The 65,719-nt window shown below is 52.1% G+C and overlaps 1 protein-coding gene across 1 annotated transcript; it reads left to right on the forward strand.

Moving 5' to 3' along the window:
* Positions 1 to 21,304: 21,304 nt before the first annotated feature.
* LIN28A (lin-28 homolog A) lies at positions 21,305 to 57,268 on the forward strand. The gene is made up of 4 exons (XM_074976484.1): positions 21,305 to 21,335; positions 22,076 to 22,260; positions 54,392 to 54,576; positions 57,055 to 57,268. The coding sequence occupies exons 1-4, from the start codon at positions 21,305 to 21,307 to the stop codon at positions 57,266 to 57,268; spliced, it is 615 nt and encodes a 204-aa protein (XP_074832585.1).
* The last annotated feature ends 8,451 nt before the right edge of the window (positions 57,269 to 65,719 follow it).

Genomic DNA, 65,719 nt, shown 5'->3' on the forward strand with positions numbered 1-65,719 from the left:
GATACCTTGGACAGTGGTGATAGGGTCCAGGGTGACCTGGATAAATTGGAGGATTGGACCAATAGAAATCTGATGCAGTTCAACGAGGAGAAGTGCGGAGTCCTGCACTGGGGATGGAAGAATCCCAAGCATTGTTATTGGCTGGGGACCAACTGGCTCAGCAGCAGTAGAGCGGAAAGGAACCTTATGGTGAATGAAAGGCTGGATAGGAGTAAACAGTGCGTCCTTGTAGCCAAGAAGGCTAATGGCACATTAGAGTGCATTAGGAGGAGCATTACAAGTAGATTTAGATAAGTGGTTGTTCCCCTCTATTCAGCACTGGTGAGGCCACATCTGGAATATTGTGTCCAGTTTTGGGCCCCCCCAGTATGAAAAGGATGTGGATGTGCTGGATCAGGTTCAGCAGAGGCCAACAGAAATGATGAAGGGGCTGGAGCACATAAGCAATGAGGAGAGGCTGAGGGATTTGGGCTTGCCTAGTTTGCAGAAGAGAAGACTGGGGGTGATTTAATAGCAGCCTTCAACTTCCTGAATGGGAGGTCTAAGGAGGATGCAGAGAAACTTTTCTCAGTGGTGTCAGATGGCAGAACAAGGAGCAATGATCTGAAGTGACAGAGGGAGAGGTGTAGGTTGGAGATTAGGAAAAACTTCTTCCCCAGGAGGATGGTGAAGCACTGGAATGCGTTGCCTAGAGAGGTGGTGGAATCTCCATCCGTGGAGGTTTCTAAGTCCCGTCTTGACAAGGTCCTGACTGGGATGACTTAGTTGGGTTTGATCCTGCTTGAAGCAGGGGCCTGGATAAGATGACCTCTGGAGGTCCCTTCCAGCCCTGGGATTCTATGATTTTGTAAGCTTCTCTTGCTGGCCTGGGCCCACTTTGTGCTGTTGGCAGCTCTTAAAAGCTTCAGCATTCAGAAACTAAAATGTCCCGTTGCAGCCACTTTTACCAAATGCAGCAGAGGCTCCAGCAGTGATTACAATACTCCCTGGGGCACCAGAGCAAGCTAGCTACAGGGCAGGGAGGCCTACAGCTCAGTCCACATTAGAGCTGGTATCCTGCAGCTCCCATGAGGGACCAGACCTTGCTGCAGGCTCTGGTGTAGGTTTCCAATCATAGAATCAATGGGCTCCAGAGACCTCCAGAGGTCATCTAGTCCAGCCCCCTGCCCAAAGCAGGATCAACCCCAACTAAATCCTCCCAGCCAGGACTTAAAAACCTCTAGGGATGGAGATTCCACCACCTCTCTCAGTAACGCCTTCCAGCACTTCACCGCCCTGTTGGACTTGTCAGGCAGCTGGTCCCCTTCGTTACAGAGTGGGACCCAGCAGGCCATAGGTACAGTAACCAGAGGGCAGTCACCTTGTCCCCCAAGGTGCATGAGACAACTCGTGTGTTCAAGAGGCTGGAGGTGAAGCGGGTGGCCCAGGGAGGAGGGGATAGGCTCCAGCCACCTGCAACAAGAGCGCGTCCCTTCTGAGGCCAGGAGGACAAATGATGACAGGTCACATCACAAGACAGGCAAGTCATTTGGCTACCCTGGGCCTTCAGGGGCAGAGCCAAGAGCGGAGTCCTGCAGAGGAACCCGGGGAGCCCAGACTCCAAGCAAGAAGCCCGGGAGTTGCTGCTGGATGGAGGGCAAGGAGACAGCGCTGCAGGGAGGAGGCCTTGGCATGGGGCAGGCAAGGTGGAGACTGTGCCCGCAACACTTGGTCTGATGTTTTGTTTTGGACTTAGCTCCCCTCCTCCCGGGGAAGCATCAGCAGAACGCTTGGGTGGTGGCTTGGGGAGATTTAGGTGCTGTCCAGCTAATCAGCAGAACGCCCACAGCCGGCAGCGTGTGCGTCTACAGGTGGTGCTCACCTGCACATCTCTTGGTGCACTTAACAAAATTTATTCCACATGTGGATTGAGCAAATTAGAGGGAACATCGACCTTCAGCCTTGCCGCCTTTTGTTCACCTGATGGCTTAGCTAGAGAGCATCCAGTCCCTGCAGCAGCCCAACCCGGCTGAGGAAGTCCTTAAAAGGGACGGCCCCGTCAGGGCCAGCCCACACCAGGAGGGCTAGCTTGGAAGCAGTGGCCCTGCTATACTCAGCACATGGAATGAAGATTAGTGCTTGTGTAACCACCGTCAAGCAGAACCCAACCTGGGACCTCTGCAGCTTAGTGCAGGAGCCTCTCCAGGCTGAGCTAAAAGCCAGCTGGCTCTCAGGTAAGGCTGTGTCGGAGACTTATTCTTTCTCTGAGGACATGGCCTAGGTGCCACTACATGGGACAGTGAACCAGACCCCTGGGCGGGTGGGTCACATCCACTGGGTGGCCTGATTCACCAGGGATCTGTGTGCACCCACCAGGGCTGGTCTCAGTCTGTGCCTGCTAAAAGCTTGTTCCTGTTTTGGTAACTCATGGAGGAGGAGGGATTATGCACATGCTCCACCACGGATGGGCTTTCCCAGCTAGGCCCGTGCCTCTACCCCTCCCTCCCTTCCTCCAGGAGAAAGAAGATCAACCCCCAAGCTGGGGCAGCCATTTTGCCGGCCATCCTGCTGATGCCGGCGGCCATATTGACCGTTACTCTTACGTCCTCACCGGACATCCTACATCTCCAACATGACTTCCCCTCCCGTAAGCAGTTTTCTCTCCTCTGATGTCTGGGTCTCGCGGCCATTGTGAGGGGAGCCGGGGCCGGGGACAGGGGAGGGGAAGGAAATACTGTGAGCCGGGCTTTTGAGCTGCCTGAGTAAATGGAGGACGGGCCCTGGAAGGGCTGTTGCCGAGGCCGACCTTGTGCGGAGAGGAATCCCTCACTCAGCTATTGATCTCCCTTGATCAGTTAGCAGGGATATGGATGGGGCCGAAATCCTCATTGATCCCCTCCTGCCTCCCAATCAATTGGCCTTCCGTGGCCCAGGGCTTTTATCAAAATTGGCATGGCAGGCAGCGGCTGAGCGCAGAAATCGGGAGGGAGTCGCGGGTGGGTTCTTCCCTGGCCGGTCTCTGGAGAAGTTGTACGAAGAAAGAGAAAAGAGGTAACGTTTCTCTGCCACTTTGCCAGCTTCCCAGCCCTTCCGGGGCTACGGGCTCATCCCATCCCTACCCCTCTCTGCCAACACCACCTGGGATCTCCTTGGCAGTGGCGTTGCTCATCCTGGCAGCCTAGGAGGTGCCTGGCTGGTCGGATGTAGGATAACTGGGTAGAAAGTGTGAAAACTCAGGATGGGGAGGGAGGTGTAAGAGGCGCCTATGTAAAAGAACAAAAGCTCTGAATACTGGGGTTGTCCCTGTGAAATCAGGACATCTGGTCCCCTCCATAGGGCAGGGCCAGGCGTTGTGCAGTAGAAGCTCCAAAACCAAATGAATGGGGGCAAATTCCTAATGACTGAATGAAGCCTCGGTCCAGGTGCCAGGGCAGCATGGGAGCAGGTCCTTGGGCCAACCAGGGTTTGAGCTGGGAGCTGGTGACTGTGGCGGATAAAGGGACAGGCTTCCGGCTGAGTGCCACATACAGAGGACTGTACAGGGGCACACCTGTGCCTCGGGTGGGTCGATACAGCCGCTCCAAACCATGTCCCCGTCGAGGGGGGGCGGATGTGTCCACCTGACAGTTCCTCAATCACCGCCGAGGTTCATTAACGGTACTGACCAGTGCACTGGTCACCCAGGGACTCCCGGGGGAAGGGAGAGGTGAAACCGTGGCCTCCGCTATTGACCACTTAGCAGCCAAAGGTCATCGGCGGGCATGCAAAGATCAGGGGAGGTAGGGAGCGGAGTGAGGTCGGGAACCACAGGGCTTCCTGGCCAGCAGCGAGCAAGGCAGCGGCAGTGAATGAAGCACAAGAGGAACACTGTGCTTCTGAGGGCGGAAATACGGGCGAATTAACCAGTGCAGCTCTTCCGAGACACCAGGGCAAGCTGGTCAACCTCCCACCATCCCCAGCATCCCTCCCCAGCTCCTTCCGCTCTGATCCCTGCCTGCGCCAGAGAGCTGGGTGGTAGGGAGGCACCATGGCCCTGAGCACCAGCCTGGGCAAGCCCCGGTCCCCATCTCGTGCCTCGGTTTCCCCATCTGCAAAATGCAGAGGATGCTACAGAATCCATGGGTCAAAAGGGTGACCTAAGCACCGCTTGTCATTCAGACTAGTGGTTGAGTCTGAGCAGGGACAAGCCGCAGTTTATTTGTACCCTGTTTGATCACCGGCTTGAGAGAGGACTTTGGTTTTGTGGAAAAACAAGTCCTGTGGCACCTTATAGGTTAACAGATATTTTGGAGCATAAGCTTTCGCGGGCAAAGACCTGCTTCGTCAGATGTGTTTGTGGGTGAGCCATTGTGTGTGGAGGGCAGGCTGGTGGGTGTTCCCCCGGGGCATCACAGAGGGAGATGTTAAAGAAGCTGAATAGTATTTTTGACCTACGAACCGTTGAGCGAAATGTCCGTTGGTCACAATTTTGACAAAACCCCTGATTTTTCCCCAGCCGCATATGCTATTGTGATATGCTTCTGCACAAAAGCCTTGCTACTGATCGCGCTGTAATCCAGCCCCAGCTACCTGCTACATTTGGATACCAGTCAGCCCCTGCCCCGTGCTGGGATATCAGAGGTGCTGCCTCGCAGACGGGAGGGGCATAACCTTTGGGTTCATTCAGGCCGGTGCCTTTCGGCCAAGAATCCAGCAGAGGTGCCAGGGGACCACCAGCAGCCGCAGTGAGTTTTGCGAGACGGAGGCCGAGACCCTTCAGCTGGTTGCAGGGGAGACCTAATAAGTCCATCAAACGCCAACAGTCTCTGGGCAAGGGCGAGATCTGGACAGAAAACCAACTGGCGAAAGGCTCCAACTTGCCCTTGCCATTCCTAGAATTCCCTCCAGCCCCGGGAGCTGCTGGGAACCAGCAATGGCCAGAGCTGACGCTTTGGCGTTGGCTCAGAGAGCTCACTCTCCAGCGGCTCGGCCAGCGCCAGCAATGCTCCGAGGTGGAGCTCGCCGTGGTGGTTATCCAGGAGCGAGGGCTGGGAGGCAGAAGATTTAGAGGCTGTCAGGATGAGGGCTAAAGGTCAGCAGGGGTCAGAAAGTCCATTTCAAAGAGGTCACTGTCCACTTCTTTCAATCTAATGAAGCCATTCTTCGCGCCAGGCTCCGCTTTGCTCCCCAGCCCCTTGAAGCCGGCCACTGCGCAGTGACCAGCATGAAAGGAACAGGAAGGAGCTCCCTCCCCTTTACATTTGCCATTCAGCCGCCCAGGAAAACCCCCACCTCGCACACGGAAATATTGCCAGGAACTGGGCGTGGGTTTATTCACCCAGGGCTGCAGCCAAGGCCCCTCTCTCGATACCTGGAAACCCTGATTGCTGTGGAAGGAGGAAGACTGGGACACTCAGGCCTGGTGCGCACGACAGAGTTCGGTCGACACAAGGCAGCTTACGTCCGCCTAACTCGGTCAGTGTCCACACTGAAGCGTCCTTCCCGCCAATGGCAACACCCTGCTCCACTGCCTTCATTACACCCCCTCAGCGAGCAGTGTGGAGCTGACGCTGGTGGAGTTAGGCTGATGAGTCCTAACAGCGGGGCTGACAGCTACTGCAGGCCCCGGGGCGAGGTGGGAGCGGGGCCTGGCTCCGTGCCCCCAGAAGGGACGAGCCCAAGGGCAGAAGGTGTGGCGCCTAGGGCAGTCAGCCATTAGTGCTGCTCAGACCATGGGCTGGTTCCTCCCTCAGCCCTCAGAGCAGCATGAAGCAGCAGGGCAGCCCTGCCACGGCATTTCCAAGGGACCTGGTGCTCCAGCTGCTGAAGTGGTAGAGGCTGGCACTCCGGGCTCCTTTAAAACCCCTGGCCCCAGGGCAGCTGTCCTCACCCATTCCATTGGCAGGCTTGAGTAGGCCCTGAGTTGCTTATGTCCACTGTTACCAGCTTTCAGAAGTCCTCTCACAATGCCCCACCCTGGCATTACAAGCACTCCTGGTGTCAGCGCCAACACTAGCTGGTGCCATCCCTGCAGCGGCAGGCTGCAGACGTAAGTCAGGGCGACGGAATTTCCAAGTGGGGCCAGGCCCTGAGATCATGCGGGGCACAATCCTCACCCCACAAGGAAGCCAGTTCTGGGAGTTTTGCCATTAACTTCAACATGTCAGGATTTCAGTCCGGATGTAGAACTACAAGAAGATCTGTTCGGCAGCTGTCATGTTGACAGTCCAATGACAGCCTAAAATGCAGGAAAGAGTCCAGAGGCCTCCACTCTCGCTGCAATGGATGGTTGTGTCTGCCGGGGGAGAGCGCAGTGATACATTTGATGCATCCCTCCCACACTTTCTGAGTTTACCTCACCGAATCTCCTGCCATCCTGGAGCACCCAAGGGACGCCCTGTATTTCTGGAGTCTCCGAATCCATCAGCAAGCTGGGACGTAGCATTAATACGTCAGTTCCCGCACGGGGAGATGCCATCGCCATGCAGAGCGACGAAGCCGGCAAATCAGTGGCAGGCACGTCTAGGGATGGGCATTAGAATTCTGATTTCATAGATTCCTAGGGCCCAGTCTTGTAAAGAGTTGCACTCAGAGATGAATTAGCCCACGCAGCTCTTCCTCGAGTTCGGCTGCACACCTGCGGGTGTGTTTTGGCGATCAGGATTTGCATCCAAGGGCTGCACTTTTCCTTCCCAATGCTGGTAGAACAAATGGGAGAAAAGACTCTAAATACACAGGTTCCCCCTCCCCAGCTGGACATGGTTCTTTTAATTTTTTGAGTGCCTCTCACTCCTAGCCAAAGAAGGAGAGTGAAAAAGAGGGAGCCGGGAAAGGGGAGTGGGAAGGAAAGATGCACAGGTGTTTCAGACAGAGAAGGAGAGAAAGAATACGTCCTCTGCTGAGGCTCTTATTTCAGCTGGAATAAGACGCAGCTCCCAATGTAGCAGAAGGAAATAAATCCATGCTTCACACGTGGCTCCAGATGACCAGAAGAGGCCGCTCTATCTGGCACAGCTTGCTCGTAGGCCCCATCCCACTTGTGAATGCAGCTTGTCAGAGATCATCAGGTATTTACAGAGCCAGGTCAGCATGTTAGGAGGGCAAAGGAAATCAGTGGCTTTGCACTTTTCCATGGCTAAGACGTGAACGCACTCATGCCTCAAACAGTGTGTGTGTGAGAGAGCCTGGGTGTTAGTGAGAGTGGGTGTGTGTAAGTGTGCGTATATGTGATGTGGTGAGCAGCTGGTGGGCGTGAGAGAAGTGAGTATCTGAATGAGTGTGCGAGAGAGGATAAAAATTCCCACCTGTGGTTTCCTTGTCTGTCAGTTTCAGCAAGGGGAAGTTTTCAGCCTCATGCAGCTTGGGTGTGGGATCTCCTGATCTTGCTCAATCTGATATCTCTGGGACTTGCCTGCACCAGTAACTGCCTCTGATCGGGCCCTGAGCTTGGCCTCGTGGAAGTTAATGGCAAAGCTGATTACAATGCACACCGCGGGTCTCGTGAGGTGGGAAGGTGAAATTGAGTTCTTAGCATGTGCCGTCTCCGAACTGTAGCACAAATTCCTAATGCCTTGAAGGCTCAAATGCCTCCCTTATGGACTGGGGGGATGTCACACAAGCAATAGACGCTTGTGCACATCTCTGGCCAGCCCCAGGCATCCACCCTACTGTCACACTCTTCCACTCTCCAGTCCTTCTTCTGCATCAGGGACTTGACTGGCTCATAGTGTTAGCCTAGTTCACTGGCTGGGCCAGAGTCCACCCAAGCCCCACTTGAATTCAGGCTATGAACAACGAACTGCTAACTCATTTTTCCCCTGGGGAATCCCCCATTGAGTTTTTATGCCCATGATTCAGGCCATCGTTACCACTGTACATCCGCTGTGTAGGGGGCCTGTCACTGCAGCACTGGGGCACCTACGGTGCTTATCTGCACGCTGCCCTGATGAGGTCAGGCAATGCTATTAACCCTCCTTGACAGAAGAGGAACCAAGACCATGCACCTTGCCCCCAGGCCACTCAGGAAGTCGAGGGATGGAAGTCACATGGCCTGAGTCCCAGATTAGCACCCTACCACTAGGCCAGCCTTCCTCCCAGAGCACCGCAGCAAATCTGCACACACAGCCTTTGCCAGGGCTGCACTTCTGCAAAGAATCAGCTCAGGTGGGGCTGCAGATTGCCAAGCTGAGTTTGCCTGTAGCGTGTCTATGGCACACACATATTGAGCTGCGCCCCACTCCGCAACTGCTGAAGTCAATGGGAGATGCATCAACCGAGACAGGCCACAGCATTCAGAGCCCTGTCTGGATTCTGAGCAAACTCCAGTTTGGGCTGTTCCAATCAGGAACGGTGCTGCTGCCTGTTTAGATGGAGAGGAGCCGTTTCCTAAATCTGGATTTGGATCTGAGTTCAGATTTCATTCACTGCCTGGTGCCAGGTTTTGGTTTGGGTCCCCCACTGCTTTAACGTAAGAGGGCGTTCTCACCAGTTCTCCCAACCTGCTGGATGTCTACATTCCACTGAGTGCCACTCCACTCTGAAGGTCCCAAAGAGAAACTGCACATGGTGCATCATGCGGGAGGAGAAGGGTGCCCTGGTTCTCACGATAACACTTTGACTGTATGAACTACCCTTTATGAGGAAGCCTCACAAGCTCAGCCCTGTTTAACAGGTCTGGATACAGAGGTAGGGATTTGTTAAAAGCCTGGTTTCCAGAGGTGATGTGCCCAAGGTTGCAGAGTGAACAGTGTCACAGAAGATCACAGCACACAGGAACCCTGACCCCCAAATGCCCGTTCTAACCGCTGCCGTCAGAGTTGCCACCAGCGTGGTGCTCTGCTCTCTCCAATGTATCACTCGGCTGCGTGCGTGTGTCCCCTCTGTGTGCTGCCCCAGCTCTGCAGATAGCTGACACAGCAGACTTGAAGAGAACCCCTAATGACCACAGAGTCTAGTAAGGTGCGAAGGTGCGTCGGCCAGGTTTATTGCCATATTGGACACAATAGTAGTTCCCTGTGGACTTCTTAGTCTAAGTCAGGGCATACTACAAATATGCACCCACGGTCAATGGACTCGGCTCAGTCAGTGGTGGGACTTTCCACTGCCCCCTCGGCCGGACCCAGACCACACCCCAGGATTACATTCTTATACACAGGTACAAACACCTTACACATCACTCCTGACACATTGAGGTACAATCCTTCTACATAATCAGGTGCCGCCTCTCACCTTGTACATGATGGTTTGAACAAAACAACTCTATCCATCATATTACCCTTCTGCCCCTGTCATTGGGATGGGTCGGCCCGTTCTTCCTTATCTGTGGAATGTTCCAGGGCGGGTGTTCTGGTACCATGTGCCTATTTCAATATGCTGGGTAGATATGTTTGTGCAACATCAACCCTCTTTTTGCCAACTTCTGTGAGCCCTGCATCCCTTTAGCTCACAGCTGCACTTTGCTTTCTGTTAGCAAAGTTTTGACCATTACTTTGGTTCAGGCCTAAGGCCTCATACTAGGCCTGTAGTTACTACAACCACTAAGCCACAGTTTCCTTTTAAACCTCTTTCAGAGGTGAGGGGAAAGGCCCTCCTAGCAGCCACTGACAAGCAGCTGTAGAGAAGATACAGTGTCAGCTGTGGAGGTGTCAGCCGGGCTCCCAGCCCAGGGAAGATGCTGGAGCAGATGGAATCAGGTTACTCCAGCACACAGTTTGCCACACACAGTCCCAGGAGGCTGTGACAGGCACTTGTCCAGCCCAGAGGGGGTGCTTGCAGTTCAGCTGGGCGCTTCATACATCACCTGGATGTGGCAGAAAAACCAGAGCCCATGAAGTCTATTGTTCCCTCCAGTGTCAATCTGCAGGCGGCTTCCTGAAATGTTCCAGCTCCTCCTCTTGGTCTAGGGTTAGAACCCACAAGTGTGGCCTGCAGGACAGCATAGTTTGACCACAGCTGCTGCTAAGCAGGGCCTGAATGGTCAGGCCAGATACCACATCCCCCTCCCTGGCAATTTGGACCAATTGAGTTGTCAAGCCCAGACAAGTTACCAGGAGACCTTTGCCCGAGTCACACTTTGCAGACTGTGTGTCTGGGTTTGATTCCCCTCTCCAACAGAGTGCTGCTGCAGGACAACCAACTGCAGCAGTAGATGTGGCAAAGGGACGGAGCATGTTCTTAACGCGGGAAGCTGAACTGGCCTCCCCAGATGAGATGCCAGCCTAATCCACGGGGGACAGGGCACTCCCTACAGTCAATAAGGGCATGTTTACACTATCAAGTTATTCCAGAATAGCTTATTCCAGAGTTACTATTCCAAACTAACCCATTCCGGAATAACACGTCCACACTACAGGGAAGCCCCAGAATAAGCAATACTTATTCCGAAGTAGCGTGTCCACACACAATAGACCCTACTTTGGATTAAAGTCCCTGAAAGCACCCTGGCAGGGTGTCTTCCCAGCAGCATTATTTTGGAATAAACTATTCCGGAATAGGTTATTTCGAAATAGCCCCATTCCCTGTCTGCACAGCCCCTATTCCAAAATCCCTATTTAGAATGGGCGCTATTCCTCATAGAATGAGGTTTGCATAAATTGAACTAAGCCCCCCGGCTATTTGCCATGTAGACGTTCATTAAGTTATTTTGGAATAGCAGCCGTTATTGCAAAATAATTTTGCTGGGTAGACACGCCCTAAGACACCTGCTCCTCAGACAGACACAGCAGGGAGATAGAAATGGGAGTCAGGGATGGGGCAAAATTTTCCTCTTACAATTGTTTCCATTCCTTGTTCATGTGTTTGGCTCGTGAGGCATTAATATACCCAGGGCAGCCGTAGAGGGAAAGGACGGGAGGGAGAGCGGGTCCAGGGCAAAGTGTGGGAGAGTATCCTTTGTTTACTCTGTTTTCTGGCCTGTCTGGTCACCTAGGTAACTAGAGAAGGGAAAAGGCTGGTGCGCTGAAAGGGTGTATTACATTGGAAAGGATGCATCGCAATTCACCTTCATCGGGGCACCCCCAGTTCTGCAGCTGAGGTCTTGACATAGCAAACCAGGGGCGGCTCAGAGAATCAATATGCTTGGTGGGAGCGGGCTCTTTTTAGGAGGCCAGAGAGGAATGAAAGGATGCGGATGCATTGGAGAGGGTCCAGCGAAGGGCAACCAAAATGATTTGGGGCCTGGAGCACATTACCTATGAGGAGAGGCTGAGGGATCTGAGCTTATTTAGTTTGCAGAAGAGAAGAGTGAGACGTGATTCAATAGCAAGCTTCAACTGCCTGAAGGGGAGATCTAAAGAGGATGGAGAGAGGCTGTTCCCAGTAGTGACGGATGGCGGAACAAGGAGCAATGATCAGTGGGGGGATGTCTAGGTTTGATATTAGGAAAAACTATTTCCCCAGGAGGGCAGTGAAGCACTGGAATGCGTTACCGAGAGAGGTGGTGGGATCTCCATCCCTAGAGATTTTTAAGTCCCGGCTTGACAAAGTCCTGTTTGGGATGATTTAGTTGGGGTTGGTCCTGCTTTGGTCAGGGGGCTGGATTCAAAAATCAGCTAAAGTCTCTTGTAAGCCTAGGATTCTATGATTCTGTGAGGCAGGGACTGAGGAAGGGAAATCGTTGTAGGAAAATTTCCCCTCTGAGAAATCAGAGCAACCAGGGATAATAAACAAATCATCCAACTCTCCCATTCAGCTTCACCATGGTGAAACACCTGCAATAAGCTGCAGCCTCTGTTAGTCTATAAGGTGCCACAGGATTTCTCTTTGGTTTTGCAGCCTCCAGGTACTCTCCTGCCCGGGGACTCAACCAGGAACTCAGCTCTGTAGAGCCTATCTGCAAGAGATGGTCTCAGGAATGCAACTTTCCAGGTGTTTCCAAACCTGAAATTGGCCAGAGCTGAACAAGAGATCCAGACTGAAGGGACCATCCTGCTAAGGGCTCAGAAACATGCAAGGAAGGTAGCCCAGACTGAATAACTCTCCTAACAACCATAAGCTCACTGTGGCCTTCTACACGTGTAAAGCATCGTTTGGTATTCAGAGTCTCGGGTTTGCCTTGTGTCTCATTACTGAGGCATGATTACCGAGGCATGTAAGCACCTACTGCAGATACCCTCTCAATATGATGGATGGATTATTCGCTTCGTAGACAATAGGAAACAACTCTCTGCTTTGGACTCCTGATGACATGACTAAGCACAGAGAGCTTGCAACGTTGCAGCCTAATCCGCTGAGTTGACACGTCCCTCTCCAGCAGAGGCAAGTGGCTGAGCACAACGACTTTTGAGTCACCCAATTGCTTGGAAAGACTCTGGTGAGAAGTGATACAGACCCAACAAAGAGCTCCAAGCAGTGTGTCCTTAAAGTGCCCTTGCTTCACCTGTAATTAGGGTGCTCCTCTTAACCAACCCAAAGACAAAGTAACAGCAAGCAGGTGAGAGGAGCGTGCAAACTGTGTATCACATATCAAACTACATGCACGAGGCTGTAGTATTTGCTTGTGCTTGTTTCACCTTGATGGGTGAATAGAAATTGTCCATCTAGAGAGCTTGCCAGCAATGAGAATATACAGGGGATCAGCTTTGTCCTCACCCTGCAGTTATGTGGAGAGAGCTGCAGTTTGGTCCCATGGTTCTGCAAGGAATTGTCTCTTCCAGTTTCTGTTCTCAGGTACAAATCTCAGATGACTCCATTGAAGTCAACTGACTTGTTCTGAATTTACCCCAGTGTAACCAAGAGCTAAACTTAGATCTCAGATGAGATCTGGCCTAATCGATTGTGCACCAGTCTAAGAGCAAGGAACGCTCGTGTTCTAACGTTGTGTGAACTCAAGCAAATATTTTAACCATGTCTGTGCCTTGGATCACCCCAGCTATAAAGCAAGGGAAATAATATTAACTTGCGTTACAGGCACTGTTCCCAGTAAGCTGAGTGCTTGGGTGGCCACCCAGGAGAGATTCAGGTGCCGCCTAGAAGACTACCAGCACACCCACAGCATGCATTTCTATGGGGGTGCACATCTGTACATGCCTTGGTGCACACAACAAAATTTATTCTGCCCATGGATGGAAAGAATTAGAGGGAACTCTGATTACAGGGATCACTTATGGTTGATTACTGGTGAGATAATGTCCTTTCAATGCTTAAAGGAATAAAGTACTGTATATGGGCCTATTCCTTTCCCACTGAAGTAAATCTGTGGGTCTCACACTGTGGGTCAGGAACCCAAAGAGGGTCACAACTGCAACTCCAGGGCTGATATAGGCTTGCTGGAGCACAGAGTCAAAGCCCAAGACCCACAGCTAGAGTTGCCAACTTTGTTTGGATGTATTCCTAGAGATTGCAAGAGGCTGTTATTCTCAGTTAAAGATTTATCTTTAATTCCCGGAGATGCCAGTCCAGTCCTGGAGGGTTGGCAGCCCTACCACCTGGGGCCAAAGCAGGAGCCTGAGAGCTTCAGAGCTGGGTGGCAGGGCTCAAGTTACAGACCCTCTACCTGGGGCTTTAGCACAGCACCCAGGGTGGCAGAGCTCAGGTGCATACAAGCTTCAGTCCTGCCTCCGGAGGTCATGTAATAATGTTTGTTATAGAAGGGGGTCAGAAGTTTGAGAGCCCCTGAAGTAAATTATAAAGCACCAACTGAGTTCAACAGCTGCAACATCTCGCCGTAGATGCTAAGTAGACTTAGGTTAGACTTTGAGGCCCATATACTGAGAAGACCAGTAGTTGCTGAATGCACAACAACTGAGTTTAGGCCTCAGTTGGCATATTGTGTCCAGTTGTCGGCACGACATTTTTGGAAAGTTGTGCAGAAGGTCTTGAGGAGAGCAGCAAGAATGATTAAAGGTCTAGAGAACATGAGCTATGAGGGAAGACTGAAAGAACTGGGCTTGATTAGTTTAGAAAAGAGAAGACCGAGAGGGGATATGATAGCGGTTTTCAAGTACCTAAAAGAGTGTTACAAGGAAGAGGGAGGGAAATTTGGCCTCTGAGGATTGGACAAGAAGCAAAAGGCTTAAACTGCAACAAGGGGGGTTTTGGTTGGACATTAGGAAAAAGCTTCCTAATTGTCAGGGTGGTTAAACACTGGAATAAATTGAGTAGGGAGGCTGTGCAATCCCCTTCACTGGTGATATTTAAGAGTAGGTTAAATAAGTATCTATCAGGGTGATCTAGATGGTGCTTGGTCCTGCCGTGAGGTCCTCTGGAAGTCCCGTCCAGTTCTAACATTCTATGATTCCATATCATTTCAACAGCTGAGGAGCCAAACAGAAGTGCAGGAGCAGACGGTGGCTTGATAATTAAACTGAAATCAAGGAGAGGAAATGAGTTGATTTTATTGTTGCTGAGCTCTCTTGTAGTTTTGATATTTTTAAAGGCAAATTGTTGACATAGTTCATTCTATTTCTCCTGGGTGGGAGTGAAGAATTCATCAGGAATACTTATGCCAGGACAGCTTGGCTCAGGAGATTGCTAATGAGGGAAGGAGCCTTTTGCCTCTAGGTCATTGGCTGGTACTGAGCCTAGGTCAGTAGGAACCAAAAGTCATTGTCTTCTGATAGCCCTTTTCAGTGGACTGTATGAAATGAGTTGTGGGGCTCACTGGAGTTCTCAGTGGACACACACACACACACACACACACAAGGAAACTCCTCCCAATTGGTATTAATTGTTATCCTTGTTGCGGGGGGGCGACAGCAGAGAGGCATGGAATGAACTGGATGGAGACAGATCTTCTCACCTCTAGAGATGGTACCTCACAGCCCTGATTCAGCATGAGCACTTAAGCATGTGCTTAGCTGATTTGGTTGCCTTGCTGGGGATGGGACAGGGAGTGAAGAATGTATAAGAAGATTCCCTGTCTGCTTGTGGGGCCTATTTTACAGATACAAAGAGGACCTCATCTTCAAAGTTTTGTCATCTGCCACTTCCCATAAGCAGTAAAACCATGCTGTCTGGAGCTGTAGTAGCTGTCCCTGGGAAGCTAGGCTTCAGAGCTCTTGGAGACATTTGAGCCATATTTTGATTTCAATAACACCTGTACAAATCAGGCATCACTCAGCTGATGTCGTTGAAGTTACTTTGAATGTATATCATGTAAAGGAAGGCAGAAGAAGCAAATTACAAAGTATTTACTGTCCAGGGAGAGGTGTCTCTCCAGACCTCACAAAATCTTTACCAGCGGTGCCAAGGCAGAGACAGAGAATCAGGCCAGCTACAAGACATGCAGAAAACCAAAGAAGGGGAAATGAAGTTGCAAGGTGAGACTGTAGAGGCTGGATGCTGCCAGGGGCTGAGGACAAGCAGGGCCAACAGCCACCATGGGCAAGGTGGGAGGGGGCCCAACTCCCTGTCTCCAGAAAGGGCAAGGCCAACAGCAGAAGGGTCAGGGCTTAGGGCCATCAGCCCTGGGCCCCACCACACTCCCCCAGAGCTGTACACAGAGTAGCACAGCAGTGCTGCCATAGAATTTCAAGGGGCTTGGAGCTCCAGCCACCACTGGGGCCATTTCAGCATCAGTTACGGCCAGAGCTCTGGGCCCCTTTGAAATGCCAGACCCTGGGGAAACTGCCCTCTTTGCCCTGCCCCTCTCCCTCTTCAGTGAGCCTGCAGAGGACTCTAGCACTGTGCTGGCCCTTCACTCAGCATGCACATGGTTCCTTTGAAGTCAATGTCAAGTTTAAAGTGAAGCACATGCTTAAAGGGCTCTGTGGGGCTGAGTCAGAGTACTGGGAGTTATACAAGAATAAGCCACAGGAGGAGTTTGATCACTTAGAAAGGTTATTTAATGTATATTAATGTTCAGCATGGTTTTGTATTGGAGACAAAAGTGGGACTGGTAAAGGAAGGGGTTGCACAACCAGTGTGCCATTCTTTTACAAGTTTCTGAAAGACCTGTAGAGGCTGTGTTGATGTCCATCATCCTGAGCTGGGCACTAAGCTTGGGTTCAGGCAGGGTTGTTCGTCATTTAATTATTGAGTAGGTTCATTATAGCATTCCCGGGGGGGCCACCCAAGATCCCAGCCCCACTGGGCTTGGCACTGGGGCGTTAGTGACAGTCTAAGTGGACTGACTGGCCAACAAAGGGCTCTGACAGTCAGGGAGTCCCCCCACTTAGTAAGAGACAACTCACCAGTTGTACAAACCCATTCCTTCAGCAGCTTGTCCATTCATTCACATGCCTGCAGAGTGTTGAATAGTGATGGGTCATGCTTGGAGTGCTGCTGAGCTCACTGGTATCTGTTTAGTTGGAGTGGGAGGGGTCCTGGAAGCAGGGCTTAATTTGTAATAAAGAAACCAGGGTCAAGCAGTTAGGTGCTGGCACTCAAGCAATTTTTTTTTACATATATCATTTGTGCAGCAAGCCCCAGAGATGCCAGGGCCCAGAACTGCCAAGGCCAGAAGTGCCAGGGCTCTGAACTACCAAGCTGTGGGTGCCAGGGACAGGCTCTGGCAAGCTTCAGTACAAATGAAGCACTGCCTGGAAGGTTTCAGCAACAATCCTGCTGAGTTACACTATGTGGTCCTTTGTAATGTGACCCGCCCCCCCGTACAAGCAGGGTCATGGAGGGTCAGTAGATCCCTTGGATTTTATATTTTCACCCCCAATCCCTTGCTTTGGTCCATGTCAGCTAGAACTTACAAACGCACCAATGGGCCAAGGAACAAGATGTCCATTGTTTATGTACTGGCACCAATTTCTCCCTGTATCTGGGGCACACTTATTCCTGGTAGTGACAGGAAAATGAGAGGAGAGAACATAAGGGTCTGAACCATCCTGGAGCTGGCTTTGACTGAGTTGCATGGGAGACATTTCTGGATGGGCCTTTCTTTTCTTACTGGACAATGGGCCCCTTCTGACCGCAGATTCAGGGGAAGTTCAGCATCAAGGGACATGTTCCTCCTAAATAGACCCTGAGCAAATCAAATGAGTCACAGTTGTTTTTTTTCCTCTGGAAGTGTATTGCCTCAGAAATCTCCTGTAATAAAACCACACTGCTGAATCTCTGCTAGACAGTTTGCTCAGTCCACTAGGACAGCAGTTCCCTACCAGCTCATCTACTCTGGGACAATGAGGCTGAAAGTTTGCAGTGGTTGCATGGTGACCCACCAGCTGCTTGTTCTAATACACATACCTTGTGTGTCCTTCCAACCTCTTACTCTGAGTCCCACCTATCGAAGCAGGAATTAATTGGGTGATCATTATTAATAACCCCGTACATTAAAATATTACAACAGGGAGACAACAAAGCAATGATTCAGCATATCTATTTAAAATAGCACTTTTCCAGAATTCCTAGATGCGGGGAGGAATTATGGAGACCTTTTTTCTGTTATCTGATATTGTGTCTCAGAGGTATTGAGAGGTACCGGTAGTTTTTCGTTGATGACACCAGGCAGACTTCAGCCAGTCAAGGCTGCCTGCAGAAATGGGAGGAATAGAAATAATCCGAAGGGGTCGGGGGTTACAGATGACTACGTGGAACCTGTAGCAGCGCAACCGACTTGTTGTTCCCCTCACAACTGGGCAAGGGGGGCGGGTGGGTCCCTGGGTGTGTCTGGGAAATGAACCCCATCCTCGGATCACTGGACAGAGAGGCCGATTGGCGTTCAGCACCAGGGACAAGGGCGGGCAGCGTTGGCCCAGCCCGTCAGCACCCTGGACAGAGCACAGAGCGTCCCGTTCGGTTGGACGCTCTGTCTTGTCCAGCCTATTCTTACCGGTACGCGCTTTGCTCCCCCGGCCCAGGGAGCCAGGGTAGCTGGGGTGGTTGGTAGCCCGCAGAACCGCTCCGGTGCCACTGTTCACAGCCCCCCTTGCAGCGGGCGGACGGCAGCCCCAGAAAGCGGTTGCAAGTCGGTGACTGGTGAAGGTAAAGCCTTGGCTAGGCAGGAGCCGAGTTACTGCGGAGCAGGCTCCGCTCTGCCCAGAGATCGACCTAGTCTCGGTCCCCGAACGCGGCAGTTCACCGGCCGGATCCGGCGGAGGAGCAGCTTCCCGAGCTGGAGTGCGGGGCGGGAGGGCGGAGGCGTCCCCAGGAGCCCCGGGGGCTGGTCCCGGGGGAGCGCGGGAGGTGCGGAGGGGGCGCTCGGGTGCACTGCCCAGCCCTAGCCTCGGTCCCGTCGGTCCGGTCCATGCCAGCAGCCCGAGGCGTGGAGGGTGTCCGGCGCTGCCGGTCCCCGTCCGCCTCTCCCCGCAGGTCTCCGCTGGAAGGCCCGGAGGGACCCTGCGCCTGGCTGGACTGAGCTTGCGGCCGGGTCCCACGGCCAGCCTCGGGGGCTGCATCCCTGAGCCCTGCGGGAAAGGCGCAGAGTGTGCCGTCCCCGCCCCCTCCGGCGGGGAAGGGCAGGGGGCGACTCCCCCACACCCTGTCCTGCCCTGCTCAAGCCGCTTCGGGGCCGAGGACTGGGCGGGTGGGGGGGTCAGGCTGTTCCTCCACCACCGCCCGCACCGCTCCCCTATCGCTGAGGCTCCCCGTTGTCCCGCCGGTCAGCCGGGGAGCTGTCAACTCCCCCTCGGGCCGGTTTCCCACGGGGGCGGGGGCGGCGGGGGGATCGCGGACCCGCTGCCGAGAGGCCGGGGCTGAATGAACCCACGTGGAAAATCTCTGGGGCGAAGCTGAAAATTAAAACCAACAACCCGGGGGCTGGCCGGGCCGTGCTCTGCCGGGCCGGCCGCAGGTGGGCGGAGTTTTTCATGGACAGCGTGCGGGGGTTTCTGGGGTCGGGGGGGCCCTCCGGCTAGCCCTGGGGTGCTACTGCTGCCCCGATCTGGGCAGCCAAAGGGGCCGGCCCCGGCCGCCTTGAGGTTGCAGGGGGAGGAACCGGGGGCCAGTCTGGCCCGGGGGGGGGCTGGGGAGACCCAGTGTTGATTGCAATGGGGTGTTAGCTGTGAGCAGCCCCCGCGTGGGGTGCATACTGCTCACCGGGCAGCTGCGTGCATTGGGAGAGCCCCTTCTAGTGCAATGCGGGGAGGGGACTGCGGGGGGGGGACCAAGGGTTCCGCGCCCCCCAAGCAATCGGGGGGGTTGCCTGCTCGTGGGAACGCTCGGCCATAACCTGCCTTGTCTCCAGGCGCGAGGGGTCTCCCTGCGGTGGGGTGGGGCGGGGGAGCCGGGCGAGGCGGCGCGGCCCCTTTAAAAGTTCAGCCCTGCGCCGGGGGACTCGCTCGCCCGCCCGCATTGTCCAGTTCGAAGCGCGCGCCGGAAATGGAGCCCGGGAGCCTGCACTGGTCACTCGGCCATTGTCCGGGGCCGGCCACGAGCGCGCGCCCCGGGGGAGGGCCCTGGAGACCCCCCACACCCCGCCCGCCGTGCCCCTCCCCCAGGCCAGCAGCGGGGGGAGGGAAGCGCCCCCCCCCAAAGCCAAATGGGCCGTTTCCGTTCCCCATAGGCAATGCCCACTATGCACCCCTCCCCCCCCGGGCAGAGGGGGATCCCCCGGCTCTGCCATTTCCCTGGGGGGGGCGGCTTTCCCAGCCCCCTCCCTGCTGTGCGCCCCCCACCGCAGGGGTTCCCCATGGCCTCTCAGCGGCGCTGATTGGTTAACCAGCTCCGGCTCCGCTTCCCACCCCCGCCCCGGCCCAGCTGCAGCCCCACGCGGGTCCCCGAGCTTCCCCCGCCGCGGGGCCGGAGCGCTTGGAAGGCGGGGGGGCGTTGAGAGCACCGGAAAATTCCATCCGCTGGGTTCCCCCCTTGTTTGTCCTGCCCCCCCAGCTGCGCCCCTCGGGCCAAAAGAGCCGTTTCCGGGGTGCTGGGGGGGCTTTCCCGGTCGCCTCGTGTCCCAGCCCCTGGGGTACCCCCTGGGAGCACGCCCGGCCCGGCGCTCGGCGCCTTAGTTCCGTGTCCCCCGGGTTCGGAGGGGAGTCCAAGCGAAACTGACCAGAGCGAGCGGCCAGCTCACCCCCGATCGTTACCTCCGGCCCCTTCCGTTACCCCCCACCCAGGGGATCCGCCCTGGGCAACCCACGTCCAGCCGCTTCCTCCTTCCTACAAGCCCTCGTGGTTTGCTCTGTCCCCTTCAGTCCCTGCGTGTCGACAGAACAACAAATACCCCTCCTGGGGCATCTCCCCCCTCCAGCGGGGCATCTCCCGAGCTCTCGGCCCCCGCCGGGGGAACCGGCCGCCCGGGCTCCGCTCGCAGGTGCCTGCAAATGAGCCCCTGGCCCTTCCTGTCAGGTCTCCCCGGGAGCCAAGACCCGCTGGTGCGTATCGGTGGAGGGGGTCTCAGCCACCGCCCGCACCATCCCGGCCCCGGCCGCAGGACGAGCTGCTCTCTCCTTGCAGGGGGAGGGAGCCAAGCCGGGAAGATGGGCCCTGCCCTGGCGCGCGGGGGAGGGGAGGGGAGGGGAGGGCAGAGTGTCCGGAAGCGGGTAGAGCCCCGCGCAGAGGCTGGGGGGGTGGGTCACACATTTTTTTGCCCTTGACAGCTGGGTTCCCTCCGTGCTTGGCCCGCGAGGGGGGCTGTAGGCGCAGGCAGCGCCCCCCCCCCCGCTTAAAACGCAAATCCCCCTCGGAATGTATCATTAGTAGCCGGGGGTAAAGTAACTGAGCGTCCCGTGGGGGAGGGAAGCGGACACGTGAGCCCCTCCGCTAAGCCCGGGCTGCCCTGGGCTATCCCCCCCGCCATTTCCAGGCTAAACCCGGGCTGCCCTGGGCTACATCCCCCCCATTTCCAGGCTAAACCCGGGCTGCCCTGGGCTACATCCCCCCCACTTCCAGGCTAAACCCGGGCTGCCCTGGGCTACCCAGCCCCACTTCCAGGCTAAGCCCGGGCTCCCCTGGGCTACCCCCCTCCCCACTTTCAGGCTAAGCCCGGGCTCCCCTGGGCTACCCCCCTCCCCACTTCCAGGCTAAGCCCGGGCTCCCCTGGGCTACCCCCCTCCCCACTTTCAGGCTAAGCCCGGGCTCCCCTGGGCTACCCCCCTCCCCACTTCCAGGCTAAGCCCGGGCTGCCCCCCTCCCGCCCGCGGGAGAGCAGGAGCAGGAAAAGGGGGAAAGTGAAACTGACCAGCCTGTCCCGCAGCGCGGCAGAAGGTGACCGGCTCCCCCCGGCCGGCCCCACCCCTGGGAGGGGAGAGCTCCGGGGGTCGGCGGGGCGAGGGAGGAGGAGGCGGAGGGGGCTCGGCCCAGGGCGGGCTATTGTCTCTTAGAATTTGGGAGCCTTTGAAAGCGCTTGGGCCCTCCCCCTCCATTGTTGGAGGGAAGATGTAGCCAAACCTTTCTCCCTCCCCTCGGGTTGGAAGCTGGGCTGGGGGCTGAGCCGCCGGGTCACCCTGCGGGCCGGCCGCACAGAGGAAGCGCCGAGGGTCCGCCCGCCACGACTCAGCGCTCGGCCCCGGGCAGCAGGATGGGCTCCGTCTCCAACCAGCAGTTTGCAGGTTCGGCGCGGCCGGATCGCGGGCGCGGCCGGATCGCGGACCCGGCGGGGGCTTCCCGGGGCGGAATTCACCAGCCACCCCCTCCCCAAGTAGCCGCGGGTCTCCCACCCTGGAGGACCGGGCCCGGCCCCGGGCGCTGGCGGTGCAGCCGCTGGCGGGAGCGAAGGGCGCTCCCCTCTCGGGGCCGCTGGGGAGCCCCTGAAATCAGCCTCGGGGCCGCACGTGCCGCCCTCGGGGAAGTTGGGGGCCCGCTCTTAGATCCGGGCGGCGGCAGCGGCGGGGCCGTGGGGAAGCGGCAGGAGATCCGCTGGGTTCCAGAGGCGCAAACTTTTCGGGGCGCGGGGGGGACTCTTAGGGTTTGGGGGGGGGAGATCCGCGCCTCTCCTGGGCCTAATCCGGGTGAATTGCGAGGGGCAGCCGGGGGGCGCAACGTCTCTCAGCCGGGGGCGATTCCTCCGCCCCCCCCGGCCTGGCGATCGGACTTGGCTGACCCCTAACCTCAGGCTTGGGGCTCGCTGCGTTACCCCCCCCGCTTTGTGCGGGCCCCCCCCCAGAGCTCCGGCCGCTTCTCTAAGGCTGGTGCGGAGCCGCCGGGCTCGGTGCGCGCAGCTGGACCGGAGGCAGCGGGGAGCGCCCAGGGAATCGGGGCCCCGCGGGGGAGGGAAGTCCCCCACGCCCGCCCCACGGCGAGGGCGGCTGCCCCGGCCCTAGCTCAGTGGGGCTGGCCTGCATGTTTCCAGGTGGCTGTGCGAAGGCGGGCGAGGAGCCGGCGGGCGACTCCCCGCAGCCCGAGGGGGACCCCCAGCCCCTCCACGGCGCCGGGATCTGTAAATGGTTCAACGTCCGGATGGGCTTCGGCTTCCTCTCCATGACCAGCAAGGAGGGCCTGGCCCTGGACTCCCCCGTGGATGTCTTTGTGCACCAGGTAAGGGGGTCCCGGGGCGCTCCGCCTCCCGCGCCGGGCTGAGGCCTAGGAGGCTGTGGCGGCCGGGGGCCAGTCCTGCCCGCGGTGCTGGGGGGCGCTGGAGGAGGACGATTGGGCACAGGTGACCCCCCGGCTCGGGCTCCTGCTTTGTGAACCTCCCGCGGGAGGGGGCTAGCGCCAACCTGCCCACCCGCGGCTCGGGCCAGCTGCACCAGCCCCACGCGTGTGCGGGGAAGGGCGGCCCCGGGCGCCACGCTGAGCCGGCAGGGCCGGGGGCCTGTTCCCGGGGGGTTGCGGTTGTTCCCTCCTGGCTGCTCCCTTCCCATCCCCTGGGCCCTGTGCGGGGGCAGGGGGCTGGTTAGGTGGGGGGGTGGTTCTGGGGTACCCGAGGCAGGTCTCCCCTTTCCTGGAGCTGGGCGGAAAGGGGTGCCCGCCTGAGCCCCTTTTCTGCCCACAGGCTTAGTGGGAGCCCAGCAAGCTGGGCAGGGAGCAGCCATGGGGGGAAGAGAGGGCTTGGTAGGCAGATGCCCGCCTGCTGAAAGTGGGGGGAGGGACACCCGTGGAAAGGGGGTATGGGCAATGGAAACGGGTGGGGGGCGGAGCGGCGATATGGGGAGCCAATACAGAGCATTAGATCAGCTTCTATAGGAGTAGGTTTCCCACCCCCCCAACCCCCCATGCTCCATATGAAAATGATTTCCTCTGCCCCCATGCCCACGCCGCCAAGCCTGCCTGTGACCAGGCCCAGGGCACAACCACTTAATGCCCTGGCCGGACTCTGATGAGGTCCCATCGGCAAGAGACCCATGAGCCCCTGCTTGAGCCCCCATCCTGCTGTGGCTTTTAACACATTGTTTCTAAGTCTGGGGGTAGTGGGGGTAACCTGCTGCTCCTGCTGTGGAGGCGTCTCTGTCTTGTAATATGGCTGTGTCCTGCGGGTGCTGTAACCTGGGTTAGGAAAGGCAAAGCGAAGCCTGCAGGAGACCCAGGTTAACCCTGGACGTTCCCTGGGTCAAGAGAGTTTCTTTGTGTGGTGTGACAGGTTCTTGTTTCCCCTGGCCTAGAGAGGCAGGAAAAACTAAGCTCTCATCAACCCCCCTGCAAAATACCCAGCCCTGTGTTAGAGGGAAGGGGGTGCAAAAGGTTGCCCAGCAGGCCGAGGCTGGGTTTGTATCTGCATATAACACTGCTGGCTTATGGCACTAGCTATCCGGGCAGATAACCACCTAGGGAATTGATTGTGAGCATCTTTGGAGGAACCAGCTTTTAAAACATCCCTGTCTGTGTCTGGAGGTGGTGTTGGGGGGGACCTCTGTGATCCACAACTGCTTTCCCAGCATGGCGGAAGCCCTGGTCCAGGAAAGCATGCTGAGCTTTGCTGAATCTCTGCCTCACATCGCAGCACAGGTGATGTAAGGGGGAGACCCTGAGGCCTGGTGGTTCTGTTCTTACGGTGCATCTCCGTTGCAAGTGAAGGGCTGATTGTTACAAGGGTGGGCGCACCTAGCTACCTTTAACCTAGCCATTATATGTACCGGTAATAGTATAGTACAGACTCAATGCACAGGTTGGCGTGGGGTGGGTAGTCAGTTCGTACTCTGGATGCTAGTCTGTGCCATCGCAGCTCTGCTGCTATTGTTACCCAGGCTACTAAATTAAAATGAGCCCAGGGATGCCTACCTCTGCTGCAGTCCCCTTCCCGTGCAGAGCAGGCATTAGAGATGTTGACGGTATGTGTGATCTCTGTTCTGGTTCTGCATCTTTCAAAGGCCTTTGCTACCCTGGGATTCAGGCTGACAAAGGTTAACACAATCTGCCTGGTCAGCATGGACTTAGTATGGCTGTTAATAGTAGGGCTGAAGGCTGGTGGGAGAGGGATTGTTTTTGTTCCCAGAGAGCACTGAAGAAAGGTTGAGGTTTTTAAGTCCTGGCTGGACAAGGTCCTCGCTGGGATGACTTTGTGGGGGTTGATCCTGCTTGAAGCAGGGGGCTGAACTGGATGACCTCCTGAGGTCCCTTCCAGCCCTGTGATTCTGTAAAAGATAGACTTGTTCTCGTTCATTTTAAAAAATTGGGGTGGACCCTGTAGTGTAATATTCTGCTTGTTTCCAGTGGAGATGGTCATTTAATGTAGGTTAAGTTACATAAAAATACTGAAAACGTGGGATTTGGAATGGAAATAATGATGGCCCATGAATGTCATGAGACCTCCAGAAGAGAGGGTTCTGCCCAGGATGGTCTGAGTGCTGCTGTTTAAAGAGCTCAGACTAGGACTTTTCTGGAGTTTGTGATGTTTTGGTTTCGGTTACAAGTACCAGAGGGAGTAGCCGAGTTAGTCCGTATCTCCAAAGACAGGAAGTCCTATGGCATCTTATAGACTAACAGATATCTTGAGCATAAGACTAACACATCTGATGAAGCGGGTCTTTGCCCAGGAAAGTTTATGCTCCAAAGTATCTGTTAGGCGATAAGGTGCCACAGGACTTCTTGTTGTTTTTGGTTTGGGTTCTGACCTATCCCCTGTGTAAGGAAGCTGTGGTGTTGGACCCCCAAGACTAAACAGAGCTGGGGTCTGGCTTCTCCTTCACTTTCCACCCCAAGAGAGAACGGTTCCTTCGGGTCACCAGGGCTAATGGAATGATATGGCAAACTCCAGAGTGAATGAATATGGAAAACCAAATTCTGGTAGGCTGGAGTGCAGTCTGGGGTGGTGCATGGACAGAAAGGAAACTGCTTTTGCTGTAATTACACAGTCCTTTAGATGCGTAATAAACATTTGTTTGGATGTGGAGGAGATGGATTGGGACCCGTTGGGAAAACCCTGGTATCCGTCACTAGATCCAGTAAATCACAGTGCCAAGTTCTCTGTTAGAAGAAGCAACTGGACTGTTTGTATGTGAGCATGCTATTCGGTGTGACCCCTGGCTAATGGAGGCTGCGGGTAGGAATGCTCTGTTCTCCCCAGCATTTATGGCCCCTAGGTAGTCTAGTTTTTCGATTGCAGTCACTAACATTCCTGCACAAAAGGGAAGTGGGCCAGGGTGCGTCTGCCGGTTGTATCTCTCACAACCTCCTGTTCTGGAAAAGGCCACAAAGGGCCTTAATTCCCCCAGGGTGGGGTCTGGGGAGCCCTTAATGTGAGCATTTACTGTGACATTCACATGTTTCGGCTTGGGCTAGATCTACATTACCATTTATGTTGGTTCTGTAGCACCTGAAAGACTGACTAACCCATAAAAGCTCATTATCTAATGAAGAAATGTATTAGTCTTTCAGGTGCTACAGTCCTGCTTGTTTTTTGTGAAACTACAGACTAACCCCGCTACCCCTCTGAGACTATTTATGTCAGTGTAACTTACGTCGCTCGGGTGTAACTAACCCACCTCCCCAGTGACATAAGTGGCACCGGACCTAAACATCTGCTGAGAGCTTCTTCCATTGACACAGCTACTGCTGCTCATGGAGGTCGGTTGATTAAGTTGTAGGGAGAGCTCTCCCCTGTTGGCTTAGAGTGGCACAGCTGCAAGTGCTCGAGTGTAGCCAGAAACTGAGAAGCTGGTATGATGAAGAAACTGAGATGACTGACTGGCTTTTTTTTTGGCGGGGGGTGGGGGAGAGGTGGGGTCAAAGACAACTTTGTCCGAATGGCTAGTTCTCAGCTCCTGTGCGCTTCCTGCTTTAACTGTGCATTTGCATGAAAGCAGGGTTGGACAATAAAAAAACCAGAGGCCTGCTAGGGTTTGTCTCTGGTGGGCAGCTGCTGCGAGGTTTACCTGTGCTTCTGCAGCTATTGGGCAATCTCTGTCCCCAGTGGCTGCAGATTGCCATTTGGTGGCCAATGGGAGTGATGGGAAGCAGCACAGACCAGGACACCGCTTGGCCATTGGCCTCAAATGGCGAACAAGGGAGGAGATTGCCTGATACCTGGGGAAGCCCAGGTAAATATAAAGGTGGAGGGTCTGCCAGGGACTAACCCTGGTGGACTGGATCTGATCCATGGGCTGGTATTTCCCCACCCCTGCATTAAAGGGAATGAGACACACCCAAGGTAGCCTTAGAGATGCAAGAACTTGTGCTTGTGGTGGAATTAGACAGCTTCAGCCTTTCTTCTCAAGATCATTGGTTCAAATCCAGCCCTAGGCTGGTAGTGACAGATGGTCATGAGTAACCAGTGGCTGCTTGGACTATGTGGCTTGAGTTTGGGTCTCAGTCCAGTTGTCCATCTCCCTCCTTCCACACACACAAAAAAACCTATTGAGATGGCACAAAATGGAAACCCTGGTCAGCAGCCCCAGCAAAGAAGCCAAAGACCCAATAGGATCACAGGGAATGAACTCTTATCTCATCCCTTGGGACAAGGTTGAGGCTTGCTGCAGAAGCATAAAGGAAATTTCTGCTTCTCTTGTGCTCTGAAGAGAGGCTAGGACTCTGTGGCTGTATATTTTGAGGCCATCGCTCCACACAGTGGTGTGGGAGTCAAGTCGGTAATGGGCTTTAATCCAGAGGAGGATTGACAGATGGACACTTCCAAGCACTGAGGTGTCTGGAGACGTGTTGACAATGGGGTGGCATCCGTCTGCCATGGGGTACAGACTCCATGCACAATGGCCCCAGACCTGCTTCACTGGCTGCAGTGTCCCTGATAACCCACTCCTTCCCCTCTTCATTTACATATGTGAATGATGACCCACAGGAAGTAACTGAGGGAGAAAGAAGGGAATTGGCCTCTTTAGATCTATTAAATCACTTTATTACAGGAACCAGGTTTGAATGGCCCTTCCCTGCAGGGGGTGAGTCTCCTTCTCTCTCCTCTCCTTTATCTGATCACAAAGAGATTAAAATCTCTGCAGGACAGGAGACGAACAGGGCTCCTCCAGGGCTGCCTTGTGAGCTTAAAATGAGGCATTGAGGTTAAATCTCAGTGCCTTCCGTGGGCCCTGGAGGTGGATTCATTTGGGCACCGCTAGAAAGGCAGGGTGAGGATGAAGGCTGTAGGAACAGAGATGGTGTTCCACCAGAACGCCAGGAACTGAACTTCTGGGTCAGTTCTTCAGCTGGTGCAAATCAGCAGGCTCCCTCAAAGACAATGGAGCTGCACTGGTTTACACCCGCTGGTGCCAGGGCTGCTCATGGTGACCCGATCAGCTGACGAGTCTCTGCAGCAGGTTTTAGTTCATTACCTGCTTTTCGGAAGGTAAAAAAGCGTTTCACCCTCCCACCAGGAGGGGAGAGTGGATCTGTCTGGCAACACAATTCTAGCCCGGCCTAGAAAGGAGCCCATGAAATAGCCGGCTGGGGAAAAGAATAAAGCACGGACACCTGGAACATACCCTGTGCGTGCGCCCTCGGTCCCTGTTAGGCCCAAGGAGTCATCCACCAGCTGATGGGGAATTGAAACACACCAATGAAAGCCAGTGTCCTAACTGGTACAATGTTCTTCAGCTTCAGCTAAGAGGTTGAGGACCGAATGGGCCATGGAGACTGAACTAAATTCTCAAGCCATGAAGTAGTACCCATGGACTGGGGCACATAGCAGGGCAATGGGAGCAGGGAGAGGGAAGGAGATTTCTAGGGAGGCAGCTAAAGATTTCCATCTTCAGGCTGTCATTGGGACACTCGAGCTGAAACTGGGAACTGCTGGGACTCCTCCACTTCTCTCCTGCCTTTGTTGCTGACTGGCTTGATGATCTCAGACAGACCAGTCCCCTTCTCCTTGCCTCGCTTCCCCATCTGTAAAAGCAGAGCACTTTTCTTTTTCAGAACAAAAAAGCAGTCCAGTAGCAGTTTAAAGACTAACAAAATAGTTTATTAGGTGAGCTTTCGTGGGATGGACCCACTTCTTCAGACCAGAGCCAGACCAGAACAGACTCAATGTTTAAGGCACAGAGAACCAAAAATAGTAATCAAGGTTGGCAAATCAGAAAAATGATTATCAAGTTTTGGTTCTCTGTGTCTTAAATATTGAGTCTGTTCTGGTCTGGCTCTGGTCTGAAGAAGTGGGTCCGTCCCACGAAAGCTCATCACCTAATAAATTATTTTGTTAGTCTTTAAAGTGCTACTGGACTGTTTTTTTGCTTTTTTTCGATAGTATATAGACTAGCACGGCTATCTCTCCATACCTCTCTTTATCTCCATCCCTTACCAGGGTGTCTGCCCGGCTGCCCCCTGCCTTTCCCTTAGGGTGCAGTGTGAATTAACATCTGCGAAGGACTTTGAGAGCCTCAGTAAAAACTAGGGACAAGAAGCTCCATGTACTGTAAAACCAAACCCCCTCAGGCACTCAAACATGGGGATGTTTAAAAAAATAGGCTTGGAGAGAAGCCTGAGGAATCTGTGGAAGCCCCAAATTAAATTCCCAAAAGGAGAGAGCAGAAAGGAGTAGTTAAATCTGAAAACAAAACTAACCGGAGGGAGCAACATTGTTCCTTAAAACAACCACCTTGAGAAAATCACCCTGCCCCCTAATTTCCTCCTTCTCAGAGTCACGTTTCCCAAGGAAATCACAAGGATTAATAATCCCCTGGTATTTCATGGACCTTACTATCAGCTTCCCAGCACGTGGAGTGGGTTGAAATGCAGGATGTTACACTCCGGGTAAAGCAATTCCCTGATTTTGAGACTCTGTGTAGAGGCTGAACTTTAATTGACAAGCTCCGTTGTTAGTTTGTAGGGTGGTGGATCCCATGGCGAATTAATCCCAATGGTCTGGGATCCTTTTCGGGTTGCTGATTTGCAGGCTGACGTGGCTTTATAAGGCTCTGCTTTGAATGGAAGCAGGATCGTGTCCTGCAAATCAATAGTAAAACTTTGATTGATTTATTTAATACAGTGTAATGGAGAAGTGCAGCCAGGAACCATTGCTGGTTATACGAGGCACTATATACACATGAAGTTGTGGTCCCTACCTAAAGAACTTACTAGGGGAACAAGGTCAGGCCTTAAACACAGGGCCTGTTGTTATCAGTGCTGCATTTATCACAGCTTCCATGTTCTTCCACTTCTGGGGGAAATAGTCCCTCCCCTGAATTCTGCTGTTGTGGGGAGACAGGAGAGGACAAGTAATGAAATGAGGAACAGATACTGTGGAAAAGCAGACAGTTGGCCAAGGATACATGACTGCGGGGAAGCTACAAAGAAGCTGAGGAATCTCTCAGCAGGCTTATCAGAGGGGAATGCTAATTAGTCAGCTCGTGCCTATCCAGAGAAACTTAAAAGATAAGAATTTGAAAAGACTTTGGGTGTTGCTATCTAATAAGTATCAGAGGGGTAGCCGAGTTAGTCTCTATCTTCCAGAACAACAAGAAGTCCTGTGATACCTTATAGACTAACAGATCTTGCCCACAAAAGCTTATGCTCCAAAATATCTGTTAGTCTATAAGGTACCACAGGACTTCTTGTTGCTATCTAATAAGGCTCAGATTAGGTTTTCTACCTCCAGAAAACTCTTCCTGGCAAGCTTTTGTCATATTGTACCATGCAGGCATCTGAATTCTAGTCCTAGGGTTGTGGTTCAGACTCATGGCTGGACAGATAGGCATGTCCTCTGGACAGGAGACAGTGCTGGCTAATAATTAGAGCAATAGGAAGCTGTGCGCAGTGTTCCTTGTAAGCTGAGCACTTGGGCAGCCACCCAGGAGAGATTCAGGTGCCACCTGGCTGATTAGCAGAGCAGTCTCTGTGGGCCACATGTGTTTCTATTGGTGGTGCAAAATTTATTCTGCCCAGGGATGGAAAAAAAATTAGAGGGAACCCTGGGTGTGAGTCAGGACTCCAAGGTTCCATGCTGAGTCCTGCCAATCTCTTGCTCTAGTGCTGAGGATCCTTGTAAGACGTGCTGCAGGAATGCAAAGCATTGAAAAAGAACTGTATTATAGGGTCGTTCCAGAGACCCCAGGTGATAGTGGGGTTCAGTTGTACCAGGCACCGTAAGTACACCTAGAAAGAGACAGCCTCTGCCCTAGAAAGCTTGCAGTCCATAAAACAAGACAGCTAACTGATGGGAGAAAGATTAGTCTATTAGCGCATTTTACAGATGGAGGAATTGAGACCCAGGAAGATTTTGAATTGGCCACAGTCACAAAGAGAATCCATGACGGGAGATCAAGGCTGAGCTCTCAACTCAGACTTCTAGTCCCAAGTCCTTATCATAAGATGGACAAAGCAGCAGTTTGCACTATTCACGCTGAACACAGAGCTCCGCGTTCTTTGCAGTGGGTGACCTTTTTTGGTCTTTGTTCTGACTTCCAGCTGGTGTTCCCAGGGGGTGATGGCGGCGTTGCTGCAGTAGACACGGGTGGGGTCTAACCTGGGGGGGTTTGATGGAAATGTTGCACTAGTGCAGCTCCTCAGCAAAAGCAGTGACGGTGCTGCATTGGAGAGCAGCTCCCATCTCTTACGCCGTCATAATGTCCTACTCTTAGTCCCTGCGGCCCTAGGCCACGCACTGGCATGATCGCTGCATTCTGTGCTGTAGCCCTTCCTCCAGAGCAGCGGTTCCCAACCCTTTTGCGACGGCGATCCATTTTGATAATTCAGTAAGAATTGGTGACCCCAGGCAGTTCAAAACCAGAGGAGCAGGGAGGGAAAAAAATGTTTATAAATCTTGATTCACCCCTCTGCCCCCAGGTTTAATCCCCTCGCAGCCACAAAATGCCCCCACCTACCTCACGTGAGCGGGGCTGCTGCCCCCACCTCTACTGCTCCTTCACCAGGCTGCCATTGCCTCCTCCACACCACTCCCCCAGCCCTCCAGCTCCCTTCCCCCACCTCCAGCACAGGCAGTTCCCTGCCCTGCCACACTGAAATGGGACTTAATTTGATTGGTTTAACAGACAGACCCATCCTGCTGGCTGTTAAACCAGTTACACTGAGTTCCATTTCAGCATGGCAGCGCAGGGACTGGGAGCTGGGGGAGTGAGCGGCAGCAGCAGCAGGAGCTGCAAATGGCTCCGTAAAGAGCCACATGCAGCTCGAAGCTGCCCAGCTGGCGACCCTGACAAAAATCTAATGGTGGCCCGTGGTTGGGTCCTGACCCATAGGTTGGGAATCCCTGCTCCCGAGGTACCCCAGTGGAAAAGCAACAGACCTGAGTGCTAACTCTTGGTGTAGTGGTGACCTGTGGTGCACCTGTAGCAGGAAAACTGAGGTCTGTAGCAGTTAACTGGTTGCAGTTGTCTTTGTCAACTTACAATTCGCATGTCTTTACCATGGTATTGCCTGTTCATGCACTGAATTGGACAGAACCACACCGCACTGTTAGGTTTAGATTAGAACATTGTTTCCCCAGCCAGGTGTGGCAGATGCTGTTCCGTCAGTTCTCGCAACATCTCTGTTAGAATCCTCTGCCTCCAGTCATGCCAGGGCATGTTGTTCTGGTTGAGGTAAGCATAGCCCCTCCCCCAGGATGCAGCTATTTGTCACTGCGGGCTTGCAAGCAAGAAATAAAAGGGACAAACAAACTGGACGGAGTCAACAGTAAAACCAGTCCCAGGACAAGCAAGTTCTCTACAGCAGAAAATACCTTGTCATGCACTTAGCACATTGGTCCCCTGATTCTGAGTGCCTGAGGTCCTACACATGTCACATAAAGCCCCACCTGCACTTAATGTTCATTGAGTTTGAAGCCAGTGATCAAGGACCTGGTCACGCAAGCTCTTAAACACCTGGGTAACTTCACTTCAGTGAGTCTTACAAAACAAAGCAGCAGAAATGTAGCACTCGAAAGATGAGCAAAATGATTTATTGGGTGATGACCTTTCGTGGGACAGACCCACTTCACCAGATCTTCATGGGTCTGTCCCACAAAAGCTCATCGCCGAATAAATCATTTTGTTCATCTTTCAAGCGCTACATTTCTGCTTCGTTGTAATACAGACTAATACAGCTACCTACCTCTCTGTTACTACTCCTTGTCATTCCCAATAGGTACAGCTCTGCTAGCAGAACCTATAGCATAGGTGATGCTCAGAGGCCGTGTCTTACAATAGCACCTAAAGGCTGCAGTTGAGACCACAGACCCATTAGAGCAGTCCCAAGACTCCAGCTATTGCTGCTCCTGCAGAAGCAGCCACCAGGAGACCCAAGCCCTTTAGAATGGCCTGGCTCTGGGGCAACTTCCTTCTGTGCTCTCCAACCCCGGTCAGTAGTCTTTTCATCTGAGGAAGTGGGGTTTGCCCATGAAAGCTCATGGCCTAATAAATTTGTTAGCGTCTAAGGTGCCACAGGACTGAGCGCTTGGGTGTCTGCCCAGAGAGATTCAAATGCTGCCCTGCTGATTAGCAGAGGGCCCCCAGCATGTGCTTCTATGGTGGTGCACATCCACCCATGCCTCAGTGCATGTAACAAAATTGATTTCCCACATGGATGGAAAAAATTAGAGGGAACATTGTAATAGACCAGAGAGACAGAGGGATGATAGTCCCATTTTACAGATGGGGGAAATGAGCCACAGAAATTGACTCACCCTGGAGTGAGTGCCCACTCCAGTACCTTTACTGCCACACCATCTTCTCTGGCCAGAGAAGCTGTTTTAGTGGCCGTAAGTCAATGGGACGTCCCCAGAAAAACAGCTGTGCAGGCCAGGCCCTTGGACTGCTTGTGTGCATAAGGCGCTAATCAAAGTAAAATGACAGGACAGGGATCAAGCCCAAAATTAACTAGAACAAAAAGCAGTCAAGTAGCACTTTAAAGACTAGCAAAATAATTTATTAGGTGAGCTTTCATGGGACAGACCCACTTCTTCAGACCATAGTCATACCAGAACAGAAGTGGGTCTGTTCCACGAAAGCTCACCCAATAAATTATTTTGCTAGTCTTTAAAGTACTACTTGACTGCTTTTTGTTTTGATAGTATATAGACTAGCACAACTTCCTCTCGGTTAAAATTAACTAGAGGCATTTTACCAAGACAGATTTTTTCAACAGTTGATTTTGGTTTTTGGTGGCCCCAGCTACTGACCCCTCCGCCTGCTGGTGCTTAAAAAAGATCTGGAAATTGCTAATGTCTAGTGAATTGTGAAAAACAGCTTGTGATCTTAATTTGTGCTTAGACCCTGCTGATAGGGAGAAATGGTTTCCAAACCAATATTTGACTTTTGAAGGGAGTTTCCATTTGGCTGTGTTGTGACCTGTTTGTGTGCCCCTTCTGTTGAGCTCGTAGGACGAGTCGTTCTCAGCCAGGGGTACACAGATGCAGTGGTGCTGGAACAGTTTTTGGAAACGGGGGGGTGTGACTCCGTGGACTTTGCCCTGTCCATGCCCCTCACAGCCCCCTAGAGCTAGGGCTGGCAGCCAGGACCCTGAATGTGGGGCTAGTAGCCAGAATTCTAGGCCTGGAGGCCATGACCCCAGAAAAGGCAGCACCTTGTGCAGGCAACTAGGAGAGACCCTGGGCCGGCAAACAAGTCCCTGCCAACAGGGCTAGCAGCTGAGCAGGCGTGGCAGCTGGGACCTTGGGAGCCATGATCCCGGAAGGCAGGAGTGCAGGGCCAGCAGCTGGGAATTTAGGCAAGAGGGGTGTGGACCTAGGATGCCGAAAACCTGGGGGGCTGCAGCACTCCCATCACATGCACCCCTACTTCCTGCACCTATGCATGGAGGTCTTCCAGGGGGTACATCACCTCTTCTAGATATTTGCCTGCTTTTACAATAGGCTCCATAGAAAGCACTAGCAAACCCAGTACAAATGAAAATTTCATACAGCCCATGACTCGCTTATGCGTCTCTGTTTTCTATACGCTGAAATGGAAGTACAGTATTTATATTCCGACTGATTTGTTTTATAATCATATGGTAAAAATGAGAAAGGCGGCAATTTTTCAGCAGTAGTGTACGGTGATGCTTTTATATCTTTACGTCTGATTTTTGTAAGTGAGCGGAAACTTGGGGTACCCGTGACAAATTTCAGACCTGAAAGTGGTCCTGTCCAGTAGCCTGGAAAGGTTGAGAGCTTCTGATTATGGGATCAAGCTTTTCACTCAGAGCAGGGTGAGCTAACACAGTAATTGGGATTGCCTGGGTTTTGTCTGCACTGCCCGCATGGCTCTGCCACTGGTGGAGATTCATCCACTGGGAATTAGGGGGTGTAGAAACAGAGGGCCACTGATCTCCCCTGTGGAGTCGCATTGCGAGCACGAGGCATTTGCTGGCATGGTGGAGGCCGATCCTGCAGTGTGGCAAATGAGGCCTGTAGGTGCTGTAACACCCAAGCTATTCCAAACAGGGAAATGCACTTTTGCATTTATTTTCCTGTTTGTGAAGCATGGCTGAGATCAATAAGGCAGCCTGTCCGTGTCATTTGTATACAAAGGCTCTGGTCTGGATCCAGGGAAACAGTGTCTGATAGTTACTATCCCAGAAGAAAACAAAGCAGCAGAAATGTAGCACTTGAAAGACTAACAAAATGATACCAGAGAGGGAGCCGTGTTAGTCTATTTACGATCAATACAAAAAAGCAGTCCAGTAGCACTTTAAAGACTAACAAAATAATTCACTAGGTGGTGAGCTTTAGTGGGATAGTCTGAAGAAGTGGGTCTGTCCCATGAAAGCTCATCACCAAATAAATCGTTTTGTTAGTCTTTCAAGTGCTACATTTCTGCTGCTTTGTTTTGTTGGAGTGCAGACTAACCCGGCTACCTCTCTGTTACTATCCCAGAAGAGTGGACTTGTCCCATCTTTCAACTGATCACAGGCCTCTCCCATCCCCCACCACAACCTCTCAAACCCTCAGGGGGCGGGCGTGGGGGTGGTGTGGAAGGAGAATGAAAACACCCTCAAGTGTTCTGTGAGATAAAGTGACTCCAAACAAATAGAATCTCCCCAGACCTTTTTAAAGCAAGATGCCTATCAAACCTAGAAAAGCCTGGATGTGTTTGAGACCTGGAATGGATTTAGAGATCAAATCTAGGGCCCCCTATGCCAGTGTCTCCATTCCTAACTCACTTCCGTCCAGGTTGGCACCAAACTGGAACAGAAATAATAACTAAAAGCACGAATATTGAGGTGTGTAGATGTTCTTACTTTGAAACCAGGGTGTCCAGTAGATCCTCATGTAACTTAAATCAGTTTTAAAATAGTCCTGTGTAGGGCTTGTCCAGATGGGACAGCTATTGTGGAATAAAGGCTGTGAATTAAACCTCTGGAACTATTCCAGAAAAATTTCCCCGTGTGAACATTTATTCTGTAATTGATATTGTGAGCAGTTTTCCCATTCAGAAAAGCCCTGGGGTTACTCAGAATAAGGCACTTATGCCAAAATAAGCATCTAGGCACACTTTGTACCAAAGCAGCTAAAGATGTGAATGGCAAATGTGCTAATATTGTTTCTGGCTGTGTGTAGACAAGGCCTTCACTCCACCCTCCCTAGAGTTCCCTGTTCCCTTGGGCAGTGGAAAAATTTGTCAAGTGATTCAGGGAGAGGTTAAAAAACCTATTCACAGAATTGATCCCTCCATTTGCCTGGGCTGCGGTAGCAAATTCAATCATTTCTCTACAAGCGTCCTGGTCAGTAAGACCTACTTTGTGGAAGTTTTTGCTTCCCCACTTCTATTCTTTTGATCCAGACCTTAATCCAGGGGTGAGCAAACTTTTTACGGCAGGCCCCACTTCTCATCCCTGCCATCTAAGGTAATCCAAACTGATGGCAGTTTTGGTGGTGTTCATATGAAGAAAACCCTTTCAACACCTTTAGGAAAATAAGTCTGTGGAATGTAAAAAACTTCATTCATTGGTGTATATAAATGAGAATAAACAGACATAACAGTAATGTAGTTCAACCCTTCTAATGAGATGGATGAGCCTGGGACCCAGAACGGCACTGTGCCCCCCTTAAGAAGTTTCACCCCCCCAGGGAGGCGTGCCCCTGCTCTAATCAATTACGCTCTGATTAATCAGGGGAGTGTGGTTGCGGGGGGAGATATTTGCCAGGCCCTTGAGCAAGCTGGTGGGGTTTTCATGCTCCTGGGAGGGGCGGGGCCTTGAGAAGAAGGGGTGGAGCTAGAACAGCCAGCCCCCAGCACCACTCAGCCTGCCTTGCCAGCCAGTCCCACCCCCAGGCAGCCTTCAGTCTTGTCCAGATCGCGCAACATGCTACCCCAGCAATTTAAAGCCCTGAGATGCCTGTGTTGCAGAAGTAGCAGCCTGGAGCCCCAGGCCCTTTTGAATCGCCAGGCCCTGGGGCACCTGCCCCTGGTGCTCTCCCAGCCTGGTCAGCAGGCCTGTGGGTTGACACACTGAGATGGGTCGTAGGAGAATCCCCAGGTCCTTCCTAGGCATGGGAGAGAATTGATGGCAGCATTTCAGTCCCAAGCAGGGCTGAGAATACAATGCATTGTAGTGACGGGTTTGCACTCACCTGTGGGTCTGAGCTCTCCTCGACATCTATTGGGGTTAACATTGCTTGTTTTCTTCCTCGTTTGAGTGTAACTTGGTACTATCCCATCCCAAGCACAACTGTCAGTTGCGTTATGCAGTGTGTGGGGTGCTGGAAAACCCTCCTGCTGACCCCCAAGTCAATGTTCTCTCTAATCTTTTCAGCCATGTGAGGAATAATTTTATATGCACCAAGGCATGTGCAGACGTGCACCACCACTAGACACACAAAACCCAGCTGTGGGAGCTCTGCTAATCAGCTAGGTGGTGTTTGACTCTCTCCTGAGTGGCAGCACAAGTGCACAGACAGCTTCCAGGGAGCACTGCCCTGCGAAGTGGAGAATCATGAGTCAGATCCCAAAAAATGTAATGTTTTTTTTTTAAATATATTTTGGGTGCTTTAGTTTACTTTGTTTCTTCAGCCCTGAGGGCTTGTGTGTTTTCAAAGTTTTTATCTGCCCACAGAGGATGGAGAACTTCTATGAATGAACCCTAAATTGTCACGTAATCTCCTGACTCCAGCAGCTGGAGCATTAAGAAAAACACAAATTTCACAAGACTTGTGATTTGCCAGTGCAGAGTCTGAGCTTCACTCAGACCAGTGTGAGGCAGCTGTCCCGGTCCTGCTAGCTCAAGTACATTTCATCTCTCACGGTACATCTGTGCTGCAGAACACCCACAGCTGCCCTGTCTCCGCTGGGCCTGGCTGTGGAGCTGTACAGCTGCCGTGTAGGTATTCCGGCTTCCAATGCGGGGAGAGTCCCTGAGCCCGAGACACACCCAGGCACATCCTTGGTACAAAACATGAATACCACAAATACATGGCAAGCAGGGTTCCCTTGAAGCTGCACAGCCCCTTAACTAAGCCCCATGCAGGGGCTCAGGGCTGCCTCTGCCAGGAGAGAGGCCCCTCTCCCACAGCCACTCCAGACCATGCCTCTCCCCCCAGCTATAGGGGCTGCAGCCTTGAGCTAAATGAGCCCCCTTGGCCCAGAGCTGTGGGCTGCAGGCCATAAAGTCCATGTTTTCTGGGCCAATGCATCCTGCAGGTGAGGGTGGGGTAGCACAGAGCCACCTGTTCCTCCCCCCTCTCAACAGGAGCTGCCCCAGGTTAGCGCCCCACACCCCAAACCCTGACACCAGCCCTGATCCCACTTCCACATCCTACGTTCGTCCCAGAGACACACCCCAACTGAGAGTCCCAGCCCTGAGCCTGCTCTGCCCTCCCAGCTCCCCCCTAGACCCAACAGCCCGACCCTGAACCCCTCCTGTACCCTAACTCCTGCCCAGACCCTGCACCCACACTCCAAGCCTCTTGGTCAGCCTGGAGGTGCTTCCTACCTGCAAATGCCTCATCCCCCTGCAGCCCTAAGCCCCCTTCCACTCCTGCCACAGACTATCCCTGTGTGGAATAAATTTTGTTACTTTGGTGTTGCACATCACCTCCAGGCTGGTGCCCATACAGCGTTGTGCACACGGACAGGAAATCATTAAAGAGCACGCAGCTAACAAGTGCAATATGTTGCCACCCGGGGATGTGGTATGAGACACGTGTCTCCCCAAGCCGGGAGATGAACATGTTCAAGGAAAGGAGGCATTGCCTTCTGGTTCGGAGCTCAAGACAGTGGCGTGCACCCACGAGTCACACAAAGGAGACCTCTTGGAGCAGCTTCCAAGCTTTGCAGTCCTGGCTCAGGCAGGCTTGGGCTGTCGGTCTCCCTGCTGCAGGGAACAGCCCCTGCACTAAGCGATGAAGCTGGGTCAGGTGTAGCCCAGGGGGTCTCTCCTGTGACTTTGTTACTGGCCTTGTCAGAAAAATGGGCTGCTGCCTTTGTGGCTGCTGGGGGGAGGGGAGGGTGAGAGCTATTTCTGAGATTCATCATTTGGGGCAGGGCCGGTGGGCACCAGTCAGACCAGGGCTTTGCTGAGCTGGGCTGAGACCAATGGCCAATTGCAAATCTGAGATTTAAGCGTAAAACAACTTGAGATCTACCCCAGTGGTTCCCAACCGGGAATCTGTAGACCCTAGTATTGCAGGGGGGCTGTAAAAAAAAAAAAGATAAATAAAACTGACTATAGAACATAAGTGTTAAATAAATTGCAAAGCTACCATCTATTATTGTTGTCGCTATTAAATTAAACATCTTCCCGTAATGTCATTGATTGCTGCCTGAAGATCTATGTTGTGGCTTCCTTTCTCATGTAATGAAGTGTGCATAGCGGCTAGAATTGACTTTGATGGGGGTCCCCAAATGGTTGGGGGGTGGTTGGGGGGCCATGAACAGATTGGGGGTCCTCATGCGTGAAAAGGTTGGGAACCACTGCTCTAGAGCACTGGTCTGAGCCCATCTCCTTCTTCAAACTGCTGCTCGAACGCAGCTTCCCTGCTAGAGCCGGTCTCGGTATGGTTTGGATGCCAGCGTGGGCAGGGCTTTGCCATTCCAAGCCAGCCTGGACTCGAAATTCACCCCACTTTTGTGTGCCATTCACTCAAGCAGGAGCCAGGGCTGCGTGGGGAAATGGCCCCTCCTCGCTCCCAGGCTGAAGGGTCTTTCTGCTCCGTCCCCCCAAACCAGGGTCCATGTGCCCTGAGAGACTGGGATGTGTACCTGGGAATCCCGGCATGCTGCCTCCCACTTGCTTGCGTGAGCAGCCCAGGGTGGGGTGGACTCCCTTCTCTGCTCTTTGTTCCTTCCCCAGCAAGCCCGTACCCTGCCAACCGAGCAGCAGGATAGGGGAAAATACAATTATTAACTAAGCCTTTTCCTATCCCCCTGCCCTCCCTGTGGAGTGGGGAATCCAGGCCCCTGCTGGCTACCTACAGATCCCCTGCCTCACATGGCTCATCCACGGGGTTCTTGGGCTGGGGATGGGAGCAGGGAAGGGATGAAGCAGCTGAACAGAACTGCCAAGACTGAGCTGCGTTTGTCCTGGGAGCAGCTCTCCTTCCACCTCCAACTGTAGGACTGAGCATGCCGCATCTCACCCATGGATTGCAAGGCCAGATGGCCTGTGGTGATCCCATGTGACGGGGGCCAGAGACCTGCCTCCATGGCAATTCCTAGAGCAGAGCGCTTTGAAAAGCCTTCCCCTCCTGATTTTAAAACCTGCCCGTGGTGGAGAATCCCCTACAAGCCTTGGTAAATGAGTCCAGAGCTCCCCCATCTCCTTTCTTCACTGTGCTCCAGGCTGGGGTGCAAAGCCAGACTGGGACCCTGCCTCTGGATTCTGGAGCTCGGTTTTTGAAGGAAAAAAGAGGCCGAGATCAAGCTGAGAAAGGGGCCTAGGGATGCTGGCCAAATAAGCGGCGCTCACCAACCTGTCTTGTTACTGTAGGGCTCTAAAGGGCGACATCTAGACGCCAGAGATTCTCTCAGCTCCCACTCCTGTAAGAGCAGGACAACGTTCAGTAACAAGAAGTCCTGGAAGCAGGTCTTTGCCCACAAAAGCTTCTGGTCCAAAATGTCTGTGAGTCTATCAGGTGCCACAGGACTTCTTGGTGGTTTTGAAGATACAGACTAACTCGGCGACCTCTCAGATAGTGTCCAGTAAATAATTCTCACTGTGCTGGGCATGCTTGGCTCATGAGAGACAGGGAGACCCAGCTCCTGCAAAGCTTGTGGTGTGCGTTTGGACAGAAGGCCAGTTGTGGTGGGAAAGAGGGAAGGACAAGTCTGTTGGTAGAGTTGAGGAGGTTTCTCATCCTATGAAAACTTCCAAGGTACAAAAAACTTCTGTGGCCTGACTTGGGCCAAAAAGTCCATCACAAACCTTCCCCACGTGCACACCCCGGGAGAAATCCTTCGCACTGTCTGTCAAACTGTTTTGGTTACAGTTAGACTTTTTTGGAATGATGTTTTGAAAGGAGAAATCCTTTGGAATCCGAAAGCTGGGGTTTGGTTGGTTGGTTGTTCTGCTGATGTCAAAGCAAAACATTTTAACACCTTTGAATGCACTTTCCAAAATCTTTTTCTGAGGTGAAAATTTTCACCAAAACTAACCTCTTCCTGGGGGAGTTCTGGTTTTCAGGAACTGGCATTTTCCAGTGGGGCGGAAGGGAAATGGTGTCTAAAATTGTACACCCTCACGCAGCCTTGGAAATACTGGTGTTTGGGGAAGAGAACTGCTTTGCCTCCATCTTCCCTCTCTCTCTCAGTAGCTCCAGGTGTGTTTGTTTTATTTAATTTTCAGGGGGTGACTATTGTATCTCTAATCCCGGATTTACACAGGACCATTTAGTCAAAGGTGGGAGAATGTTCCCGTCCTGTGGGAGCTCTTTGGAGGCCGGAGACAGGCTGAGAAGTGCCGTGCCGGCACAGAGGCTGGGTGGGAATATCTGCAAACCTGTTAGGGGAGGGGTCTCAAACTCATGGCCCCAGAGCCATCTGCAGCCCCAGCACTTCCACCCTCCTGCCCACAAACAGCTGCTGGTGGGTATGTCCCTGCAGCACTCAGATGGGTGTCCGGCTATTCCCCCCAAATACAGCCCCTGCTCCACCCTCTTCCCCCCATCACACCCCTCCCATGAGGGACATGACCTTGGGGACTGCTGGGGGCCTGGCACAGGGTGGCAGCAGGAGTCGGGATCTCCCGCACTCACCCGTCAGCAGAAGCTGCAGGGGAAGCAGAGCCACCTCCCAGGCCAGCCCGGTCGCTCTGCTTTGCCCTGTCGGTGAGAAGAGAGCCCGAGGTCTCGTGGGCTCGGGAGGTGGCAGTGGAGCACAGGAGGATGCTGCATAGCTCTGCTTCCCCATTGCTGTGGCGAGTGGGTGTGGGGTGGGCTGCCCTACAAGCTACCCTGGAGATGAGAGACTCTCCTGTCCACATATACAGCTGCTGTTAGGTCCGAGGTGGCCCCACCAAACAATGCCATGGACAGGAGGGCTCTGCACACACCTCCCCTGGGCCACAGCGATGTGCTGGCTGTGTCACAGAGCTAGCAGCCAGAAACCACCCTAGCCCTACCGTGCTACCAGGGGCCACCGGGGAGGAGCGTTAAATCATCGGGGGGCGATGCACCAGGAGCGACGAGGGAGAGGGAAGGAGAGCATGGGCCGGCAGGTGAAGCTGGGAGATATGGGGAGGGGGATGGGGTGGAGATCCCTCCGGAGAGGGGTGCCCACTGGCTCATTAGGAGGATTTGAGGACCGGCTCTGGCCCTACAGTAAACTGAGTTTAAGATCCCTGCTTTAGTGAGAGTAGGCAGGAAAATGGGAAGATTTTGCTTAGAGGGGAGGGAAGATGGGGCAGTGTGGGGTGACAAGAGTCAGGGCATGGCTCCTGATCAGTGCAAGGTCTGGGATTTTGTATTTTCCCCACTGCTCTCAGTAGGTGTAAATGACACATGACGCCGCCTGCTGCTGCTCCCATTGATTGCCTGGGAGCGCTGCCGTTGGCCTCGCGCAGGACGGGCCCCTTACCACGAACAAAGCGATCGTTTCTCCTACGGTAAAAAGCAACAAAAGGAAAAATAATTTTCCCCCTGGGAACGAAGCACTCGCGCAGCAGCGTGGGGGGTGGGAGAGTTTGGCCTTGTCTGCAGATTTGTACCAATTTAATGTCCTTCAAGTGATGGCCCTCAAATACGCAAAGCCTGGCAAAACGCTCCTTCTGTTCAGGGGCTTCGCTGAACACAGCTTGAAGGGATTCCATACGCTAAACAGAATTGAGCATCTCTTCCCTCTGGCTGTGCCCAGGCTGTAACCTACGTCGGCAGAGCTTCCATTGCTCAGGTGTCTAAATCAACTGCTGCTGCAGAAGCTGCGCATTATGCCCGCAGGAGAGCTGCCAGCGCCAACGTAGCTGCTGCTGGAGGTGGTTGTATTATGCTCAGTCCTGCCAGCACTGAGTGTCTTCACCAGACACTGGGTATGGGGACCCTGCTGTAGAGGTGGCCTGAGTGCTTAGAAAGGCTCAGCCTATGCAAAGGCCAATCTTCAGGGAAGCTGCTGCAGTTTTCTTGTGTAGATAAGTACAACGGTTCCTGTGCCTGAGGCCCCCTCCAGACCAGGCTAATGATGGCTTGATTAGCTGAACCATTCTCCCAGCTCTGCTCCCAAGAATGTCTCCTTGTGTGGAGTTGGCTCCAGGCCCTCGGGGGATGACTGCAGCGTTGTTAGGCTGTGAACAAAGATGACCCTCTAGCATTAAGAGGCATCTCTTGAATGCATGTCAATTGATAATAAATGGTTGCCTTAAAGCAGGGGACTGGACTTCTGAGTTAAATCGACACCTCTGCCACTGAGGTGCTCTGCAGCCTGGGGCGAGTCACTTATCCTCGCTGTCTTTTGGGGGTTGGGCAAAACTTTGCTTCTCAGGGATGCTGTGAAGATTCATAGTTGTAAGGGCCTCTGAGATCCTCCAGCCAAAGGAGGGATAGAAGCACAGGCTGCTGTTCGCTTCCATCGCACTTGGAACTTGAAGTCATTTTGGCAGCTTTTTGAAAATGAAGAAAGCACCTTGGTTTTAATGGGGGGGGAGGACCTCCCCTGAGCCAACAGTCAGGAGTCACTGGGGAGCAGAGCTGCTTTTATAGTTTAGACTGCAAACTCTTTGGTGCAGGGCTGTCGTTCTGTGCTGTATTTGTACAGCACCTAGCACAAGTGGTCCTGCCCCATTGCTGGCTTCCTGAGAATTACTATGGTAGACTAGGAGATGGTTCTGTGAGCTGAGGGCTCTCGATCACCAGACAACATATCCAGTAGTAAAGGAATGCTCAGACTTCCCGTTGGTGCTGGGGTTTTGGGGTGGTGGGAGGTGGGGCGGGCAAGAAAGAGAACTTTCTTGAGTGAGCCCCTGAGCCTGTGTTGAAATATCAGTATAAATAAGTCCCCTGGTGTGTCTCTGTGTAACCCACCAGAGGGTTGGGAGGAGCGCTCCTCAGGTGATTGTTAAACGCTTTGCTGGCCTCGTGGTTACCCTAACTCCCCATTCGTTTCAGGAGCCACTTCAAAATTTTCCATCTTTGGCTTTTTAAACGTGATGTGGACTTTTCTCCTGCTGGCCTCACGGGCCCTCATTCTGGCTTTACACTCACCTGTGCTCTGTGCAGTCCCACCCTCCCTGAGTGTCTTTGGCTCTCCTGGGCTGCGTCTACACGTGCACGCTACTTCGAAGTAGCAGCAGTAACTTCGAAATAGCGCCCGTCACGTCTACACGTGTTGGGCGCTATTTCGAAGTTGAAATCGACGTTAGGCGGCGAGACGTCGAAGTCGCTAACCCCATGAGCGGATGGGAATAGCGCCCTACTTCGACGTTCAACATCGAAGTAGGGACGTGTAGACGATCCGCGTCCCGCAACATCGAAATAGCGGGGTCCTCCATGGCGGCCATCAGCTGGGGGGTTGAGAGATACTCTCTCTCCAGCCCTTGCGGGGCTCTGTGGTCACCGTGGGCAGCAGCCCTTAGCCCAGGGCTTCTGGCTGCTGCTGCTGCAGCTGGGGGTCCGTGCTGCATATACAGGGTCTGCAAGTAGTTGTTGGCTCTGTGTATCTTGCACTGTTTAATGAAAGTGTGTCTGGGAGGGGCCCTTTAAGGGAGCGACTTGCTGTTGAGTCCGCCCCGTGACCCTGTCTGCAGCTGTGCCTGGCTCCCTTATTTCGATGTGTGCTACTTTGGCGTGTAGACGTTCCCTCGCTGTGCCTATTTCGATGTTGGGCTGAGCAACGTCGAAGTTGAACATCGACGTTGCCAGCCCTGGAGGACGTGTAGACGTTATTCATCGAAATAGCCTATTTCGATGTCGCAACATCGAAATAAGCTATTTCGAAGTTGGGTGCACGTGTAGACGTAGCCCTGAAGTCCCTGACTTCACTGGCCTGTGCCTTGTAAGCTCTTGCTCTGTGTATTGTATGGTCTAGATGGTCTAGACAGTGCTGGGTCCTGCCGTGAAGACTGGACTTGATGACCTCTCGAGGTCCCTTCCGGTTCTAGTGTTCTAGGATTCCATGACTGTAACAAGATGCTGATTGCCGCTGTGTGTCATAGGCCCTGCACTGCTAATGTGAGTCCTGTGCTGCTCATATTTAATGTAGCTCAAGCGGCAGTGGCTTGTGCCTTCAGAGCACAAGTCTGATTTCTGAACCTGCTGCAGCCATGAAGTTCCAAGTAGTCATGGCCTAGGGCAGGCCTGCTGATGGAGGCAATGGGGGGACAACAGGGGCAACTGACCCCTCCCCCAGCAATTCAGAAGGGCAAGACGCTCCCAGCTGTTACTGCTGCAGCTACTGCATTAGCGGTGGCAGCCAGAGCCCCGAGCCCATTAAATTGTCACCAGAGCCCTGTGTGACAGACACTGGGTGGTGCTGGGATCGGAGGGGGAGGGGAGGCTACCCACAGCGCACCCCTTCCATGAGAGTCACCCTGCCTTGTCCAGGGACCCGGCCAGTCTGTGGGCCCCACTGACCTAAGGAGAGCACTAGGTGGAGAGATGTGCTCCGTACTCGAGTAGGCCCTGCTCCCCGAGTCTCTGAGCTGCACTGTCTTTCCAGCAGGCTCTCCTATACCATGTGACCCACTGAGTGACTCGGTTCATGCTGTGGTGGAGGATTGGCACAGAGTAAAATGTCCCCTCCTTGGACAAGCACCTCCGTGCTTTGTGGAGCAGCAGGACAATAGTCTTTCCCACTGATTTAGCCTTTTTTCATCCTTACGACTGATTCTACCCTGGCTCTGAGCTGTTTCCTTTAAGTGGTCGTTGTTGGGTCGTTCTGGTGGTTCACCTGCTTCTCGCTGTACCATGAGGGAAACTAGGGGTGTGCAGGGAGGTGCCGCAGAACCGCTCAGCGCCTGGCCTAGTGCCCAGGGTCCCTCTGCTGCTAGCTCCACGCCCAAGGTCCTGGCAGCTGTCCCGCTCACCGGAGTCTCAGCCCTGTGAACCAGGGGACCCTGCTTCAGCTCAGATGCTGGGGATTCTGCTGCCAGATCCAGGTCCCAGCCGCTGACTGCATGTGCCAGGGCGTTGCTGGGGGGGGGACAGAGGTGAAGGGAGGTGTCAGCACCCCCACTCTTAAAAATGTTCCGGTGCCACTGAACGTGGGTGTGGCCGTTCCATCCTGGAAGTTACACAGGGTGAAGTAAGTGCTGATATGCATCAGGGCTCCCTCCCAGTAGAGTTCATCTCTCCTTGGTGGTGGTAGCAGTATGCTTGGGAGAGGAAGGGTCCAGAACAGGCAATCCCTGGCAAGTGGCGATGGGCATTCAGCCAACCAGAAAGTCCTTGCACGTGTTCACAAGCAGGACCTGCAGAAGTTCCCTTCTCAAGGGAGAGGGGCTTTAAAATGACTTAGCGTCATCAGCTGTTAACCTTTGCAACTTAGACAATGCTGGAAAAGTCCTCGGTGCTCTACAAAACACGAATAGGACACACCCTCTCTCCTGCAGAGCGTGAGGTCCTCTTGGCCTGGCCTCCCCAGTTGCTCAGGCAAGGGTGCCCATGCTGGACGGCAGGTCCTGTGGGGGATAAGAACTGGCAGCCTGTTGCCAAGAGAGGGAGAAGAGGATGGGAGGAGGCTTTAGGGTGAGGTGTTAGAAGAGGAGGATGAGGACAGATTTAAGGGGTAGGTGGAAATGAGGACAAAGTGTTTGAGGTTGACGCTAAGGGGAAAGGTGGCAAAGAAGCCAGTTATCGGCTATGTGAGATGGTGGGTGGGACAGGGAGGAAAGGAAATGTTGGTGGCCTGTACCAGGGGGTTCTGGGATCCTACCCATGAGGAGAGCAGCAGATTGGTGGAGGAGAGCCCAGGCAGAGCTTTGCCTTACCAAGGAGCTGGGTGCGGCAGGATGCAGAGGACGGGGAGGTAGATCTAGGAAGTACATTCACTGAGGTGAGGGCTGGAAGAGTGGGAGCAGCTGATGTCCCCTAAGTAGAGGGAGGAGTCTGAGGACAGAGCCCTAAAGGACCCCAACAGACACAGGAGGGAAGGAAGTAAAGGCAGTTCTAAGGCGGCTCCCCCTTCCTGGCTGACAGCAAGGAGAAGAGTTACCATTGCTGAAGGCACCAAGGATATGGACTGGGCCGGTTTGACCAGCTCCATGGGCTGAGGCTCTGTCCGGGCAGCTGTGGCGATGCTGGTGCTGGCCCATGGAACAGCCTCCCTTGCACGTTGATGCTGAAATGTAACAAGGATTCTTTAACTGTCTCAATTACCTATTGGACTCAGGAGCAAAGCACATCTGTGAAATCGGGGTGTGACCCTCTTCCCCGCAGGGCGAGCAGAGCGCGACCTCCCCCTTTGACCTCCCGAGTGGGCGGGGCGTGGGAGAGCCCCAGGACTTTGCTTTTTCCCAATATGACCTTCCAAAGACACCAGGCCACTAAAAAGAGCAGAGCACGTCCTGGGCAGGAGCCGCAGGCGGTGGGTGAGAACTGACCTGGCACGCAGCGGGCAGGGGGCATCGCAGCAGAGGGGCGTTTGGCTGGTGACCAAAGGAAAGGGGGCTCTCGTGGGGGCCTTGCTGGGAAAATGGGAGCGCAGAGGTTTGGCCGGAGCTCCTCGCACAGGCCCGGGCGTGAAAGCCACCCCCTTCCTGGCCAAGCAGGGGCGCGAGAGGGGCAGGGGGCTGGCGGGGAGGAAATGGCAGGGGTGAGGGCTGCACGCGCTCTGCCTCACGCACAACCAGGCGCTGAGGGCAGCTCGGCCTTTAACACGCGGCTTCCCAGTGTCCATTTCAGCTTCCCTCCCCCCATGGAGACCCTGGAACTCCTGGAATTTGACCAGCGGGAGCAGTGGACAGGGACAGCTCTTTGTTCTCCTGGTCCAGCCTTGGTGACTAAAAGCAGAGCCCCTCCCCTCCCCCCTTCCAGTATCTCTCTAGGCTCCTGCTTCTCCTCCCCCTTTTTGGGGGGTGGAGAGAGAGTGGATGAGGCCTGGGAATGTTCCTGCTTTGTGTGTGGTGTGGGGCAGGCGAGAGGAGGAGGAGGGGGCGTTGGGCCCCTTCCTTTCAGATGCAGGAGGTATGCAGCTAATTCAATGGGCTTCACTTTGATTACCTATCTGATAACAGAGGAATTTGAACAATGTGTGTGTTTTGGGAAGGGGGGAGGGGGATGCTCGGAGGACCACCAGCCTCTCTGCAGCTCACTTCAAAAGGCCCAGGCAGGGAGGGGATGGAGGGGCTGAGCCCCTGCCTGCCTGCCCTGTTATTTCTCTCCCTTCCCCAGGGAGAGGGGTTTCCTTTGCCTTTTGTTGGGGGTTTGCCGTTTATCTCCAGCAGGCCTGGAAAATAAACAGCAATATGTCACGTTTCGGATGGCTCTTCCTCCTCCTTCAGCACAAGGGGTGCTGCTGAAATGCAGCCACCTCTGGAGGCTAGTGCCCCGCGCAACATGGTAATGAAGGGGAATTACAGCCGAGGACGCTGAGGCAAGCCTCGGTCAGGAGACAAGTGAGGGGGACATAGCAGATGGAACCCCCAGTGGTTGGTGGTTTTCTGATGGTCTCCTGGGAGGATCTGCAGTGCAGCAAGCTGTGGAGAGATCCGGGTTGCCAGCTCTGCTGCTGTTTGTTCAAGTTACTGTGCCCCCTGCCTCAGTTTTCCCACCTGTAAAAAGGGGATAAACCCAGGCTCCAAGGTTGTTATGAGGCCAACATTAATAATTGTGATGTATGTTGATGCCTTGTAGTTGGAGGGATCCAAAAAGTGGATCAGCGACTTAAATGAATAATGCAACTTGTGTAGTGAAGTTACCTTCTGACCAGTATTCCCCAAAAGCTGAGTGCTTGGGTGTCTGCCCAGGAGAGAGTCAGGTGCTGCCCAGCTGATTAGCAGAGTCCCCAAAGCTGCCCACAGCCATCCACACATGCCTCAGTGCACATAACAAAGTTTATTCCACACATGGATGGAAAAAAATCAGAGGGGACACTGTTTCTGACCCCAGGTGTCAATCAGCTTCTGCCCTGAAGCATGAAGATTGACAGTCCTAGAGATTTTTTTCTTGGCTAGTGTAAACACAGAGGCTGTTCCCTCTCATATCAACATCTAAAGATAAAGGTCTGGCCTTTGTGTGAGCGTTCATCTCAAAGAGTCTTCCTAGGCAATGGTTCCCATCACCTATTACTGAAATGCGTCTACTTCTGGGGTGGAAGGAATGCAGCATGTGCTCAACACAGCCACACCAGGCAGTTTGGGGCAGGAAGTGAAGGCATCATTTCCTCACTGGTGCCACGCAGGATGTAATTGCCCAAATTGGAGTCTGTGATGGACATCCCAGAACTCCCAAAGAGGGAGGTGAAATCGACAATGATTGTTAAGCTCGTGGGGGTGATTTCCAAAGCAGGGGAAAGGGACGTGAATGACTGCTGGTTCCGGCTCTGTTCCTGGCCCTGCACTTGAGCTCTGTTCCTGGCCCAGAATGATCGCTGGGCCTGGCATGTTACATGGGACCCCCACCAGGTCCCCACTCCCAGCTGTGAATGATTGCTGGGGATGGTGGGATAGGTGAGGCTCTGCTCTACCCATACACGTGGGGCTCCACCGCTGGCCCCAGCTGCCAGACCCACACCCAAAGATCCCCAATCCCAGCCCCCTAACCTCTGTCCACATTACACTCTCCCCCCACCCGAGCCAAGACTTCTGGCTCTAGGGGGCAGTGGAGGGCACAGACAGGGAAGGGAAGGTTCAACTCCCCATTATAAAAAGTATTCCAGTGCCACGGGCTGGTTGATGCAAGTTCATGGGAGGGAGCTTGATACTTTACTAAGCACTCTGCGTTTGTATGAGTGTGTTGTTGGAGCCTCTTTGTGCTGCAGGTAGATCTGGCTTTGGGTTTGCCTGGTGTCCCCAGGGTGAGATGTTAATTTCCTTTTCCAGCTCATGGAGGTGCTGGCTGTGACCAGCGAGCAGCGTGCATCCCTTCCTGGAGTAACAGGTGACCCGAGTGGTTTGCAGCCCTGGTCCCTGCCTCTGTGATGGTGGCTCTGTGAATTGGATCCGGTGAGAAGCCTTTGTCCCTCTAAAGGGGATCTCACCCACCTATGAGCTCCTCGGCCAGCCTGGTGAGCCACCCCCAGGCCACAAATGGGTCTAAATTCCCTCCTAATGCCTGCTTCTGTGGCACCAAGTATGTCTCTGTCCATGGATACTGCCTTGATTATTGCCAGGAGGGTTTCCAAGCATCAGCTTTGGAATGGGGCATTGTCAGAGGAATCTGGAGAGAGGACAAGCTGGGGAAAAAGCCATGGGCAGGGGTCAGCAACCAAAATATCAAGAAGAGCCATTTTTTCCGAATTTGGTGAACAACTCAATCATTCAAGAGCCACAATGCATGTGAATACGAGACAGTCCCTAATATAAATAACATCAAACCCTACTTTTTGTAACCCCTATTTTGAGAATGGCGCGCACACCATGATTTGTAATGCGATACATGTGGATGTTCACAAACTTTTTACATGGTCCATTTCCTCATGCTGTACATGTGGGTGTTTGCACCACTGTCTTCCTGACTTTCGCTCCTGAGCTTACGTTAATGATGCCAATTTTGCTTCCTCTTTAATTTGTTTTCTTTCTTAAAACGCATGTTGCCCTTCACAGCAGGAATGCCACAAGCTGCCTTTTCCTTTCAAAATCAAGACTGTATTAGCAACACGATCAAAACACAGATACAGTATCATATCCCACAATGCACATGTTAAAGGGGGAGTTATCCAAAGATGTGAGGTCACAGATAGTTTGATATTTAAGTATGAGTTGTTCATTGTTGGGCTTGTAGCCATTGACCATTTTTTACAAATGATTGAGAGTTTGTGTTTTTTTTTACTTTGCAATTATAGCACTGGGAGCCAGAAACAAGTCCTGAAAGAGCCGCAGGTTGTAGATCCCTGGCGGTGGGGAAAGAGTGGCAGGAGATTGGGGTTGGAGACATGAGAATCACAGTAGAAAAGATTAAATGTTCTTTTGAACTTGGAGGATACTTCTTTTAGTCCAAAGCCCATCCTGACCTCAACCTTCCCTTTCCCATTGTGTCCCCAACACCCCAACAGTCCTATCCTGGCCAAATAGCTCCAAAGAACTAGCTTAAAAAAATCTCTCTTCCTCCTGATTTTAGTAGTTTTTCCACATTCAAGCCATTGCCACCCTATGCCAAGAGCTGGGGCAGGGGAAACGGCCGCAGGGCAAGGTGGTTTTGTGTGGGGATGGGGAGAGGAAACGATGTGAATTCTCTCCCCTTAAATACACCCTCTAAATGTGGACATTTTCCTACAGTCAGCAAAGCCTGGGCTGTGGGAGATCACATGACCTGGGTTACTGAGTAACAGATGAATGGTGGGAATGCTCCATTCTTAAAAAAGAAAAAATCTTGTTCCAAAGAGCAGCATGTGGACCAGATGGGCAGGCAGGGAGTAAGACTCTGCTGTAGGGAGAGGGGAACTGCCTGAACAGGGCTTGGGAAGGGCCAGACACAATGCTGTTGTGGGTTAAGGGGAGCTGCTAAAATGCTGTGCAAGTTATTTTAACTCCCCTCCACCATCCCAAAAAGATTGCAAAGTAGCTCTTTACTCACCCATCCCCCTCCCCAAAATCTGACATTGCCAGATGGATGCGTAAATATCTCCTGGACCCACATAGACTCTTAGCAGTAGCCTGATGTGGTCTGATGGGCTCTCTGGTGTGGACCAGCAGGAGGTAGACTTGTGCGGCTGAGAATACCATGCCAGTTTTGTCCAAGGTGCTCCAATGCAAAAGCAGAACAATGCCTGCATTCCTCTAGCTAGAACTGCTCATGATCTTGTTGTGCGGGAATGGATAAAACTCAAGGGGAATTACTTCCACACTGTTAATTTTTTGATTTGCCATCAGCCAAACGGCTGAAATGGAGTCTCGAATCAGATTCTTCTGTTTGGTTTCACTGACCACTGAAGGGACCTAGTCTTGTCCAACTGAGAGGCTGCCTCTCTGCTACTCCATCTGTGTCACACCACCAGCATAGACTCTCCTGACTTGAATAGGTGTGGGCTTAGTGCAAGCTATTGTTTAGTTAAATTGTCTATGGAACTCTGCTGGAAAGGACAGCTATAATTCAGGTTTTGCTGTGCTCCTGAGCATCTCTCTGTAAAACTGTGGGGTAAAAGGACCACAGAGTTGGGACACATTGAATAAATTCCTTTTGTAGCACCCCTGTCAGGTCATATTGGAAAACTGCAGCTTCGCAGGTCCTTGTAAAGTTTGTTTTTATTGTTCCAGCCCACTAAGAAACTGCTCAGGGAAACCTCAGCAAATATGTCCCTTACAAACCTGCAATCAGGCTGTTCATTGATGATTTTCAACAATCTATGAAGCTTAATTGTAAAATATAGTTTTGTCCCAAGTGCCACAGGTTTTGCCTAAAGTACAGAAAGAAGCGTTGAACTGTGAGTGGCTGTTGTATCTTCCTACAGTGTACGCAATGTAGGTGCACCCACCAAGTGCAGGGCAAAGAGGGCAGTTGTCCCAGGCCCTTTGAAATGCTGCAGCAGGAGCTGACACTTGGGCCCTGACCCTTGTGGGGCCGGGAGCCAGCCCTGGGCCCACAGTGGCTGTCAGCCCCCTGAGTGTAAGAGCTCCGAATAAGCATCCTGCATGCGGACTGTATTCTACAGATGCAGGGTCTGATCCTGTAAGCTACTGGAAACCCACGATTCCAGCTGACATCTGGAGTCTTTGGAATCCTGTGGCATTGCACCTTAGGTCGTGTCTCTACTTCCAGGAGAACTGTGCTGCAGTGATCAATCCCCCCAGGGTTGATTTAGCGGGTCTACCCAAGGCCCACTAAATCAACCACTGATCACTGTCTTTGACTCTGGCACTTCACCACGAGACCAAGAATCATAAGAGAAGTCCATGAGAGATTTTCTCCCGTACATGTACACGCGTACGCACATACACACCCCTCTGTGGACATCTCATGGCAACTCAACTTAAGGTACCTTGACTTCAGCTATGGTATTCACATAGCTGGAGTTATGTGCCTAAGGTCAGGCCCCTTGCAGGGGGTGAAATTTCATAAGGTGGGTGCAGCACAGTCAGCTGCTGAGTCTCAAACTCATCCATCTCATTAAAAAGGTTGAAATCGGTTACTGTTTTTATGTCCGTGTATTCATATTGATATACTGATTCATAAAAAAATTTGACATGCTGCAGATTTACTTTCTTACACACGCCAAAAGGGGGTTCATCTGAACAAGTTCCTTATTCCTGGTCTAATGTGCAGAGGTCATGGCCAAAGCCCTCGGCAGAGTGGAGGGTTCTCCACAGAAAGTGGTGATAGGAAGGTATTCAGTTTTTTTGTTTAAATCCTTAAAAATTTCCCACTGTAGCTTCAATTTCTCTTTGGGTTTGTCTACACAACCACCTTCTTCTGAAGGAAAATGGTAATTAGGGTGTTGGGAGTTTACTAATGAAGTGCTGCCATACATAGGAAGCACTTCGTTGAGCAAATTCCCCCCCATGGCAACTTCGAAGTTTTAAACTTCAAAGTACCGGCACGTGTCCAGCTGCAGCTCACCCGCCGGTACTTCGAAGTCCCTTTACTCTTCAAAATTTTGAGGAAAATTACTCAAAATTTTGAGCCATGGCTCAAAACTTTAAAACTTCAAAGTTGCCGTGGGGGGGAATTTACTTAATGAAGTGCTGCTTATGCATGGCAGCACATCATTAGTAAACTCCCAACACCCTAATTACCATCCTTCCTTCGAAGGAAGGTGGTCGTGTAGACAAGCCCTTAGCTTTCTCTCCCACTCCCCCTGCCTCCTTTAGCCACTCTGTGCATCACTCACTTTTCTCTTTGGTGCCATAACTGGCACTGAATTACTACTGCAATTTCGCACCCAGTCATCGTTTTTACTAGAGTGCGCTGAAAAAGTGTCGTCAGACTGTCTCCTTGGGCTGGTGAATCTGCAAAACTAAATCCGCGAATAACGAGGGCGACCTGCATAGTGCATATGTGTGGGGGAGGAAATCTCTCATGGAGTTCTGTTATGGTTCTCGTTCTGGTGGAGTGCCAGAATTGAAGAGAGCGATCAGTGGCTGATTTATCTTCCTGTTGATCTACTTTATAATTCTATGGTGAAAACAAGAACATGGGCAATTGTTCAGGCCTAGTGCACTGTCACAATCTGGTATTTTTAGGTCTGATTTTGCAAGCCAAGTGAAACTTGGGGTCTGCAGGAGAAATCGAACCCTTGGAAGGGGACAGTCATCTGGAAAGGCTGAAGTGTATCTTCCGTGTAGCTTCCAGGAGTGTAACTGGGGCAGTAAGCACTCTGTCATCCCTGTTCAGGTCCCCCAACAAGTCGGGGGGGCAAAGAAAGCAATTGCCCCAGGGCTCAGCGATTAAAACGTGGCAGCCAGAGCTCTGGGTCGTTTAAGTCCCACTTGGAGCACTGCTTTGCACAGCTCTGAAAGCATGGAGGACAGCCAGCCCTCAGCACCTCCAGACCACAGTGCTGGGATTCCCGCCTCCTCCAGCACTGTGATCCAGTAGTGCTGAGGGCTGCATGCCCCTGGCCCCTCCCCTTCTGACTGAGCCCCGCCCTCTCTGACCACAGCCCCACCCCATCTTGCCCACGGGCCCATGGAATCTGTCAGGCCCTGCCCACCCCCATCCTCTTGTCTGTCTCTTGTCCATCCATCCATCCTTTATCAAGCTCTGCAGTAGAAGGAGGAGACCTCCCTTCTTGCAGTGATACTCCACCTTGGTGCACATAGTTCTTTCCACTGTGCCACAGGAAACTGGGTCATTTTGCCATGTCTAACTAACCCTTTTCTCCCTGCTCTGGCCTCCTAGAGCAAGCTCCACATGGAGGGATTCCGCAGCCTGAAAGAAGGTGAGGCAGTCGAGTTCACCTTCAAGAAGTCCTCCAAAGGCTTGGAGTCCATCCGAGTGACCGGCCCTGGGGGCGTGTTCTGCATTGGGAGTGAGAGGAGACCAAAGGGGAAGAACCTCCAGAAACGCAGATCCAAAGGAGACAGGTAAGGCCAAGGGCCTGGTCAAAGAGCAGCATCTGATCTCCAAGGGCTTTTCCCATCAGCCTAGTCCCTGATCTGAGCCATGGCAGGGAGAGTTTTGGGGTGGTGGGAGGACGCATAGTTAGAAGACTGGTTTGTGGGCTAATTTTTGATCTGGTAACACAGTCCCCATCCCTCTACTGCCCTCACTCCCCCTGTTTGTATCAGCCCTTAATCTGAAAGACTTTCTCTGGTTTTAGTCATTCCACGCACCACCTCTTCCTTTTCAAACATGCCCCAATATCTTCTGCGTCTTTTCGGGCCCATGCCACAGTTCTGGAGTTTATCCAAGACCTAAAGGCATCCTCTTCAGCATGGAAAGTTTCCCTGTTGGAGAAGGGTGGGTGGTTGACACTTTGCTTCTGAGACGATCACCAAGGTAAACGTGATCCTGGTTCTCGCCTGGTGACGACAAGAGGAGACCACCAGTTCAGCTTCTCCAGACATCTCATACGGGTTTCTGCTGTAACCCTATGAGGGGAACTGTACAGGACAGAATTGTTAACGGAGCTGGACATTACTGGTATTAAGGGGCAAATGAAAGGGAGCTGAGCCAGGGAAACCCCATCTGGCTGCTGGGCCTTTGGGACACAGCTGGGAAGACATGAGACTGAATATCACAGAGCCACTGGGAACAGAAGGGTTCTTGCCACAGGGCTCCTGGGGGTAGAAGGGGCAGTGGCCCTTCCTCTGAAAGATGCTTCCTTCAGCTTTTAATGAGTGTCAGATGCAGATTTCTGGGGAAAGGGCAGAAAACCAGAAGTGAAAGGCCAGAGGTCAAAAACACCCAGGGCTGAATGGCATGGACCACTGCTCCCTTTCTGTGTGTATGTGCTCAGAATGGAGCCATAGTGCACAGCAAATTGGGGGAGGGAAGGGGTAATTTTCTCCAGTCGAAAGACTAGTGTTGCGAGATCAGTGACTGTTCAGGAAATGGCTGGCCGGTGGGCTAAAGTCTCCCACAGCAGCCCTGCAGCCCAGAGGCAAGGCCCTTGTTTGCACTGCTTAGCCTTCCCCTCCCACCCTGAGTTTACAAGGGAGTTCCTCAAATGTTTAATTTCCAGGGGCTTCCCTTCCATCCCAGGCTGGCAGCAGCGTGATGTGTGGCAGTGCTGCCACCTGGTGAACATTTTGGAGTATATTTCCCAGCTGTAAGAAGCTCTGCCTGTTTGTATCCCTCCATTTCGAATGAGTGGGTTCTGCAAGGGCCAGGGTGGCCAAACAGTTCTGAAGCAGCTGGCTACTGCTACAGCAAACCAGCCACATTATTCTGAAAATATATTTATTGCTCCAGCCAACTAGCCGCACAACCGAGCCAAATAGCCACATGTCGCTAATGTGTTAGACACCACAGAGCAAGGGGATTTAAATCCATTTGGGGCATGCCAAATACAAACCAAGAGGCTTTTTTGTTTTGTTTGTTCATTTTTCCTTGTCGTTGGTTGCTTGATCATAGAGATGTAGGACTTAAAGTGTGGACCAAAGCCAGGAAAATACACTGACGGAAAGCTTGGCCGAATTTCGTTTCCATCTTTTTTATTGTTTCAGTGGACAATCTCAATGTTGATTTGTAAGAATGTTTGTTGAATTTAGATTTCTAGAGTTGTGCAAAATTAAGGGGCGGGAGTCAGGTAAAACATGACAGGAAAACACTGAGAATCAAAACATTAAAGCTTTGTACCCATTAAAACACAAAGTGTCACCATCACGTCAAAACACGCAAAATCATCCGTGTGTCTGTGCAGTGAAGTCGAGGTTTGCTGACCATCTAATCTTTCCGAGCCTAACTCAAAGGAAGGTGAAATGTGATGTATTGTCCATGTGTCCAGGGCACTCTCCTGGGTGGAATCTGAACTAATCGGCTTTGTTCCTCAGGGTATGTCTACACTATGGGCAGATCGGCCCTATCAGGGTAAAACTTCCAGAGTTCAATTTTGTGTGCCTGGCGCAAACACGCAAAATCGAACTATCTGCAGTTGGCAATCATCCCCTGTACTGCAGTACAGAAGGCCAGCGGGAGGTTGTGAGGAGTACAGGAGGTATCCCGTTGACCTGCCTCTGTGTGAATGGCCAGGTAAGTCGATTGCTGATAAGTCGATCCTAGCTGGGCAATTGCCGTAGCTAGAATTGCGCATCTGCAGTTGACTTACCTGCCTCGTGCAGACCAAGCCTCAGCCACTAGGTCGCTAATAGAGATTTCTCTTTTGGAGTGGGAGGCTGTGAGTTCTACCCCTGTCTTGATGACCACAAAGTCACCACTGTTTCTTTACCTCGGTAATGGAGAGACTAGTCAGTGCTGGGAAACCAGCTGCATCTCCCCCATGTGCTGCAGATAATGCTCCAGGCATAAGGGATGAGGCAACTGGAAAAGCTTTAAGCAGCATTCTCAGTTGGAATGACCATCCCCTGACGTGCCGATGTCTCTCCTTTTCCTCTTCCTAGATGCTACAACTGTGGTGGGCTGGACCATCATGCCAAAGAATGCAAGCTGCCGCCACAGCCAAAGAAATGCCACTTCTGCCAGAGCATCACCCACATGGTTGCCAATTGTCCCATCAAAGCACAGCAATCGCCCAGCTCTCAGGGAAAGCCCGCCTACTTCCGGGAGGAAGAAGAAATGCACAGCTCGTCCCTTCTTCCTGAAACCAGGGAATGATGGTGGGGGATTGGGGAGGGGGGGGGAATTTCCACCAGGATCAAAAGGCTTCAACAGGGGATCAGTCAGCAAAGCGGGAGCAGTGAGCAGTCTTTGCCGTCATGATTTAGGGGGTTCGGCATAAGGAAGGGATGGGAGGGTAGCAGCTCTAACTATAGGAACAACAGCTTTGTCGCTGGTATCAAGACGGAGTGGGAAGGGCTGTAGGTTAATTACAAAATCTTAGCACAGATCTCTTCCTCTCCCTCTTTGAGTGGAAAGAATCCTGTTACCCCTCTGCCCAAAAGTGGGAGCTCAAGCAGCCCTATAACCCTGTCCCTAACCACTGCCTCCAGCCGAAAGCCACATGCTGCTCTAGTTTCTTTCCCTGTGTGGGGGTGATCTTTGCTGTGCTACTTTTAAACAATCCTTCCCCGTAGTGTCTGTGAACCTCTGGGTCATTCTGGGTGGAGCAGAGCCAGTCCCTTGCTCCGAGCAGGAGAACAAATTGGTTCTCAATGGCAAGGTAGAAACTAGCGCGCAATCTACTCCTGCTAGGTGAAGGTGAGGCAAATATATCTTGCCTATAACCAGACCAGGGTTGCTGCTTGCCCAGGAAGAGCCACTGTCCAGTGTTTTGAGGCCTGCCGGGGAAGGTTGGAGAAGCATGTTCTGCTGGAAGTAAGCTTTAGCTGACCCTGAAATAATTGGGAAGAGCCTCTTTATTTAAGGCATCCCATGTTGGACTGAGGGGTTACTTTTTAACATTGCTGGAAGCTGGTCCTCTCTGAAGGTCCTTCATCTCCTCCTCTCCCAGTTTGTGGGGGAGAGAGTTCAGGAGGGAAGCTGAGCTTTCTGTTTCCCCAAACTAGCATGGAAAGGCCTTTTCCTAGAGACTAGTCCTGGGCCTTCTCGAATTTCTCCTCTGGCCTCAGACCTCGGCTGCTCACATTTCACTGGACTCAGGGCTTCTTTAATTGAAGGCCATTGCAATGCTGATCTTTTTTATTAAAAGAAGCCTGACTATATCAGCTGGCCCCATTGGAAAGAAACCATGGAGACCTCAAACCTGGAACAAATGGGGGAGATGCAAAACTTAGGGAAGGAAACTCTGCAGCCTGGTCATAATCTGCTGTCACTCGTGATCTGCTACTGGTTCTCCTGAATGCATGCTGGCACACATGACCTGGCAGTGTCCCAGGGGCAGGAGACATGGAAGCATGTTTCTTGGTCTAGATCATGATGGGTCCTCATTGCTGATGGGCTGCAATGCAGAGTCCAACAGAGGAAGAAGCCATATTTTTCCCCACCCACTGTATTTAAAGTCATCACAGCAGAGAACACCTAGGATGGAATGTATTTCATGTATCTATAGGGCTGCTCAAGAGCACAGTGAAATCAGTGGGGTTCTTCCCATTGACTTCAATGGACTTTGGATCAGACCTATGTTGTATACAATTTGCTTTTGCTTCCTCCCTTTATTAGGGTCAATCCTCCAGTCCATATACATCTGTAATGCCCTATTTTGAGCATAAGGACTGCAGGCTCGGTCCTTTCCTTCCCAATAGGAACAGGGTGACCTTCTGTCAGTTAAAAGCTGCTGCCTTCTCTCCCTACTTTGGTCTTCCCCCACTGCCCTATTCTGCCTTTATTTATTTGTTCCCGTGGACAGCTGCCCTTGCAATGCAAGGCCCCCCCATCCGTACTGAAGCCGACGTGATGTGAAACCTGCACTAAGACGTGCGCGTATGACGTATCTTTGGGTTTATTTGTCGTCTTTGTTTTTTTTTAAATATAAATATTCTGTTTTTTGTATTTTTGTATATTTTAATCTTAAAGAGAGAGAGAGAGAGGACATAACTACTGCAACTTCTTCTCAGGTATTTGAGCAATCTCAGGGATGGACAGCCTCCTCTGCAGCTCCAATGCTGGCCAGAGTGGAATGTTGTTTTTTGGGTTTTTTGGACAGAACTAAGTTTGTATTTTAAACTGTAAGTCTACCTCACTGGATGGTCGTCAGGTGGACTAATTATTTTTAAAACTATATTTCTAATAAGTTCTTCCCCCACCCCCACTGTATTTACATGGGTCTTTCTGGGTCTGTGAGTGGGTAAAGAGAAATCAGTCAATGTTGCAGAGGAGGGTACACCCACCTGTGCCTGTGTTTTGGTACCAAGCTCCAAATTCTCTCCCAGCCTGGCCATCTTCCCTTCTCCCCTGCCCACCTGTCCATTTGCAGTTCTGCCCGCCAGCACTGACTGCTCACATTCCTGCACCCCGGTCTGTGCTCCAGTCCAGTTTTGAATGACTACCACCACTCATCATTCTTACTCACAGAAAACCAGCCCCTCTGCTGGTGACCTTGTACTGTAGACACTGGGGTGGTAGGGATGCCTAGTGACCTAGCTCAGTGCCGAGCTTTAGATCAGCAATATAGGGCAATGACTGATTGGATGTTACTCCAGCATTGGAAGTTGGTGGCGGGGACTTAATCTGGATAGGGGGCATAAGGAAGCTGCTGGCCTTGCACCTTCCACTTTCAGTGCCTATCTTAAGATCAGAAATGGACAACAATGTGAATCCCTTCTTTAAAAACTCCCTTTTCTCTGCCGAGCTATGAAATGCTAGCTGTGAGGGCCTCTCCTCCCCAGCCTGTTTGGATGTCTGGGAAACCTGTAGTATAACCAGAATAAAGGTTACAGTCCCAACAGTCCCCAGGAGAAGGCCCTTCTGCTCCAACCATCTCTACCTAATACTTACAAGCTTTGATTCCAGCACCTCTTGGGGGACATGAATGGAGCTGCATACATAATATGCATGGCAAGAGTTCCCAAAGCCAGCCCTATCACCCAAACTTCTAGCAGATTCAGGTACAATCACTCTCCTTTTCTTTGCCCCCTTGCTTCACTCCCCACCACCATTTCTCCCCAGCTCCTTCTGCTTTCCTAAAATGCTAGCCAGCAAATTGCTGGGTGGGACTATGGAGTCTTGTTCTCAAGCCATGAGCTGTGATGCTCATCTGTGCTCTGAAGCCACAAGGTCTGGCTGTACCGCCCTGCCTTGCCTAGGTACCGGCTAATTCTGACGTGGTGGTATGTTTCAGTGTGTGTGCAGTTTCCACTCATAAGTTTTAGGTAGTACTAGAATAGAGTTAGATCAGGGCAGGAAATGGAGAGAGAGAGATATTTTTAACCTTCCAAACAGGAACCAGGTGCAAATTAGGGGGAATCATAATCACTGCTTGAGATTCACCCCCTCCAGTGCTTCTCTCTGCTGTTGGGATATGACGTTAGAGAGCAGAAATGCTTAAAACAATTGGGCCGTGTCTACACTAGCCCATATCTTCGAAATGGCCATTTAGAAGATTACCAATGAGGCACTGAAATGCATATTCAGCACCTCATTAGCATGCTGCCAGCTGTGGCTCTTCGAAATCTCCGCTTTTCGCTGCCACGCGGCTCATCCAAACAGGAGTCCTTTTCAAAAGGACCCTGCCAACTTTGAAATCCCCTTATTCCTGTGAGCAGATAGGAACATAAGAACATAAGAATGGCCATACTGGGTCAGACCAAAGGTCCATCAAGCCCAGCATCCCATCTGCCGACGGTGGCCAATGCCAGGTGCCCCAGAGAAGGAGAACAGAAGACAATGATCAAGTGATTTCTCCTGCCATCCATCTCCTGCCCTTGTTATGAAGGCTGGGGCACCATACTTTATCCCTGGCTAATAGCCATTTATGGACCTAACCTGCAAAAATTTATCAAGCTCTTTTTTAAACCCTAATAGAGTCCTGGCCTTCACAGCCTCCTCGGGCAAGGAGTTCCACAGGTTGACTGTGCGCTGTGTGAAGAAAAATTTCCTTTTATTAGTTTTGAATAAGGGGATTTCAAAGTTGGCGGGGTCTTTTCAAAAAGGAGCCCCATCTGGACAAGCCGCATGGCAGCGAAAAGCGGCAATTTCAAAGAGCTGCGGCCAGCAGCATGCTAATGAGGCGCTGAATATGCATTTCAGTGCCTCATTAGTAATCTTCGAAACGGCCATTTCAAAGATTTGGGCTAGTGTAGACACGTAGCCTTGGAGTGAAACACTCACCTCTTGGAATTCTGAGAGTTACCATTGTAGGGGCCGACCCTGCTCCTATTGAAGCTTATGACAAAACTTCCCTTTCAGCTTCTATGGCATAAATAAAAAAACGGTTAGGAAGCACTGGGATTGCTAAAGCAGTGTGAAAAGTAACTAGCCTGGTCAGCAAATTTACTCGCCTGTCGTTAGCCAGTCAGCAAGGCTCCTTATTGCACACAGTTAGAACTCTGGTACCTTATATCTGCCTAGATGAGACGCCACAGTCTCTGATGTTGCCTGTAGCTAGGCTGGGTAGGTGGAGAGAACTTCTTAAGCTGGCTTTCTGCCCTGCTGCAGTAGTAGGTGTGGTGATGGTCCTTTTGAGGGTGAAAAAAGGAATTTTGTTTTTTAAATAGCGGTGGGATCTCTACAAATCTACCTCAGAATAACTTCTCTGTCTGAACGGGGTAAATGCAATAGAATGCATTGGATTGTGCATGTCTAACCCTGTGTTCGGTTCCCCTGTGGACACCAAAGCGGGAACTGTCGACCATCCTTTGGCAACTTAAGGGTGCCAATGGGTAAATGCTGCCCTTTCTAATTTTGTATCAGTCTCGAAGAATCATGTAGAACTTCCAAGTAAACAGTTTGGTGATTTTGCTAGGCACCTAGTATGTGTAAATATCTATGTAAATCTCTCCACTTCCTTTCAATATTCTCCTTGATTATTGTTTACAAACCTTAAAAAAAAAAAGAAAGGAAAAAAACAGCCAAAGCATTGAATGGGTTTTTGGACCAGGGAGATGAAATCCTTGCTGTGTGCATCATAAAACTCACAGACTTTCCACAATCAGAATAACTTGCCTTCCTAAAACATAGTGATTGATTTGTAAGGGGAAGCTATGCTACAGATGACGGAATTTTAAAATATTCAATTGCATCTTCTCCTTTTTGTCTGTGGTTGTCAGTGTCCTTTCCTATGTACATTACAATACTCTAGGTACCTCCATCTAATCTCTGTTGTGGCTCTTTCCATTCCTTGATGATGATCTTGCAGATAAATTGCTGCAAGAGGCTTAGTTTTCATCACCTCCTCTGCTCGCACATAGTTTGCCGGCAATGGACATTATGCATTATGGGACGGCAGGTAAATGATACCAGGCTCTCTCTGAGCTAGCAGCTATCCCAGATCTGCCCTGTCCACTAATCATCTTTCTTATAAAAGATCAAAGTGTCAGTCCTATCCAAAAATACAGGAGCATTTGATTGTTAGGGCGATAAAATATCCCTCAAGGGATGATTCTCTCCTGGTTCAAAAACCTGGAATCACGCGGCCACGAGATTGTCTACTGTCAGACGGAAGAATGTAACTCCATGTTTACTGCTAGCAACCAAAGCTTCTTTGTGTCAAACTCTTGAATTTTTATGAAATGGGAAATGTGTGGTGGGAGGGTGGGGGTAAGAGGGTACAATTTTGGGGCTTGTCTGAGATGCAGGATTGTGCTTTCTGGAGAGCCAATTTTCTGCTGAAATGTTTGCAGTGAGATCAAAAATGCCATCACTGCATTTTTTCCTCCTTTTCATTTTTGTATCAACCATGAAAAATGTTTGACTTCTTTCTGCAAAATAAAGAATATGAATAATGGCACCTGGTGCTTTTCCTTTCATTTACGTAGATCTCTTACGTTAAAAAGCATGTTTCCAAAGGTGTAGACCCTCCCCACATGATAGCTGGTTCTGAGAGTCCAGGAGCCAAGGCCTAGAACTCAGGAATTCTTGGTTCTGTTCAACAGTAACTTAGTTATTTATTTGGCCCTCATCAATGGCATTTGAGCACTAAAACTACATCTACACAAGAAGAATGAGTTTAAATTGCAGCAAGGGAGGTATAGGGTAGATACTAGGAAAAACTTTGTAACTGCCAGGGTGGTTAAGCAACACAAACAATTGTCTAGGGAAATTAAAAGCAAGTCAGACAAATACCTATCTAGCTGCTGCTTGGTCCTGCCATGATGCAGGGAGCTGGACTTGATGACCTCTCAAGTTTCCTTCCTGTTCCATTATTCTGTGATTCTATGAATTATGGATCTTACAGCAGCACGAGTTTACCCCTGCATCTGTGCCAATGAAACGGGAGAGAAACATCCTGCCAACATTAAAACCATCCCTAACAAGTGCTTTTATTGGTGAAGACCCCTAAATGATTAAACATTCCAAGGTTCTGTGCTCTGCAAAAAGATTGAGAGGGCTTGGTGGCAGAAGCTAATAAAGAGCAAAAGTCCCATACTGGTTTAAGTAAAGTGAGCAAATGTGCCTGCAGATATAAACCTCACAGGCAGAGCGATCAGAAGCCAGTAAAATTTTTCTGAGCCATACTACTAGCGAACTGGAGGATACCACTGCGCATGGAAAAAACTTAAGGTCCCTCTCCATCAAACTCCATATACAAGCTCTTCCATTGGTAGCATGCACAGTTAGAGAAACTCAGATTGTCACCCTATGGAACACAGGAGGAAGTTCCTCCGGTAAGAAAAGCAGTTCTCTTATGCCTCTTTGTGCAAAGAAAGCTCATCTGTCAGAACCTACTGTGCAGAAGGGCTCTTGGCCTGGTCCACTGGAAGCAGCTGCTGCTTATACACAACACCTAGCTTCCCAATGAGTACCTTCTAGCAGCAAACATTTTGGGCTCTGACCCAACATTTCTTGCTCTCTCCCTCAAAAGCATAAAACCCCAACAGGCTGTACCCTTTGTTACCCCTGCTCTCTTTTCTCCCATTCCAGCCTGTCCAAGCCCCCACCCCTTCATCGGCTTCCTCTCTATTATCAGATTTAAGCTGCTAGCCCCTATCTTCCTGTTCCTCAGAATGTTTCACAGTTAACCCTCTCACTCCATAATTGAGTTCTACTAATAAACTTAATTTCTAATGGCTGTTACCACATCATTTTTTCAACCATTTTTTTTCCTGCTCAATGGCAGGTGGAGCATCAGGTTGCTACTTGTTTCATTCAGAGCTGGAGGCAAACAATGAAAGGAGCTACCTCATGCAGCGAGAAGCAAAATAATGTGAATAGCCAGTGCTGACAAAAGTACAGTGCATGTGAAAAAGGCGTTATCTGCGTCTGTGTGGCTGTGACCAAAAACCTCTAACAGTCCAATCTTGTTTTAAAATATTGCCTGATATGCAATTTGCAACAGCAGCTACTTGGTGCAGTGCCTGACAACGTTGGCATAGGCACAGTTTGACTTTGGTATTTGAGAGAGGCAGCTCTAGCCAGGCCAATGGAGCTGTGAGTGGAGGGGGCAAATTTTGCACCTCTAAGGATTGCAGTTTGAAGGGGCAACATTCCCCTGTCCCCACAAACTACACCCATGGAGGATAGGCTGGAAATGACAGGACTGTGCTATTTGGCTGCCATGGGCAGGATTCTGAGGGACTAGTATGACACTTGTATGTAACAGCCAGGCTTCTGAGGAATGAGAGAAATGGGACTGTGCCTTGGTGCCTGTAGACAGCCCACTCCACCCCAGCCCAGTCCAGTGGGCCTTGCTGTTACATTAACAAGGTGTGAGCTGCCCTTGGGCACTGTGCCAGTTTGGGGTTGGTACCAATTGCATCCCTCCACAGCACCCCTCATATCTGTTTAGAAGTACCTTTTCTTCAGAGCCTTGCCAAATTCACAGTCCATTTTGGTCAATGTCCTGGTCATAGGATTTTAAAATCTCATGATTTCAGCTACTTGTATTTAAATTTTAAATCATGAGGGTGTAATTTCATGGATCCTGACACAAAAAGCAGTTATGCGTGTGTGGGAAGGAGTTGCAAAAGTATTGTAGGGAGTGTTGCTGTATTGCTACCCTTACATCTTTGCTCCTGCTGGTGATGCCACCTTCAGAGCTGGGCAGCTGGAGAGTGGCAGCTACTGGTTGGGATCCTGGCTCTGAAGGCAGAACTGCTGCCCACTGCGACACAGAAGGATGGCACAGTATGGTTCTGCCATCTTTACTTCTGCCCTGCTGGCTGCAGTGGGGTCCTCAGCCATTGCCACCCTTACCTCCAAGCTGCTGCTGGCAGGGGGCTGCCTTCAGAGCCGGGTGTCTCGCACACAGCCACCACTGCAATCAGCACACACATAACAGTGGCTATATTACAGCCCCCACAAATAATGGCGCCGCCCCGCGGTGCACCTCCCTTTTGGGTCAGGATCCCCCCCCCTTGAAAATCACTGGGCTCCCCCAGTGCCATCTGGGCAGTCTAAGAAAAACACACAACGGACCAGATTTCAGGAGTGAGGGGACCAGATTTCACGGTCCGTGACACTCCTCTCCAGGCTGTGAATTGTGGGGCTGCTTATCCCCCTTCTCCTAAGCGACCTGCTGCGCCCCCAGGCCTCTTCCAACCCAGCCAGATG

This window comes from Carettochelys insculpta, chromosome 24 (assembly GCF_033958435.1).
Source record: "Carettochelys insculpta isolate YL-2023 chromosome 24, ASM3395843v1, whole genome shotgun sequence".
In the NCBI taxonomy this organism is placed as follows: Eukaryota; Metazoa; Chordata; order Testudines; family Carettochelyidae; genus Carettochelys; species Carettochelys insculpta.

Coding starts and splice junctions, on each gene's coding strand:
- LIN28A (XM_074976484.1), top strand. CDS start 21,305: ATGGGCTCCGTCTCCAACCAGCAGTTTGCAG. Junction 21,336..22,075: donor CTCCAACCAGCAGTTTGCAG/GTTCGGCGCGGC, acceptor GCATGTTTCCAG/GTGGCTGTGCGAAGGCGGGC. Junction 22,261..54,391: donor TGGATGTCTTTGTGCACCAG/GTAAGGGGGTCC, acceptor CTGGCCTCCTAG/AGCAAGCTCCACATGGAGGG.